Source organism: Pristiophorus japonicus, unplaced genomic scaffold (assembly GCF_044704955.1).
Source record: "Pristiophorus japonicus isolate sPriJap1 unplaced genomic scaffold, sPriJap1.hap1 HAP1_SCAFFOLD_43, whole genome shotgun sequence".
Lineage (NCBI taxonomy): Eukaryota > Metazoa > Chordata > Chondrichthyes > Pristiophoridae > Pristiophorus > Pristiophorus japonicus.
In genome coordinates, this window is record NW_027254201.1 from 6,473,305 (window position 1) to 6,545,393 (window position 72,089).

The following is a 72,089-nucleotide window of genomic DNA, read 5'->3' on the forward strand; positions in this document are numbered from 1 at the left end:
TAAATTCCAGAAGCAGTGGAATTAGCTCCAGAGTCAGTGGAATTAGCTACAGAAAAAGTGGATTTAGCCGCAGAAACAGTGAAATTTGCACTAGAAACAGTGGAATTAACTCCAGAAATAGAGGAATTTGTTCAGAAAGAGGGGAATTAGCCCAAAAAACATTGGAATTCGCCGCAGAAACAGTGGAATTAGCGCCAAAAAAAGTGCAATTAACTTCAGAAACAGTGGAATTAGCACCAGGAAAAGTGGAATCAGCTCCAGAAATAGTGGAATTAGCAGCTTCAGAAACAGTGGAATTTGCTCCAACAATAGTGGAATTTGCTTCAGAAACAGTGAACGTAGTTCCAGAAGCTGTGGAATTAGCTCCCGAGACAGTGGAATTAGCTCCAGAAAAAGTGGAGGTAGCGGCAGAAACAGTGGAATTAGCTCTAGAAACAGTGGAATTAGCTCCAGAAATAGAGGAATTTGTTCAGAAAGAGGGGTATTAGAAGCAGTAACATTGGAATTAGCGCCAGAAACAGGAATTATCCAGCAATATTGGGAATTGGCAGCCACAGGAACTGTGGAATTAGCAGCTACAGTAACAATCGTAGTTGATTCAGAAATATTGGAATTAGCAGCTCCAGGAACAGCAGAATTAGCGCAATAAGCAGTAGAACTAGCAGCTGCAGAAACAGGAGAATTGGCCCCAGAAACAGTGGGATTAGCTCCAGAAACAGTGGAATTAGCTCCAGTAAAAGGGAGGAATAGGCCTCTCCAGAAAGTGTAATTAGCTCTATCAACAATGGAATTAGCCCCAGAAACGGGAATATTAGCAGTTCCAGGAACATCGGAATTAGCAGCTGCAGAAACGATGGAATTAGCAGTTCCAGCAACTTCGGAATTAACAGCTCCAGAAAGAGGGAGGAATTAGCAGCTTCAGGAACAGTGGAATTAGAAGCTCCAGAATCAGTGGAACTTGCTTCAGAAACAGTGGAATTAGCAGCGCCAGGAACAGTGGAATTAGCTCCAGAAACAGTGGAATTAGCTCCAGAAACAGTGGAATTAATTCCAGAAACAGTGGAATTAACTCCAGAAACAGTGGAATTAGCTCCAGAAACAGTGGAACTAACTCCAGAAACAATGGAATTAGCGCAAGAAATAGTGGAAATAATTCCGGAAACAGTAGAATTAGCTCTAAAAACAGTGGATGTAGCTCCAGAAACATTGGAATTAAAACCAGAAACATTGGAATTAACTCTAGAAACAGTGGAATTAGCTCCAGAAACAGTGGAATTAAATCCAGAAACAGTGGAATTAGCTCCAGAAACAGTGGAATTAGCTCCAGAAACAGCAGAATTAGCTCCAGAAACAGTGGAATTAAAATCAGAAACATTGGAATTAGCTCCAGAAACAGTGGAATTAACTCCAGAAACAGTGGAATGAGCTCCAGAAATCGTGGAATTATCTTCAGAAACAGTGGACAGCTCCAGAAAGAGTGAAATTAGCTCCAGATACAGTGGAATTAAAACTAGAAACAGTGGAATTAGCTCCAGAAACACTGGAATCAGCTCCAGAAATAGTGGAATTAGCAGCTTCAGAAACAGTGGAATTAGTTCCAGAATCAGTGGAATTAGCTTCAGACAGTGGAATTACCTCCAGAAAAACTGGAATTCGCCGCATAAACTGTGGAATTAGCTCCAGAAACAGTGGAATTAGCTCCAGAAACAGTGGAATTAGCTCCAGAATAGAGAGATTTGTTCAGAAAGAGGGGAATTATCGCCAGAAACATTGGAATTAGCCGCAGAAACAGTGGAATTAGCGACAAAAACAGTGGAATTAATTCCAGAAACAGTGGAATTTGCTCCAACAACAGTGGAATTTGCTTCAGAAACAGTGGAATTAGTTCCAGAAGCAGTGGAAATAGGTCCAGAGACAGTGGAATTTGCTGCAGAAAAAGTGGAATTAGCACCAGAAACAGTGGAATTAGCTATCGAAACAGTGGAATTAGCTCCAGAAATAGAGGAATTTGTTCAGAAAGAGGGGAATTAGCCCCAGGAACATTGGAATTAGCAGCAGAACCATTGGAATTAGCGCCGGAAACAGGAATTATCCAGAAATATTGGAATTATCAGCCACAGGAACTATGGAATTAGCAGCTACAGTAACAATAGTAGTAGCTTCAGAAATATTGGAATTAGTAGCTCCAGGAACAGCAGAATTAGCGCCAGAAGTAGTGGAATTAGCAGCTGCAGAAACAGGGGAATTGGCCACAGATGCAGTGGATCAGCTCCAGAAACAGTGGAATTAGCTCCAGTAAAAGGGAGGAATAGGCCACTCCAGAAACAGTGTAATTAGCTCTATCAACAATGGAACTAGCCCCAGAAACAGGAATATTAGCAGTTCCAGGAACATCGGAATTAGCAGCTGCAGAAACGATGGAATTAGCTGTTCCAGCAACTTTGGAATTAACAGCTCCAGAAAGAGGGAGGAATTAGCAGCTCCAGGAACAGTGCAATTAGAAGCTCCAGAAACAGTGGAACTAGCTTCAGAAACAGTGGAATTAGCTCCAGAAACCGTGCAACTAGCTCCAGAAACAGTGGAATGTGCTCCAGAAACAGTGAAATTAACTCCAGAAACAGTGGAATTAACTCCAGAAACAGTTGAATTATCTCCAGAAACAGTGGAACTAACTCCAGAAACAGTGGAATTATCTCCAGAAATAGTGGAATTAATTGCAGAAACAGTGGAATTAGCTCCAGAAACAGTGCAATTAACTCCAGAAACAGTGAAATTAGCTCTAGAAACAGTGGAATTAGCAGCTACAGAAACAGTCGAATTAGCTCCAGCAACAATGGAATTAGCTTCAGAAACAGTGGAATTCGTTCCAGAAGCCGTTGAATTAGCAGTTCCAGAGACAGTGGAATAAGCTGAAGCAAAAAGGTGAATTAGCTCCAGTAAAAGTGGAATTAGTCGCAGAAAAAGTGGAAATAGCTTTCGAAATAGTGGAATTAGCTCCAGAAATATTGGAATTTGTAGCTACAAGAATTGTGGAATTATCAGCTCCAGGAACAATGGAATTAGCTTCAGATGTATTGGAATTAGCAGCAACAAGAAAGTGGCATTACCGGCTCTGGGAAAAATGGAATTAGCTCCAGAAACAGTGGAATTTTCATTTCCATGAACTGTCAAATTAGCGCCTGAAACTGGAATTAGCAGCTCCATAAAAAGTGCAATTAGCTCCAGAAACAGTGGAATTAGCAGCCCTAGAAACCATGGAATTAGCCCTAGAAACAATGGAATTATCTGCAGGAACATCGGAATTAGCAGCTGCAGAAACAGGGAGAAATTAGCAGCTCCAGGAACAGCGGAATTAGCTTTAGAAACAGAAGAATTAGCTCTGGAAACAGGTAAATTAGCTCCAGAAAATGAGAACTCAGCAGCTCCAGAAACAGTGCAATTATCAGCTTCAGATACAGGGGAATTATATTCAGAAATCGTGGAATTAATTTCAGAAGCAGAGGAATTAGCTTCAGAAATCTCGGAATTTGCAGCACCAAGAAAATATGAAAATAAAGTGGAACATGATGCATAAATATTGGAATTACCAGCTTCAGAAATAGTGGAATTAGCTCCAGAAATAGGGGAATTAGCTCCAGAAACAATGTAATTAGCAGCTCCAGAAACAGTGGAATTATCAGCTTCAGACACAGAAGAAATCGCTCCAGGAACAGTGGAATCAGCTCCAGAAATAGTGGAATTAGCTGCATAACAGAATAATTATCAGCTCCGGAAACATTGGAATTCGCTTCAGAAAAAGTGGAATTAGCTCCAGGAACAGTGGAATTAGCAGCTCCAGATTGAGTTGAATTAGCTCCCGAAACAGAGGAATTAGCTTCCAGAACAGTGGAATTGGCTCCAGAAACAGAGGAATTAGCAGCTCCAGGAACTTTGGAATTAGCAGCTCTAGAAAGAAGGAGAAATTAGCAGCTCCAAGAATAGTGGAATTAGCGCCAGAAACAGTGGAATTAGCTCCAGAAACGGTGGAAGCAGGTCGACAAGGAGGTTAATTAGAAATTAAAGGAACTGGTGATTAGCAGCTCCAGACACAGTCGGATTATCTCCAGAAATTGAAGAATTGTGCGCTGCAGAAACAGGGGAATTAGGAGCTCAGCAACAGAGGACTACACTCAGTACAGCGGAACTATCTACAGAAACATGGTAATTCGGATAGACAGAGAAGAGTTAGCTCAATAAGTAGGAAAATTAGCTGTTCCTGTCGCAGGAGAATTAGGGCAGCGCGCCACAATCTGAACACTTCAGAGCAATATAGATCGGGAGAATATTAGCAACATGAATACAGAATTAGACGCTGCAAAAAAAGTTCATTTGTAGCTCCAGAATCATAGGAATTAGAATCTCCACAACAAGTGAAATAACAACAGAAACAGGGAACTAGGCCCTACGAAACATGTGGTATTAGTAGGTACAGCAACATGGGAATTAGCAGCACCCAGAACAGAGAAATTAGCATCAGAATGAGTGAATAAGCTCCAGAAACAGGGGAATACTATCTCCTTAAATATATGAATTACTTCCAGAAACAGAACAATTAGTTGCATAAATACTGGAATTTATTCCACAAACAAGTGAATTATGTGCTTCAGAAACGCCCGAATTAGGAGCAACAGAAAGATGAATTATGGCCTAAAATACGGTAATTATCTCCAGACATTGGGAGAATCGGGTGGTCCATAAACAGGGGAATCATAAGATCCAGAAACAAGAAAAGTGTGGATCAATAAACAACATAATTCGGAGCAAAATGAATAGAATATTTATGAGATCCAGATAGAGCGTAATTAGTGGAGCACCACATCTACATGGAACGTAGCTCGAGGAACTGGGAAATTGGGGCACAGCTCCATCAAAAGGCGTCTTATATTTTCCTTTAGCAGAGGAATTAGGAGAGTGCACCTGAAAGAAGACAATCCGGTGCTATATATATATACCGGGGAAATAGTAGTCACATTAATTAGGTGTTCCACAAACAGTGCTGTTTGCAGCTCCAGAAATTGTGCAATCATGGGCTGCACAAACAAGGAAAAGTTGGAACTCTCGAAATTCGGGTAGTAAGAACTCCGGAAACATTGACGATAGCAGTTCCAGGAATAGAATGATTCGCCCCAGAGCAAGATAATTAGTTACAGAAACACTGGAATTAACTTTACAAATCGTGTAATTAGGAGGTCCATAAACCCAGGTATTAGCAGCTCTCGAAACAGGGGAATTGTCCTTAGAAATATGGGAATTAGCTCGATTAAGGGGCAGAATCAAGAGGTCCGGAAACAGTTCATGTTGCCGCAAAGAAACACTGTGTTTAGCTTCAGCAGCATGAGATTCCGATATCCAGTGACAAGGCAATTCTGGTTCCATCAAGAATGTAATTTGAAGGAAAGGATACAGGAGACTTAGGAGATCAAGATGCAGGGAATTTGGGAGAGGGCTCCATCAACATGGAACAAAGGAGAGGGCACAAGAAAGTGGGAAATGTGGAGACAGCTTCGGAAAAAGGCAAATTAGCTGTTCCTATAGCAGGGGTAATTGGAGAGCGCAGCATTAACAGGACAATTCTGATTTATAGGGGAACATGTAGCTACAAGAAAACGATAATGATGTGCTCCATGAACTGCGAAATATGGAGCTCCAGTGTCAGCGACATTAGAAACTCCACAAACAAATAAATCATTTCCAGAACCAGAGGGACGAGGAAATCCAGAAACTGGGGAATCAGCACCAGAAACAGAATATTACCTTCTGAAACAGTTGAATTAGCTACAGAAACATGGGCGTTACCTCCAGAAACAGGGGAATTAGGATCTCCTGACACAGCGATATCAGGAGCTCCAGAAAAATTTGAATTACCTCTAAAACCAACGTATTCGATTCAGAATCAGGGGAATTGGCAGCTGAAGATCGAGGAGCTCCAGTAACACGGAAATTAGATAGGAAATAAGGGCATTAGCTTCAGAAAAAAGGGAATTAATTCCAGAAATATTCCTGAAACTGGGAAAATATAAGTTCCAGAAACAAGGGAAGTGTGGTTCCATAAACAAAGTAAGTTTAAGAAAAATATACAGGAGTTTTTGGAGATACAGATACAGGGAAATTAGCAGAGGGCTCCATCAACGTGAAATTTAGGAGCAGGCTCCAGAAAGTGGGATATTTGGAGCCAGCTCGAGACATAGGTGTATTCGCTGTTCCTGTATCAGGGAATTTGGAGAGTGCACGATACATATGAAAATTCGGAGCTATATCTACAGGGGAACTAGTAACCACGTACGAACACAATTACGTGCTCCAAAACCAGCGCAATTTGGGGTTCCAGAACGTTTTTTTGGGAGCTTCACAAGCAACTGAAACATCTGCTGTAATAATTGAACAAGTGCCTGCAGAATCGAGGGATTTAGCTCAAGGGGCAGAATTATTAGCCCCTGAAACAGGTGAGATAGCTACAGAAACAGGGGCTTTCCCTGCAGACACTAAGCAATTCGGAGCTTCACTAACTGTGATATTAGGATCTGCAGAAAAAAGAAGAATTATGTCCGGAAACATGGGAATTAGCACCCGGAATACCGGAATTAGCTCATAAACAAGGAAATTAACTACATAAACTGGGGCACAACTCCAGAAACAGTGCTATCATCTCAGAATCAGGGAAATTAACTCCAAAAACAAGGTAAATATACGATCCAGAAAGAAGGTAAGTATGGTTATATAAACAAATTCATTTGGAGCAAAAGAAACAGGAGATTTAGGAGATCCCAATACAGGGTAATTAGGAGAGGGCAGTATCAGCGTGGAACGTTGGTCCAGGCTCTAGAAACTGGGAAATTTGGAGTCAGTTCCAGAAACAAGTGAATTAGCTGATCCTGTCGATTGGGAATTAGGAGAGCGCACCAAAAACAATACAATTTTTAGCTATATATATCGGAGAACTCGTGGCCACTTGAAAAGGGCAATTAGGTGCAATATAAACAGTGCAATTTCGAACCCCAAGAAACAGAAGAATTAGGAGCTGCAGGGACAGGAGATCAGAGATTGGGGAATTAGCTCCAGAAACATAGGTTCTGGAGAAAGATTAGCTCCAGAAACATTCGCTCCACAAACAGCTGAATTAGCGACCGAAACAGAGTTATTAAATCTAGGAACAGGGTAATTTGGAGCCGCAGAAATAGGGGAAGTTGGAGGTCCTGGAACACGGGTATTCGCGCAGAAAGAACGGAATTAGCTCCGAAAATAGAGCCATTGACTCCAGAAACATTGGAATTATCTCGAGCAGGAAGAAAATAAGAGTTACAGGACGTGGTGAATTATCAGCTCCAGAAAAAGTGGAATTCGCTCCAGAAAGAGAGCACTGCGGAGCTGCAGACACAGGGGAAGCATGGGCTCCAGGAGCACGGGAATAATCACAGCACAGCGCAGATAGATCCAGAAACAGGGAGTTGTGTTTAGAAGTACGATAGTTACATTCAAAAACAGAGAATTAGCTCTTCCACTAGCAGGGAAATTAGGGGCGCGCACCATAACAGGGCAATTCGGAGCCATATATACCGGCAAACTACAGAGGTGTAAAGGACAATTACGTGCTTCATAAATTGCACAATTTGGAGCTCCACAAAAGGCGAAATTATGATCTCCACGGGAATTTCCCCCCAAAAAAAGTATTCTCTTCAGAAACAGTTGAGTTCGCAACAGAAACAGGGGAGGTTCCTCCAGAAACAGATGCATTAGGATATTCACAATCTGGATATCTGGAACTCCAGAAAAAGATGAGCTCCAAATTAGTTCTAGGAACAGGGGAATTAGGAGCTGCAGAGAGGGAAATTACTAGTTCCAGGAATACAGGAATTCGTTCAGCAATAAAGGTATTAGCTCCAGAAACAGAGGAATTAGGTGCAGAAAGATGTGACTTCGGAGTTACAGAAACTGCCGATTTGGGCATTGCAGAAATGGGAAATTAGGAGCTCCAGAAACATGGGATGTTAATCAGTACAGCGAAAGTTGCTCCAGAAATAACGGAATTACATTTAGAAAGAGAAGCGTTTCTCATGAAACAGATGAACTAGTTTTTCCTGTTGCAGGGAATTAGGAGAGCGCACCATAAGCAGAATACTTCGCAGCTAAATATAGCGGGAAATGGTAGCCACATAAAAAGCACACTTCGGTGCTTCATAAACAGCGCAATTTGAAGCTCCAGAAACAGGGGAATTAATTTCTCCACAAACAAGTGAAATAGCTCCAGAAACAGGGGAACTAGAACCTGCATAACCTGGGGTAATCGGAGCTCCAGCAACAGCGGAATTGTGAGCTCTCGGAAGATTTGATTTAGCAGCTCCAAGAACATTGAAAATAACCGCTAACAAGAGAAATAGCTCCAGGAACAGTGGCAATGGGTTATTCTTAGTTACCGGAATTAATTCCAGAATCCGGGGATTTAGTTGCAGAAATATTGGAGTTAACTCTACAAACTGGGGATTTGAGTGCTCCGGAAACACGAGAATTAGGAGCTGCAGAGAGAGGGGAATTATGCCCGGAAGTATCGCGATTATATACAGAAAGAGATAATTAGGTGCTCCAGAAACAGAGGACACTGCAGATACAAGATGATTTGCTCCTTGAACAGGGGAATTTGCTCCAGTCGCAGAGGATTTCGGAGCTCCCGAGACTGGGAAATTAGTAGCCCCGGGAATATTGGAATCAGCTCCAGAAACAAAGCTATTCTCTCCAGAAACAGGGGAATTGGTGTTAGAACGAATAGTGTAAGCCCCAGAAAGACGTGATAGCTGTCTCTGCAGCAGGGGATTTAGGAGAGCGCACAATAAACAGGACGTTTCGGAGATATATATATATACATGTAACTAGTTGACACTTAAATACGACAATTAGGTGCTTCATAAACAGCGCAATTTGGAGCTCCAGAAAAAGGACAATTAGGAGCTCCACAAACAACTCATAATCCCCTGAAAGAGGAAAACTAGGACTTCCAGAAACTATGGCTTTTTCTCCTCACACAGCTGCATTAGCTACAGAAACATGGGAATTCCGTCAGGAAACAGGGAAATTAGGAGTCGCAGAAAGAAGGCAAGTAGGACCTCCAAGAACATGGGAATTAGCGCAGAAATAAGCGAATTAGCGTCGGAAACAAGGGAATTAGTTCCGGAAACAGTGGACCGAAACCTAGAAACTGTGGAATTAGGTCTTGAAAGATGAACACAAGTAGTCACAGAAACTGATAAATTAGCAGCCCCAGAAACAGAGGAATTAGCTTCAGAAACAGGCAATGTGGAGCTGCAGAAACAGGGCAAGCGAACTGCAGGAACACAGGAATAATCACAGTACAAGAAATTACCTCTCAAGCTCTCCTACACCAGCAAGCACTCATACGCACAAACCTATCCTACGCTGCCCAAACTCTCCTGCCCCCCCACTAAGCTTTCCTAACCCCACAAGCTCTCCAACCCCGCCCAAGCTCTCCTGACCCCAAAGACCTCTTAACCCACAACTCTCCGATCCTCCCAAGCTCTCCGTCCCCACCAAACTCTCCTACAACTCTAATCTCTCCTGCACTCTCAAGCTCTCCTAACACCACATACTTTCCTACCCCTCCAAGCTCTCCTACCCCCCAAGCTCTCCTGCCCCCCAAGCTCTCCTACTATCCAAATTCTGCTAACCCCTTAAGCTTACCTGCCCCCCAAGCTTTCCTACGCCCTCCAAGCTCTCCTAACCCCGCCCCCAATCTCTCCTACCCACAAGCTCTCCGACAACACAAAGCTCTCCTTATCGCCCAAGCTCTCCTACGCCACCCACGCTCTCCTACCCCCGCCTCGATCTCCTACCCCCGCAATCTCTCCTAACCACCAAAGCTCTCCTACACGCCAGGCTCTACTACCCCGCAAAGCTCTCCTACACCGCCAAGCTCTTCCTCCCCTCCAAGATCTCCAACCCTCCCAAGGTCTCCTAACCCCAAGCTCTCCTGCCCCCCAACTCTCATAGGTCCTCAAGCTCTCCAACCCCGCAAGCTCTCCCAACTCGCCAAGCTCTCCTCCCCCACCCCAAGCTCTCATACGCCCCCCAGCTATCCTACACCCCAATCTCTCCATCCCCCAATCTCTCGGACCACCCCAATCTCTCCTACCCGTCAATATCTCTTAATCCACCAATCTCTCCTACACCCAAGCTCACTTACCCGCAAGCTTTCCTACCACCAAAGCTCTCCTACTCACCCCAAGGTCGTCTAACCCGCAAACTCTCCTCGCCTCCCAGCTCTCCTACACACACAGCTCTCCAACCCCGCAGCTCAAACCCACCCCACAATCTATCCGATCCGCACAAGCTCTCCTGCCCCAAAATCTCTCCTACCACACCCCCCAAGCTCTACTACCCCCCACGCTCTCCTACGTACCAAGCTCTCCCATCCCCCCAAGCTCTTCGACCGCCTCCCAAGCTCTCCTACTCCCAAACCTGTCCTACCCCGCTCCCAAAGATCTCTTACCGCCAAAGCTCTCCAATACCGCCAAACTCTCCTACTCCCCAAGCTCTTCTTCCCCGCAAAGCTTTCCTTCCCCCTCAAAATCTCCTACATCCCCAAGCTCTCCTAGCCCCCAATCTCTCCTACAACGAAAGCTCTCAGACGCCGCAAGCTCTGCTAACTCCCAAGCTCTCCTGAATCCCAATCTCTCCATACCCACAATCTCTCGTACCACCCCAATCTCTCCTACCCGCCAATCTCTCCTACCCCACCAATCTCTCCTACACACCCAAGCTCACCTACCCACAAGCTCTCCTACCACCAAAGCTCTCCTACCACACCATAAAAGCTCTCCTACCCCCCACGCTCTCCTACCTCCCAAGCTCTCCCATCCCACCAAGCTCTTCGACCGCCTCACAAGCTCACCTACCCCGCTAACCTGTCTTACCTCGCTCCATAAGATCTCGTACTGCCCAAGCTCTCCAATCCGGCCAAACTCTCCTACTCCCCAAGCTCCTCTACCCCGCAAAGTATTCTTTCCCCCTCAAAATCTCCTACATCCCCAAGCTCTCCTACCCCCCAAGCTCTACTACCCCCCCAAGCTCACCTACACCCCAAGCTCTCCTAACCCCCAACCTCTCCTACACCCCAAGCTCTCCCATCTCCCCAAGCTCTCCTACCCCTCCAACTTCTCCGACTCCCTCGAACAAGATCTCGTACCACCTAAGCTCTCCAACCCCCGACACTCTCCTACTCCCCAAGTTCTTCTACTCCCCAAATCTTTCCTCCCCCCTCATAATCTCCTACATCCCCAAGCTCTCCGACCCCGCAAGCTCTCCTGCACATTAGCTCTCCTACCCCGCAAACTCTCATAACGGGCAAGCTCACGTAACCACCAAGATCTCCTACCCACCAAGCTCTACTACCCCGCAAGCTATCCTACCTACCAAGATCTCCTACCCCCGCAAGCTCTACTACACCCAAACTCTCCTACTCCCCAATCTCTCTAAACCCCCAAGCTCTCCTACATCCCCAAGCTCTCCCACCCCGCAAGCTCTCCTGCACATTAGCTCTCCTACCCCGCAAACTCTCATACCGGGCAAGCTCACGTAACCACCAAGATCTCCTACCCACCAAGCTCTACTACCCCACAAGCTGTCCTACCCACCAAGATCTCCTACCCCATCAAGCTCTACTACACCCAAACTCTCCTACTCCCCAATCTCTCTAAACCCCCAAGCTCTCCTACACCCCAAGCTCTCCTACCCCCCATGCTCTCCTGCCCCCCAAACTCTCCTACCCCACTCTCCACTACCCCGCCAAGCTCTCCTTCCCCGCCCTGCCCTTCCCCGCCAAGATCTCCCAACCCCCAAATCTCGTCTACCCCCCGCCAAGATCTCCTCCTACCGCCCCAGCTCTCCGACCCCAGCAGCTCTGCTTCACCCCAGCTCTCCTACCCCCAACCAAGCTATCCTATCCGCCCATCCACTCCTATCCGCCCAGCTCTCCTACCCCCGCCAAAGCCCTCCTACAACCCCTAAGCTCTCCGACCCACCCAAGCTCTCCTACACCGCAAAGCTCTCCCAACCGGCAAGCTCTCCTACCCCACACACCCTCAAGCTCTCCTGTCGACCCAATTACTATTACACCCACACAAGATCGCCTATCCCTCCCCAAGCCTCCTATCCATCAAACTCTCCTACCCCCCAATACCTCCTACTCCCCCAAGCTCTCCTAAAACACTCAAGCTCTCCTACCACCTCAAGCTCTGCTACCCGACAATATCTCCTACCCACACCAAGCTCTCCTACACCGCCCAGGCTCTTCTACAGCCGCCAAGGTCTCCTACCCACACAATTTCTCCGACGCCTCCAAGCTCTCTTAAACCCACAGGCTCTCCTACCTCTCCAAGCTCTCCTAACACTCCAAGCTCTCCGACCCTGCCAAGCTCTCCGACCCCACCAAGTTTCCGATCCACACAAGGTAAGCTCACCCCCAAGCTCTCCTACGCTCCAAGTTCTCCTGCCCCGCAAGCTCTCCTACCAACCCAAGCTCATCTACCGCACAAGCTCTCCTATCCCCGCAAGCTCTCCTGCACCACAAGGCTCTCCTAACCACCAAGCTCTCCTCCTTCCCCAAGCACTCCGAGCCCCCGAAGCTCTCCTATACCCCCAGCTCTCCTACCAACTCACGCTCCCCTAACACTCCAAGCTCTCCTGCCCACTAAATTCTCCAAGCACCTCAGCTCTCCTACGCCGCCAGCTCTCCTACCCCCCGCAAGCTCTCCTACCCCGCAAGCGCTCCTATCCCCCAGCACTCCTTCCACCAAGCTCTTCTAAGCCCCCAAGCACTCCTACACCCGGCAATCTCTCCTGCCCGGTCCCAGCTCTCCTGCACCCGCGAGCTCTCCCGCACCGCATGCTCTCCTACCCCTCAAGCTATCCTAAACCCCAAAGCACTCCTATCTCCCAAAGCTCTCCTACCCTTCATGCTCTCCTACACCCCAAAGCACTCCTATCTCCCCAAGTTCTCCTACACCCGCAAGCTCTTCTACACCCTCAAGCTCTCCTAAGTCCCAAAGCTCTTCCACCTGCCCTAGCTCTCTTACATCCACAAGCTCTCCTACCCGCCCTAAGCTCTCCTGCCCTCCATGCTCTCCTGTACGCCCAAACTCTCCTGCCAACAAAAGCTCTCCTGCACCCCCAAGCTCTCCAATCCACCCTAGCTCTCCTGCCACCCAATCACTCCTAGACCCCATGCTCTCCAACCACCCGAAGCTCTCTTACCACACCAAAGTTCTCCTACCCCCAGAAGCACTCCTACCCGCAAGCTCTCCTTCCACCCCCTGCTCTCCTGCACACCAAGCTCGCCTACGTTGCAAGCTCTCCTACATCGACAAGCTCTCCAACCCCCGAGCTCTCCTATACCCGCCAAGATTTCCTACCCGATGCTCACCAAACCCGGAAGCTCTCCGAACACACCAAGCTCTCTTACACCCCAAGCTCACCGACTCACCCAAACTCTTCTATACCCCCAAGGTCTTCTACACCCCGAATCTCTCCTTCCCACCAAGCTCTCTTACCCCCAAGCTCTTCCACACGCCGAAGATCACCCACCCTACAATCTCTCCTACCCCCAAGCTTTGCAACCCCACAGGATCTCCCACCCGCCAAGCTCTCGCACCTCCCCAAGCTCTTCTACCACCCAAGCTCTCCTAACCCGCAAACACTCCTATCCCCCAAGCTCTCCTACCCCCACAAACTCTCCTACACCCATAAGCTCTCCTCCCCACCCTCAAGATCTCCTACCCCACCAAGCTCTACTAGCCCCCCATGCTCTTCTCGCCCCAAGCTCTCCTACCCCCGCAATTTCCTTGCCTCCCCACGTTTTCCTAACCCCACAAGCTCTCCTACTCCCACATGCTCTCCTACTCCCCTTCGATCTCCTTCCCCCGAAGCTCTCCTACCCCGACCCCAAGCTCTCCTACCGCCCAAGCTCTCCATACACCCCCTCGCCCGAGAAGCTTTACTAACCACCAAATGCCTCATACACCCCAAGCTCTCCTACCTCACCAATCTCTGCTACCCACCACACGAAGTTCTCCTACCCACAAAGCACTTCTACCCGCCCAAGCTCTCCTACCCGCCAAGCTCTCCTACAACCACCAAGCTCTCCAACCGCCCAAGCTTTACTTCCCCCCAAGCTTTCCTACCCCTCCCCAACCTCTCCTACCCGCCAAGCTGTCTTCCCCCAAAATCTCCGACGCACTCAAGCTCCCCAACCCCCTCATCTCTCTTACTCGCCCAAGCTCTCCTACCACCCCAAGCTCTCCTACCTACACAAGCTCTCCTACCCATCAAGCTCTCCTAACCCACAAGATCTCCTACCCAACCCAGTCCTACCCGCTGAAGCTCTCCTACCACCACAATCTCTCCTACCCACCAATCTCTCCTACCAATCCAAGAACTCCTGCACCCGCCATGTCTCCCACGCCGCCAAGCTCTCCAACCAGACCAAGCCACGCCACCTCCTCGAAGCTCTCCTATCCCCCAAAGCTCTCCTACCCGCCACCGAAGCTATCCTACATATCCAAGCTCGACTACCCCGCAAATTTCTCCTAACTCCCAAACTCTCCTACCTCCCCAAATTCTCCAAGCTACCCCCGAATTTCTCCTACCACCAAAACTCTTCTACCCGCACAGCTCTCCTACTCCCGCCCCAAGCTCTCTTACACCCGCAAGCTCTCCTACGTCCCCAAGCTCTACTACCTCGCAAAGCTCTCCTAAACACTCAAGCTCTCCTATCCCTACCAAGCTCTCCTAATCCTCAAGCTCCCCTTCACCCCAAGCTCTCCTACACCCGCAAGCTCTCCTGCCCACACAAGCTCTCCTACCCTTAAAGCTCTCCTAACCCCCAAGATCTCCTACCCAACCTAGTCCTACCCGCCGAAGCACTCCTACCACCACAATCTCTCCTTCCAATCCAAGGTCTCCTACACCCACAATCTCTCATACGCCCCCAATTTCTCCAAATAGCCTAAGCTCTCCAAACCACCCCACCCCAAAGCTATCCTACCCCCGCAAGCTCTCCTATGCCCTCCAAGCTCTCCTACGCCCAAATTCTCTCCTATCACCACAATCTCTCCTGCCCCCCTAATCTCGCCGACCATCACAAGCTCTCATGCCACCGCAAGCTCTCCTACCTCCAAGCTCTCCGACATCCCCAATCTCTCCAAATCCCCCAAGATCTCCGAACCCCCAAAGCTACCCTATCCCTATAAGCTCTCCTACCACCCAAGCTCTCCTACCTCCCAAGCTCTCCTACCCCCGCAAATTCCCCTACCCACCTAAGCTCTCCTACCTCCCCAAGCTCTCCTACGCTCCCAAGATGTCCTACCCTGCCAAGCTATTCTAATGCGCAAGCTGTCCTAATCGCCAAGCTCTTCTACCACCCCAAAGCTCTCCTACCACTAAGCTCTCCTACACCCCCAAGCTCTCCTAACTGCACAAGACCTCCTATTCCACCAAGGTCTCCTACCCGCAAATGCTCTCCTATCCCCCAAGCACTCCTACACCCCAAAGCTCTCGCACCTCCCCAAGCTCTTCTACCACGTAAGCTCACTTAACCCCCAAGCACTCCGACCAACCAAGCTCTCCTACGCCTCAAGCTCTCCTACACCCACACGCTATTCTACCCACCACCAAGCTCCCCTACCCGCAGTTCTCCTTCCACCGCCACAAGCTCTCCTACCCCCCCAAGTTTTCCTAGCCCACCACGATTTTCTACCCACAAGCTCTGCTACTCCCCCAAGATCTCCTAACCCCCCCACCAAGCTCTCCTAACCCCTAACCACTCCATCCCTGCCAAGCTCTCCTACCTCCCCAAGATTTCTTCCCCTGCAGGATCTCCCAGGCCCTCAAGCTCTCCAACCCGCTCAAACTCTCCGACCCCCAATCTCTCCTGCACCCAAGCTCTCCATCGCTCCAAGTTCTCCTGCCCCCAAAGCTCCTTCCCCCCAAGATATCCCACACCCAAATCTCTACTACCCGCCACGCTCTCGCACCGACCCCAAGCTATCCTACCCCGCCAAGCTCTCCCACCACGCCAAGTTCTCCGACTCCCCAAGCTCTCCTACTCCCCAAGCTCTCCAAACCCGCCAAGCTCTGCTACCCCAAGCTCGCCTACTACTCACAAACTCCCCGAACCATCATGCTGCCCGACCATCACAAACTCCCCTACCCATCGAGCTCCGCTACACTCCAAGCTCCACTGCCCCCAGCTCTCCTACCCACCAAAGCTCTCCTACCCGGCGGAAAGACCTCCGACCGCACCAGCTCTCCGAATCCACAAGCTCGCCTACCCCCAAGCTGTCATACCCATCAAGCTCTCCTACCCCGCAAGCTCTCATACCCCCAAACGTACCTACACCAAAGCTTTGCGACGCCCACAAGCTCTCCTACGCCCACAAGCTCGCCTACCCCAACAAGCTCTCCATCCCAGCCCCAGGCTCTCCTAACCCCAAGCTCTTCAACACCCCAAGCACTCTTAGCCGCCAAGCTCTCCTAACACACCAAAGCTCTCCTACCGACCCAAGCTCTTCTACCCCGCCACAAGAACTCTAGTCTCTCCCGAAGCTCTCCTAGCCCCAGTCCAAGTTCTCCGAACCACAAGTTCTTCAATCTACCACCCCTCAAGCTCGATTATCGCCCGCAAGCTTTCCTACCGCCCCCCCAAGCTCTCGTACCGCCCTCAACCTCTTCTCCCCGCCACAATATTTCCTGCCCTAGCCCACTGCCCCAGTTTTCCTACCTCACAAATACTCGAACATTCCCCCGCCAAGCTTCCTACCTCCGCAAGCTCTCCTAACAACCCTCCAAGATCTCCTGCCAACCAAATCACTCCTACACGCCAAGCTCTCCGAATCCACCTGAAGCTCTCCTACCGCCCCAAGCTCTCCTACCCCTCAAGCTCTCCTACCCCAACAAGCTCTCCTGCACCCTTAGGCTCTGCGATACCCGCAAGTTCAAAGACCAATCAATCTCTCCTAACTGCCAAGCTCTCCTACCTCCTCCAGCCCTCATACCCCCCAAAGCTATCCTACCCCGCAAAGCCCACCTGCCCCCCAAGCTCTCCTCCACCCCAAGCTTTCCTAACCCCCAAACACTCCTACCCACCAATCTCTCCTATCCCTGCAAGCTCTCCTTCCCCCCAAGCTGTCCTACACCCCACAAGCTCTTGTGTACACCAAGCTCTCAACCAACATGCACGCCAACAACCCCAAACTGTCCTACCCATCAATCTACCCTGCCCCCAATCTCTCCTATCCCACAAAACTCTCCTGCCCTCACAAGACCTCCGAGCGCCCGAGCTCTCCTACCCCTGCAAGCTCTCCTACCCAAAATCACTCCAAACCCCTCCAAGCTCTCCTACCGCTCCAAGCTCTCCTACCCCTCAAGCGTTCCTGCCCTGCAAGCTCTCCTACCCCTCATGTTCTCCTACTCCGCCAAGCTCTACTCCCCCTCCAAACCTTGCGCAACGCCCCAAAGCTCTCCCACCCACCCAAGCTCTTCTACCCCACCACAAGATCTCTAGTCTCCCCCGAAGCTCTCCTCGCCCCAGTACAAATTCTCCTAACCACAGGTTCTCCAACCTACCTACCCTCAAGCTCTATTGTCACCCGCAAGCTCTCCTACCGCCCCCCAGGCTCTCGTACCGCCCTCAACATATTCTCCCCGCCACAAGATTTCCTGTCCTAGCCCACTGCCCCAGTTGTCCAACCCCACAAGTACTCCAACATATCCCCACCAGGCTTCCTACCCCGCAAGCTCTCCTATCACCCCTCCAAGATTTCCTGCCCCCCAAAGCACTCCTACACGCCAAGCTCTCCTAACCCACCTTTAGCTCTCCTACCCCTCAAGCTCTCCAACAACACCAAGCTCAACTCCCCCTAAAAACCTCTCTTACCCCACGAGCTCTCCTACCCGACCAAGCACTCCTACCCCAACAAGCTCTCCTACAACCTCCAGCTCTGATACTCCCGCAAGCTCACCTACCAAACAATACCTCCTAACGGCCAAGCTCTCCTACCTCCTCAAGTACTCCTACCCCCGAAAGCTATCCAACCCCGCAAAGACCTCCTGCCCTCCAATCTCTCCTTCACCCCAAGCTCTCCTACCCCTCAAGCACTCCTACCCACCAATCTCTCCTATCCCTGCAAGCTCTCCTTCCCCCCCAGTCAGTCCTACCCCCGCCAAACTCTCCTACCCCACAAACTCTCCTCCCCTCCAAGCTCTCCTACACCCCACAAGCTCTTATCCACCCCAAGCTCTCCTACCAACTTGCTCGCCTGCCACCCCCAAAATGTCCCACCCACAAATCTCCCCTGCCCCCAAAGCTCTCCTATCCTGCAAAACTCTCCTACCCTCCCAAGACCTCCTTGCACCCGAGCACTCCTACCCCCACAAGCTGTCCGACCCCCAATCACTCCTAACCCCTCCAAGCTCTCATACCGCCCCAAGCTCTTCTGCACCACGAAGCGCTGCTGCACCCGGAAGCTCACCTACTACCCAATCTCTCCAAACCGCCGAGCTCTCCTACCTCCCCAAGCTCTCCTACCACCTAAAGCTCTCCTACCCGCAAAACCCTCCGACCCGCCAAGCTCTCCAACACCCTAAACTCTCCTACCCCCAAGCACTCCGACCCACCAATCTCTCATTCCACCACATGATATCCATCCCTCCCAAGCTCTCCTACACCCGCAAACTCTCCTACCCCTTCAAGCACTCCTCCCCCCCAAACACTCTTACGCCCCTCAAGCACTCCTACCGCCTCTAGCTCTCACATCTCCCAACGCTCTCCCACCCACCAACCTATTGTACACCCCCAAGCACTTCTAATTCCACAAGCACTGCTCCTGCCCAATTCTCGAATACTCCCAACTCTCCTGCAACCTTCAAGCTCTCCTACCCTGCAAACTCACCGATCCCCCACAAGCTCTCTTCCTCTTCAAGCTTTCTTAACCCTGCCAAGCTCTGCTACGCCCCACAAGCTCTCCTACTTCCACAAGATCTCCTTCCCCCAAAGCTTTCCTACCCCCAAGCTATCCTACCCGCCAAAGCTCTCCTACCCTCCCAAGACCTCTTAACCCCCCCTAGATTTCCTACCCCCGCAAACTCTCCTAACTCGCAGATGCTCTGATACCCGCAAAGCTCTCATACCCCCAAGCACTCCTACCCACCAATCTATCCTTCCCCCACAGGCTCTCCTCCCACCAAGCTCTCCGAAACCCCGCAAGCTCTTATACTGCCCCAAGATCTCGTCTACCCTCCAGCACTCCTACCGCTCCAAGTTCTCGAGCCCTCCCAAGCTCTCCCTTGCCCTCCAAGCTCTCCTGTCCCGCAAGCTCACCGATCCCGTAGAAGCTCTCCTGTCCGACAAGCTGTCCTACCCCTCAAGCTCTCCGACGCCCCCAAGCTCTGCTACACCCGCAAGCTCACCTACCACCAAATCTCTCCTAACCGCCAAGCTCTCCGACCTCCCCAAGTTCTCCTTCCCGCTGAAGCTCTCCTACACCAGAAAGCCCACCGACCCGCCAAGCTCTCCTACATCTAAGCACTCTTACCCAAGAATCTGTCCTTCCCCCACAGGCTACCCTTCCCTCCCAAGCTCTCTTACACCCGCAAACTCTCCTACCCTTTCAAGCAGTCCTCCCCCCCAAACACTCCTATGCCCCCCAAGCTATTGTACACCCCCAAGCTCTCCTATACCCCAAGCACTCCTACTGCCTCTAGCTCTCACATCTCCCAAATCTCTCCTACCGCCCAAACCTCTCCGACCCCAAAATCACTCCTACCCACCAATCTCTCCTCCCCCCAAAGCTCCCCTACGCCCCCCAAACTATTGTACACCCTCAAGCTCTTCTAAGCCCCCAAGCACTGCTACCGCCCCAATTCTCGAACACGCCCTCCGAGCCGCCAAGCTCTCCTACACCCGAAGCTCTCCTACCACCAAGCACTCCAACCCACCAATCTCTCCTTCCCCCACAGGCTCGCCTTCCACCCAAGCCCTCCGACATCCCCAAACTTTCCTTCACCCAAGCTCTCCTCCGCCCAAACTCTCCTACATGCCCCCAAGCTCTTATGCAGCTGCAAGCTTTCTTATACCCAAAAGCACACCTTCCGCCCCAAGCTCTCCCACCTTCCCAAGCTCTCCCCCCTCCCAAAGCTCTCCTACCCCCCAAAGCTCTCCAACCCCAAAAGCACTCCGACCCACCAATTTCTCCTCCCCCCGAATCTCTCCTACGCCCCTATTGTAAACCGCAAGCTCTCCTAACCCCCCAAGCACTCCTTCCGCCCCAAGTTCTCGAGCCGTCCCAAGTTCTCCTACGCGCTCCAAGCTCTCCTACCCCGTAAGCTCTCCGATACCCCCTAAGCTCTTCTACCCCATAAGCTCACCAATCCCCCCCAAGCTCTTCTACACCGTTAAGCTCTCGAAGCGCTCCAACCCCACGTCACTCCCCGCCAAGCTCTCCTATGCCCCAGAAGCTCTCCTACCCTCAAAAGATCTCCGACCAGCCCAATTCCTCCTACCCCTTCAAGCTCAACTACATCCCGTAAGCTCTCCTACCCAACCCCAAGCTGTTCCACCCCACAAGCTCTCCTTTCACCCCAATTTCTCCGAGCCCACAACCTCTCATACATACCAATCTCTCCTACCACACCAAGCTCTCCTACATCCCAGCTCCCCTACTACCCCCGCAAGCTCTCCGACACACCCAAGCTCTCCGACCCCACAAAGCACAACGACCCACCAATCTCTCCGACCCAGCCACCAAGCTCTCCTAACCTCCAAACTCTCCTACCTCCCACATGCTCCCCTCCCCCTCAAGCTCTCCTACCCCACGAAGCACTCCTACCGCCCCAAGCTCTCTTACCCTTCCAAGCTCTCCGACGCCCCCAAGCTCTCCTGCCCCCGCAAGGTATGCTACGCCCTCCAAGCTCTCCCACCCATCCAAGATCTCCTACCCCCGCTAGCTCTCCTAACCCCTCAAACTATCGTACCCCCGCAAGCTCTCCTACCCGACCAAGCTGTCCGACCCCCAAGTTCTCCTGCCCCACAAGCTCTCCTACCCCCAAGCTATTCTACCCCCTTAAGCTCACCTGCCCCCCAAACTCTCCACACCCCCAAGCTCTTCTAACCCCAAGGTCTCCGACAACCACAAGCTGTCCTACCCCCCAAGCTCTCCTACCCACCAAGTTCTCCTACCCGCCCAAGCTCTCCTAACCCCTCCATCTATCCTACCCCCAATCTCTACCAATCCCCCAATCTCTACGTCAGCCGTCAAGCTATACTAGCCCCGCAAGTTCTCCTACCCTGCAACCATTCCTACCCACAAAGCGATCATATTACCCAGAAGATATCCTACCCCACAAACTCTCCTAGCCCCCTGGTGCCCCTGTAGCCCCCAGTTCTCCAACGCCACCAGTTCACTTACACACCCCCAAATTTCTCCAACCAGCAAAAGCGCTCCTACCCACCAAGCTCTCGTACCCCTAAAACTCTCCTATCCCCCCCAGCTCTCATACCACACCCCCCAAGCTTCCTCCCCCGCCACGTCTCTCCTACCCACTCCAAATTCTCCTACACCCGTGACTCACCTACCCCCAAGCTCTCATAACCCCCAAGCTCTCCTACCCGACCAAGCTCTCTTATCCCACGTGCTCTCCTACCACCAAAGCTCCCCTACCCGCTAAACTCTCTTACCCACCAAGCCATCCTATCCCCCAATCTCTCCAACCATCCCAATCTCTATTAAGCCCCAAATCTCTCCTACACCACCAAGCTATTCTACGCCCACAAGCTCTCCTGTCGCACAAACTCTCCTACCCCTCCAATCTCTCCTACCCTGCCAAGTTCTCCAATCTGCCCAGCTCTCCGTCACACCAAGCTCTCCTACACACCAATATCCTACCCCCCAAGCCCTCCACAAACAAGCTCTCCTGCACACCAAGCTCTCATACCCCATGTGCTCTCCTACCCCGCAAACTCTCCTACAACCCAAGCTCTCCTACCGCCCAAGCCATCCTACCCCCCTATCTCTCCTACCACCCCAATCTCTACTCCCCTCAAATCTCTCGGACTCCAGCAAGCTATTTTTCGCCCACAACCTCTTCGATCGCACAATTCCTCCTCCCCCACCAAGCGCTACGACCCCTCCAATCTTTCCAACCCTGCCAAGCTATCCTATCCACCCAGCTCTCTGACAACCCAGCTCTGCTATGCCGGCAATTTCTCTAATCCACACAAGTTCTCCTATCCCCAAAGCTCTCCTATAAACAAGCTCTCTACCTCTGCTAACTCTCCTACCCGCCAAGCTATCCTTCGCCATCCCTCAGCTCTCCGACTTCCCCCCGCCCCGCATCTCTGCTGCCTGCACTAGCTCTCCTTTGCCATATGCTCTCCTTCTCCCGCTAGCTCTCCTACACCCCAAGCTCTCCAACTCTCCCAAGTCCACCTACCCCGCAAGTTTTCCTTCCCGCAAGCTCTCCGAAGCCCCCAAGCCCTGCTACTCCGCCAAGCTCTCATAACCCCCCAATGTCGCCTAAACCCAAAATTCACCTAACCCCTCAAGCTCTCAAATTCAACAATGTCTCCTACCCTGCCAAGCTCTCCTATCGTCCAAAATCTCCTACCACCCCCAAGCACACGAACCCCCAAGCTTTCCACCCTCGCAATCTCTGTTACCCCCCAAGCACTTCTATACCCACTCTCCTAAAACCCCGATCTCTACTACCCCCGACAACCTCTCCCTCCCCCAAGCTATTCTACGCCGCCAAGCTCTCCTATCCCACAAGCTCTCCTTCACCCCACAGCTGTACTGCCCAACCCAAGCTCTCCTACCCCCACATCAAGCTCTCCGACAGCACGCCAAGCTCTCCTACCACACAAGCTCTCTGAACCACCCAATCTCTCCTACCCCGCAATCTCTCCCACCACCCAAATCTCTACTACCCCGCAAATATCTCCTACACCCCCAAGCTATTCTACGCCCACAAACTCTCCAAGGCCACAAGCTCTCCTAAGCCGCCAAGCACTCCGACCCCTCCAATCTCTCCTACCCCGTCAACTTCTCTTGCCCCTCCAGCTCTCCTACACCGCAAGCTCTTCTACCCCCGCAAGCTGTCCTAGTCATAAAAATTCTCGTACGCCAAAGCTCTCCGACCACCCAAGCTCTCCTACCCCCGCTAACTCGCTAAGCCCCCCAGCTCTCCTACCCCGCAAGCTCTCCCACCACCAACCCCAGTTCCCCTACACACCGAAGCTCTCCTACCCCGCAAGCTCTCCTCCCCCAACAAGTTCTCCTACACCCCCAAACTTTCCACCCGCCCCCGCCATGCTCTGCTACAACCGCAAGCCTCCTACCCCGCAAGCTATCCTACCGGCCAAGCTCTCCTACCCTCCAAGCACTCCTTCCCGACCAAGCTTTCTTACCACCCCAAGCTCTTCCACACCTCAAGCTCTCCTACCCCTCCACGCTCTCCTATCTCCCCAAGTTCTCCTAACCCCCATGTTCTCCTACCCGCATGCTCTCCTACACCCAAGCTCTCTTACCCCTCAAGCTCTCCTACCCACCAAGCTCTCCAACACACTAAGTTCTCCTTCCCCCCAAGCTCTCCGACACCCAAAGCTCTCCTTACCCCACAAGCTCTCCTCCCCCGCAAGGCCTCCTACCAACTAAGCTCTCCTAACCCTCAAAGCTCTCCTCCCGCCCTAAACTCTCCTACCCACTCAAGCTCTCCTACCCCGCAATTTCTCCTACCCGCCAATGCTATCTGAACCCCCCAAGCTCTCCTACCAGCCATTTCGCCAAGTTCTTCTACGCCCTACAACCTCAATCTCTCCAATCCGTACAGTCTCTCCTACCACCCTAATCTCTTCTGCCCCCTAATCTTTCCTCCCACCCAAGCGATTCTACGTCCCAATGCTCTCCTAGCCCACAAGTTCTCCTACGCCGCCAAGCATTCCTACCCCACAAGCGCTCCTACACCCCCCAGCTCTCCAACACCCCTCGCAAGCTCTCCAGCCCCACCCCAAACTCTACCACTCCACGCCAAGATCTCCTACTCCCACAAAATCTCTGAACAACCAAATCTCTCCTATCCATAAAATCTCTCCTTCCCCACCAAATCTATCCTACCATCCCAATCTCTACTACCCCCAATCTCTCCGACACCCCCAAGATATTCTATGCCCACAAACTCTCCTAGCACACAAGCTTTCGTAAGCCGCCAAGCTCTCCGACCCCTCCAATCTCTGCTACCCCATCAAGCTCTAATTCCCCGCCACAACTCTCCTACCCAGCAAGCTCTTCTGCCCCCGCAAGCTATCCTACTCAGAAAAGTTCTCCTACCCCAAAGCTCTCCTACCACTCAAGCTCTCCTACACCCGCAAAATCTCTAAGACCCCCATCTCTCCTACCCCGCAAGCTCTCCTACCTCCAAACCCAGCTTCCTTACCCCGGCATGCTCTCCTACGCCCCCAGCTCTCATCACCCCACAAGCTCTCCTACACACCCAAGCTCTCCTATCCGCCCCCCAAAGCTCTCCGACAACCGCAAGCTCTCCCACCTTGCAAGGTCTCCTACCGGCCAAGCTCTCCTACCCCACAAGCAGTCCTATCCCGCTGAGCTCTCTTACCACCCCAAGCGATTGTGGTCAGTGCTTCGATGCTGGGGATGTTAGCCTTATCGCTGATACTAATATTGGTGCATCTGTCCTCGCAGGCAATTTGCAGGATCTTGCGGAGACATCGTTGCAGCTATTTCTCCAGCTATTTATGCCACGTAAAAGGTAACTATTCGCAGTGGCAGAAGGCGTTCCACGATCATGAAGTGGAGTATGAATGCTGACATAGACTGCTTCGTACAAATGGCCTGTATCTCTGGGTTGTTAATGAAGAAGATAGCTGCAGACTGCTGGAAGATATCAATGTACTGGGAAGGTGGGCTGAACAGTGGCAATTGCTATTCAATTCGGAAAATTGTGAGGTAATGCATTTGCGCAGGTCTAACAAGGCAAATGAATAAAATTAAATGGTAGGAAACTGAAATGTTTAGAGGAACAAAGGGAACTTGAAGTGCAGGTCCACAGATCCATGAAAGTAGCAGGCCAGGTAGATAAGATGGTTCAGCAGGCATGTGGAATACATGTATTTATTATTCGAGGCATTGAATACAAGAGCAAGGCCATTATAATTGAACTGTATAAAGCAGTGTTTAGGCCGCAGCTGGACGACTGTGTGCAATTATGGTCACCACATTTCAGGAAATATGTGATTGCACCGGAAAGGGTGCAGAGGAGATTATAAGAATGCTGCCTGGACTGCAGAAGTTTGCTTACAAGGAAGGATTGGAAAGGCTTTTCAGTTTTCTATGGAATAGAGGCTGAGGTGAGACCATATTGAGATGTATAAAAATGTGAGGTGGCTGATAGAGTGTTTAAGAAGAACCTGTTTCCATTGACACAGTAGTTAACAACCAGGGGGAAAGTGGGAACAGACTGGGGAGCGTTTCTCGAGAAAAGACACGGCAGATATCGACCAAGAGATAATATTTGCTATTGTTCAGAACTAATGGTCATAAATATAAGACAGTCATCGATAAATTCAGTTGGCAATTCAGGAGTAACTTATTTACCAAAGACTAGTAAGAATGTGGAAGATGCTACGACTAGAATTAGTTGATGCAACGACCACAGATACAATTAAGATGGAGTTAAGTAAGCACATGTTTGAAAAACGATTAAAAAGTAAATACTGAAAGGATGAAGAGAAGTAGGGCAGGAGGGCGCTCGTGTGCAACATTAGCTCCTTCAAAATCTGTTGGGGAAAATGGTCTCCTGATGTACTGCAGAATCTATATAGCCTTATGTAACACATCTTTCAAACATGAACAACAATTTGTATTTATATAGCGCCTTTAATGTTGCGAAACGTCGCAAAGCGCTTCACACGATGATTATGCAATAACAATTTGACACCGAGAGGCAGAAGTAGATATTAGCGCAGGTGTCTAAAAGCTTGGTCAAGTTGGTATGGTTAATATTGAGGAAGAAAACTGTAGACTGAAGAAAGATATCAATGCAATGGTCAGGTGAGCAGTAGTGTGGTTAATGGAATTCAAATCGGAGAAATGTGAGGTAATAGATTTTGGGGTGTCTCATAAGGCAAGGGAATACATATTAAATTGCAGGACACAGAGACGTGTAGAGGGGCAAAAGTATTTTGCAGTGCATGCCCACAGATCCCTGACGGTAGCAGGCCAGGTAGATAAGGTAGTTAAGAAGCAACATGGAATACTAGCCTTTATTAGCTGAGCCATAGAATAAAAGAGTGGAGAGATTTTGCTTGAATTGTGTACAACACTAGTTGGGCTACAACGAGCGTACTGCGTACTGTCCTGGTCACAGAATTACAGGAAAGATCTGATTTCACTCGTGAAGGTACAGTGTCGTTTTACGGGAATGTTGCCTTGGCTGGGGAATTTAGCGATGAGGATTAGTTGGAGAAGCTGGGCGTATTTTCTTAGCAACAGAGGAGGCTGAGTTTGGGCATTACTGAAATGTGTAAAATTATGAGTGGCCCAGATAGAGTTCAGAGGATGGATCTATTTCCCTTAGCAGAATGGTCAATAACCAGCGGCATTGATTTACGGTGATTGGTCGGAGGGTGGAGGGGATTTGTCGGGAAATGTTTTCTCCCAGTGTCGAAAAGACTGACTGAAAAATTGGTAGAAGCATTAGCCATCACCACGTTTAAAAAGTACTTGCAATTGCCCTTGAAACGCCGTAATCTACAGGGCTAGGACCAAGAGCTCGAAATTGGGATTAGGCTGGATAGCTTTTTGTCGGGCCAGGCGGAAATGATGGCCTGAAATAGCCTCCTTCAGTGCTGTAAATTTATAAAGTCTATGACAACAAAACCTTTCAAACAGACACAGGATGATAAGGGAATGACAGAGCATACGTTTTTAACAGACACAGAATGATCCAGTTGCGATGGAAATTCATCCACATGAAACGTTAACACTGTTTCTCTCTCCCCAGATATTGCCTGGTCCGCTGAGTGATTTCGGATTCAAGCATCAACACTATTTTTCTTTTGCATGGGTGGTACGGATAGCGCATTGGACTTCTAATCAATAGTACATAAGGCACTCAAAAGTTGTGGGTTCGACTCCCACCAGAGTCGGATTTTGGGGAAGCATGTGTTGTTTGCTGAGCCGCACAGTGCGTTTTGCTTCAGAAAGGGACATTGTGGACCCTGCACTTCTTGGTACACAAGTGGGTCCAATCTCGCCAACAATTTATCTGATTTATCGAAGCATGCCGAGTCTGTTATACAGGAACGTAGCATGCAGTCGTGCCTGTTACACAATGACAGGAGGAATCCATTAAAACCTCAAGCACGTTGCAAGGACAGGCAGAAGCCATTCAGCTCGTTGAGCTTGTTCCACAAGAAGAGTAGAAGTCCATTTAGCCACTCCAACGTGTTTCAAAGGATGAAGACGTGGCATTTCACACCCATGAACCTGTTATACAGGAAGAGGTGGACGCTAATCAATCCCTCGAGCCTGTTGCACAGAACCAGTGGAATGCCATAACTTCACTCAACCGGTTCCAAAGCTGCTCGAGCAAATTACACAGGCGGTGACCAATAATAGTAGCATGATGGTAATGTCAGGGACCTGGGGTTACCATTCCGTCCCAGTTTCACAAGAACAAGAGGAGTCATTCAGCACCCCCAGCACATTACACAGGATGAGGTCAATCATAGTAACATGATGGTTATGTCACTGGACTCGTAATCCAGAGAAAGAAATTCACAGCCCACCATGAGACCAGTGAATTTTAAATTCAGTTAAATAAATCTGGCATTTTTACAGTATCAGTGATGGTGATAATTGTCGTATACCGAACATCTGACTACATTTAAAAGCCTTGGACATGCACTTGAAGTCCAGCAACCTATATGGTTACGGGCCAAGAGATGTAGAGTTAGAATCGGCTGGATATCACATTGTCAGACGGCGCGGACACGATGGGTTGAACTGGCTTCCTTCCATGCTGTAACTTTCTATCAGTATATGGCAACACATTCCTTTCAAGCAGATACAGGATGATTCCGGTCTGACAGGTCATCCCTTTTATACAGACACAGAATGAGCCATTTGCGATGAAATTTCGTCGACCTGAAATCTTAACTTTGTTTTGCCCTCCGCAGTTTCTGCCTGTTCTGCTGGGTGTTTCCAGATTGTTATGTTTGTAGTTCAGATTTCAAGCATCAACACTATTTCACTTTTGTATTGCTTCAACAGTTGGCAGCTCTGTGGCGCAATGTAGAGCGCATTGGACTTTTAGTCAATGGCATAAAAGGCATTTCAAAGTCGTTTGTTTGAGTCCAAGCGGAGACGAGTTTTAGGTCAGGATCTGGTGTTTCCTGGGCTGCACAATGAATTTTGTAGCAAATCAACAGTTCAGTGAAGTGAAACTGTGGCCCCTGCACGTCCTGTTACACAAGAGGCTCCACTTGTCCTCTGAGTGCCCTGAGACTTTTCCATAGTAACAGGAGCAAAACATCGAGCCAGCAACAGGCAGAGTCCATTAGCCTCTCAAATCATTTGCAAATGACAGGAAGAAGCTATTCAGCGACTTGAGCCTGTTATACAAGAAAAGTTGAACGCTATTCGGTGGCGCGAACCGGTTGCATAGATGATGAAGTGCAATGCTAAACCCAATAACATTTTGCACAGAAATAAGAGGAAGCCATTCGACCTCTCAAGTCTGTAACACAATGACAGGACGAGGCCATTAACCCCTCGAGCCTGAGGCATAAGCTGACGATTCGGCACTTTAGTCCCACGGACCTGTTATGCAGGAACACAGGGTGACTAATCAACCACTTGATCCTGTTACTTGGGCCAGGGGGGATGCCATTTCATCCCTCAACCTGTTGCACAGTTTAATATATTTATGCTTTGGGTCTTCTGACACCAGAGGACGCCACTGCACAATGCCATGCAGGCAATACATGATGTTGGATATTGTTCGTAACCGAAGTGGGAATAAAAGAAATCGGGAAGATACCCGAGGCAGTTTATAATAACAGGACCTTGTGTTATTATACACAGCAACAGCAGGAGTCATTCAACCCCTCAAGCACATCAAATAGGCGGTTAATCATAGTAGCATGATAGTTATGTTACTGGACTAGTAATCCAGAGACAGGAAATAACAGCACACCACGTGAGTAAGGTAATTTAAATGTAATTAAATAAATCTGGAATTGTAACAGTATCAGTGATGATGAACATTGTCGTAACAAACCTATATGATTCACCAGTCAAGGAAGTCTGCCAACTTTACTGGTCTGGGCCTATATATGTCTCCAGACCCACAGCAACGTGATTGACTCTTACCTGCCCCTGAACATTCCGAGCGAGCCATTCAGTTGCAGAGGGTTGCTCACCACCACCTTATCGAGGGCAATTATAGATGGGCAACAAATGCTGCCCTTGCTAGCGATGTCCACATGCTTGATTAGAACAAACAAACCACGAGGACATCTTCATTGTTACACAGGAACAAGAAGAGCCTCAAGCCAGGTAAGCGAATGTGGAGTCAGGAGACAACTAGATGAATGGATAGCTAGCTGGCTTCATGACATAAAGCAGAGAGTAGGGGTAAAAGGGCGCGTTTCGTAGTAGCAGAAGGAGGGTAGTGGTGTTCCACAAGGATTGGTGCTGGGACCATTGTTGTTCACAATTAATATTGAAAATTTAGACCTAGGATGCAAAAACATAATTTCGATATTTGCAAATGACAACAAATTAGGGGTCAGTCAATACTGAGGAAGACTGCAACACATTACAGGAGGGCATTAATAAACTTGCTGATTGGGAATAAATTGGCATTTGAATTTCAAACCATATAATAGTGAGGATTTACATTTTGGTAGGAAGAATAGTGAAGTCACTTATTAACGGAGGATGCCAGTCTGGGTGGCGTAGAGAAACAATGGGATCTCGGAGGACAAATACACAAAACTCTAAAAGTTAAGACACAGATAATCAAGGCCATAAAAAAGCAAAACCAACACATAATTTATTTCTACACGTAGAGATTAGAAAAGTAGCGACGTTATGCTAAACCTGTATTTAACCTCTGTTAGACCACACAGAATACTGCACATCGTTGCATTCGCCTTATTATAAAAGACATATAGAGGCATTGTAGAGGATGCAGAGAAGATTTACAAGGATGATACCGGAGCAGCCAGTATACATTTATCATTTTAGGATGAACAGGCTGGGTCACTTTTCTGTTCAAAAAAGGAGACTGAGGCATGATCCAGATTTGTAACTCTGTTTACAAACTAATGGTAGAGTGAGGTGAATGCTTGGAGATCACGTTACAGCTTGGGTGGAATACAGTTCTGTTGCTGCTGATGTCCGACAGCATCCCTAGTATTCCCAGCTTTGAGCTGCTATATATGTTCAGAATCTCTCCCATTTAGCACGGTGGTAGTGCCAGAAAACATGATGCAGAATATCCTCCGTGTGAAGACAGAACTTGGTATCCACAAGGTTTGTGCAGTGTTCAAAGCTTCCAATACTGTCATGGACAGATACATCTGCAACAGTCAGTTTGGCGAGGAAGAGGTCAAGAAGGTTGTTTACTATCTCAGTGGCAGTACTGAGGGAGTACTGCATTGTCGGAGTTGCTGACTTTCGGTTGAGATCTTAAACCGAGACCATGTCTGCCGTCCGAGCTTGGCGTAAAAGATGCCACGCCAACTATTCGGCAGGAGGGCAGGAGAGTTCACCCCGGTGTACTGGGACCAATGTAAATCCTTCAACCAAAATCTGGTCACGATCACATCGTAGTTTCTTGCTGCTACAAATCTGCTTTTGTATTCCCTACATTACAAAAGTGACGGCACTTTAAAACTCCTTAACTATCTGTGAACCACTTTGGGAAGTTCTGAGGTGAAAGTTGCTGCAGAAATGCTCGTTTTTTTCTGTTATAGTATCCGATGAATTTGCACGATAGCAAGGCAGGTAAATTCAGTTGATTACAGCGTGCTTCTGTTAACGCAAAGGCCACGGCGTCGATTCCCGTTCGCGATATTATTTTTTGGGTGGAGGAGGGCGAGGTTGCGAGTATATTCGGTTTGTTATTATAAAGCAGCTTCAACATTTAGGAATGAAACTCCTGCAATACTTTGAAGCAATGCTGGAAAATCTTCGGTCTGCCAAGAGCTCATGGAACTGCGGAGTGATTAGAGCATTTAATAAACAATTCAATTATCTCCGAGAATTTGGGAATCTCGTTTTTCAATCAGTGAATGGCCCACTGCCGCTGATTGGTTTTCGGTGCCAAATATGGAACAGAAATAAATACAATTCCGGTGTGTAATCCCCTCATTCTCCCCATTAGTGTAATGTGCCCAGCAGGAGCAGCGTGGCTTTACGGATAAGGCGTGTGACTATGGTGCAAACACTGATATTATCAAAAACGTGTAGGTTAGAAAACTGCACTATCTTGTTCAGCTCATCAGCTGAATGTGATTTCTTCCCAAACATTGCAGGGCTTTTTTATTAAAATGCTGTTTTCTGTGTATATTTCTCAGTGATCTGATCACAGTTTTCAACGAACCAACAATCAGGAATTGATGCAGTAAATTATTGTGTTTCCAATTCGAAGAATAGGGTTGCATCAATCATTGTAATACGGGCTGTTGATGCAATTCTGGTCAGTTTCGGGGTCAGTGATATCGTTAGCGACCCATTTATGAAAATAAGACGTTCGCTGTAGAATCGCCGTGAGCAGTATTCGAACCAACCCGAGAAAACACCATTGGATTTCTAAACCAACGCATTAATAACTCGGTCATCGCAGCTGCACAATGTGCCTCTTTTAATAATCTAATTGTCGGTGCAAAATTTCAGACAAATCGCCGGCACGCTTGCCCAATTGTATCTCCCAGTCGATGTGAAAACTAAATCATAGTATCATTGAATATCAAAGCACAGCATGAAGGAATTCGGCCAGAACTGGAAGGATTTACTTATTGTGAAATCATGAGCAGAATGAGGAGCTTTTCTCTGCAAAATACAAAGATGATATTCTGTTTAATATTAGGAAGGGGCATGGGAGCTTCGACGAGGAGAAAATATTTGCTATTGTGCAGGAGTTCAGAATTAGTGATCATAAATATAAGACAGATACTGATGAATTCAGTAGATGCTTCCAGAGCAATTTCTTTGCCAAAGATCGATTAGAATGTGGAAGGTGCTACAACGAACAGCAGTTCAAGCGAATAGCACAGATGCATTAAAGAGGGAGCTAACTAAGCACGTAAGTGAGAAAGTAATAGAAGGATATGCTGATAGGATGAAGTGACATTGGATAGAAGTGATCCGGGCTTGAGGACTTATTTATTTTCAAACCAGCTAAAACCCTAAATGCTCCCAATCTCACAACGTTTATTTCATCCAGAAAATCACGCATCTCCACGATAGCAGTACCTGCATTGCCCCTTCCCTTTGTGAAAAGAGATGCAACTTCTTCATTAAGAACCTCACCAACATCTTGCGCTTCCACACAAACGATACGCTCACGGTCTCGATGAGGTCCTATCCTTTCTTTAGTTACCCTCTTACTCTTAATGTATTTCGAGAAAATCTTTGGGTTTTTCTTAATTTTACGAGCAAAGAATGTTTCATGCTCTGTCTTCGCATTCATAATATAATTCTTAACTTTCTTTATTCTTCGCAAGATGCTTTAGTATTTCTTGGTTGTCTCTCCTATCGAAGAAGACGTTGATGTGCTAATATCAATGGCATTTTTCTTCAAGTGGCAGCAGAGGACAATTCTGGATGCACATTGTCTTTTGCACGATGCACAAGGGATGTTCGATGTGTCTGATGCTGACAGTACTGCCAGCTGATGTCGTCTATCTCTAGTGTCCCGCAGGTGTTGACATCGGATTCCTTCGAAGGTCTGGCAGGCAGTCCTCGTGAGGGCTCACCACTGATTTTACTAGCTTCTGTATTCTCGATGTCCTTTGGTCGGATGCCGCAGTAATGGAGGTTCGTCTAGATGCAATCTTGTAGCGCTTTCTGGTGCGCCCCTGGTGTCTTCGACCTTCACAGAGCTCGCCGAGAAGAAGATGACAAGGGATCCTTGACTCATCCATGCGAATGACATGTCCAGCCCAACGGAACTGTGCTCGCATGATCATCACCTCGACGCTAGTTGATTGTGGTCTCTCCAGAACCTCAAAGTTTGACACCCGGTCTTGCCAGCATATGTGGAATATCGAGCTGAGACAGCGCACATGGAAAGCTTCCACCTTTTTGATGTGTCGCCTGTGGCGTGTCCACATCTGAAATCCATCAAGGAGAGATGAGAGAACGACTGCTCTACACAACAACAATTTAGTTGACATTCGGATGTGGTGGTGACTCAATACCTTAGTGCGCAAGCGACCAAGTGCCTGGTCAATCTTGACGAAACTTGGGTGCCCAAGGTAGTTTGTCTACATCATAGAGCTGTTTCATGACAACATGACAAGTGAAGTGCTCTCAGACGGCACAACCACGGCCCCATTTGCCATCTCAAATGGAGTGAAACAAGGTTGTGCACTCGCTCCAGTTCTGTTCAACCTATTTTTTGCCTGCATCTTGAACTGTGTATTTAGCCGTCGCTATGTGACATAACGTTCCTTCTTTTTCTTTATCCTCCGCTGTAAGCTACCAAACTTCCAGGGATCTCGAGGATTATTATTACAACCGATTTTCTTTAAGGGAACATGTTTAGCGTGAGCTTTTTTGATCTCCTCCTTGAATGTCGATACTGATTTACCGAAAAGTAGCTGTTTCCTGTCCACTGTGGTCAAATCTCTCGCAACTTAGCAAAATTAGTTGTTCCCCAATTTGGCAATTTTAATCAAGACCATCATTTTCCTTATGCACAGCGAAATTGAATCTGACTGAATTATGTTCACTGCCGCCCAAGAACGTTCCAACTGATACACCTTCAACCTGCCCAACTTCTCCCAAAAACTAAATCCAAAACTCGTATTGGGCTTGTTACATACTGACTACAAAAAGTTCTCTTGGATGCATCTTAAGAATTCTGCACCATCTATACCCTTCACACTTTATGTATCTCAATATTTGGTTAGTTACAATCCCCGACTGTTACTACTAATGCTCTATGTACCACAGCAGTTTGCCGACATATTTTCTCCGCTACCTTGCTCCCACTGTTTGGGAGTCTATAATACATGTCCAGCAGTGTGATTGCCCTTTTTACTTATCAATTCGATTCATATGACGACATTTGATGAACCCCATAACATATGAACTTTCTTGAATTTTATAACTCGGCAAGTTAAGGGAAGCATTGCGTATGCCTTCCGAACGACCTTTTCTGCCTGTGCTGCTTTATTCATGGGTCTGGAGACATGCATTCAAAGTTCCCATTGTTTCACGACACTCCTCAGTGTCCTGCCATTTAACGTGTGTTCTTTTGCGTGGTTCGCCCTCCACAAATGCATTACTTCACGTTTCTACGATTGAATTCCATTCGCCACGATTCTGCCCAGATGACCAATTCATTGATATCTTCCGGCATTTAACAACTTTCTTCTTCATTATCAAACACATAGCCAATTTTTGCATATCAGCAAACGTTTTAATCATATCTACTTCATTCATTTCTAAACATTGATACATACCACAAAGAACAAGGAACCTCCTATTGTGTCCTGCGGATCTTCACCTGAACAGTCTTCCAGTTGCAAAAACACCTATTAATCTTTGCTTCCTGCCTCCAAGACAATTTTGGATTCATCTTGCCACTTTGCCTTGGATCCTATGGGCTTTTAATTTCGTGAGCCGTCTGCCACATGGGAACTTGTCGTAAGCCTTGCTAAAGTCCCATGCACTACAACAAATGCACGATGTTCATCGACACTCCTTGTTATCTCCTCAGAAAATGAAATCAAGTTAGTCAGACACGACATTCCCTTTACAATTCCATGCTGACTTCCCTTGATTAACCTTTGTCTTTCTAAATGAATATGAATCGTGTTCCTCAGAATCTTTCCAATAATGTTCCCACAACTGAAGTAAGGGTGACTGGTCTTTAATTGTTCATGTATCCATTTTAAAACAAAGCTACGCCATTAGCAGCCCACCTGCCCTTTGGCACCACACCTGTAGCCAGAGAGGATTATGATGGTCAGACCCTGTACTATTTCCTGTTTTACTTCTCTTAACAGCCTTGTTACATTTTATCGCGGCACTGTGGATATTACCATTTTCAAAGCTGTTAAACACCTTAACATTAAATCTCTCACTACGTTTATTTCAGTTAATATTAAACACGTCTTCCCGGTTGAAACGCCTGCATCGCACCTCACTTCTGTGAAAACAATGCAAAATATTCATTAAGAAGCATACACATATACCCTGCCTCCACACACAGATTACGTTTATGGTCTTCAATTATCCCTACACTTTCTTTAGATATCGTTTGTTCTTAATGTATTGATAAATCTTTCGGTTTTCCTTGATTTTAGTTGCCAAAATATTCTCATGCTCTCTCTTTACTTTCACAATTTCCATTTAAATTTCAACTTTGCACGTTCTATATTCCTCGCGAGTTTCAGAACTATTAAGTACAAACTATTGCATATGCTCCCGTTTTTCTTTGTTCTGCGCCGCAAGCGCCTTGACATCCATGGGGCTTTAGGATTGTTAGTCCCACCCAATTTATTTAAGGAAACATATTTGAGCTGCACTCTGAGGGTCTGCTCCTTGAATGCCTCAGAATGCTCCAGCACAGTTTTGCTTTCAACTAGCTGTTTCCAGGCAACTTTTGTTAAATCCGATCTCAGTTTACCAAAATTGGCTTTACACAAGTTGAAATTTTGTATTCATGATGTAAATTTTCAAGTTGCATAACTACCCTAAATCTAATTGAATTATGATCACAAGCACCAAAATGCTCGCTACTGATGCTCCTTCCACCTGCTCAGCATCATTCGCTAAAACTAAGTCCAGAACCGTCCCCTCCCATGTCGATCGTGCTCCATATTGGATAAAAATGATTACCTGAATAAACTTCAGGCACTCTGCACCCTCCATACTTTTAACACCAATGCTATCCCAGTTAATATTAGGGTAGTTTATATCGCCTACTATTACTGCCCTCTAATTATTGCACTTCTCAGAGATTTGCATATATATTTGCTCTTCTATCTCCCTCCGGGTGTCTATAGTGCATTCCTAGGCCCTTTTATGTTCTTCAATTCATCACATGTAGCCTGAATTGAAGGCCCTTCAAACACAATATTTCTCCTCACAGCTGCAATTGTTTACTTAATCAATACTGCGACACCCCTCACCTCGGTTTTATCCCCCACTCTCACCCACCTGAAAACCATATGACCTGGAATGTTGACGAGCCATACCTGGCTTTCTTTCAGCCACGTCTCAGTAATAGCTCTGGGAGAAAGCCGAAATTACTACTTTAGAGATACTGCTTTTTATCATTATCTTAGGCGATCCCTCGAACGTGGATGACTTGTTTCCACATGAGTTCACAGATGGCTCAATGAACGACTCGATACTTCAGTCCTGAACTCCAATTGAAGGGGTGGTAGATGCATGCACGTGGTTTCTTTTAACATGTGGTGACCGTTGCACGTCAGCCACCACACGGATTTGACAGAGCTAGGAATTTTTCTCTTGGCAAGGGTTAAGGAGGACGACTGGAGACTTGCTCTGCTGCATGGACCTAGTGCAGACACATTTCGCAGTTTGTGCTGGCACGTGCTGCCGGTGGGCTCTCGGCTCTTCTGGGCTCCATCCTCTCATGTGTCGCAACTGCACCACGATCGCTCGACTCACCTCCGCCACAATCATTAGCTCCACTTCGACCGCGATCTCTCGCCATTTCTCCAGCACGATCGCTTGGGCTCCTTCACAACAAAAGCATTCGCTGCACGTCCGCTACAATCCCTCACCACTCCTCCACCAAAACATCTGGCCACTTCTCCGCAACAAACCGTCGCTTCATCTCTGCCACGATTAATCACCGCTCATCCACCACAAAATCATTTGATGCACCTTCTGCTTTTTAATCTCTCTCTAGCGTCCCAAAATCTTCCTGCAGGTCCTCATCCCTCTTTCTACCTGTGCCATTGGTACTATAATGGAACAAGACCTCTGCTGTTCACCCGTAAACCCCGGTATCCACTGCAAACGCTCAGTTATATCCTTGACCCTGGCACCATGGAGGCAACATACCATCCTTCAGTGATGTCTGCGGCGTGTCAGCACCCCTAACAATCCAATTTTTTATTCATATTGCTCCCAACTTTATCCTCCCCCCTGTGCAGCTGAGCCGCCAGTGGTATCGTTGACTTGGCTCTGGCTGCATTCCCCGATGATCCATCCCTGCGCAACCAGTACTCAGAACAGAATGCTGGTTGGAGAGCGAGATGCACTCAGGTGAATCCTGAACTCCCTGTTTCGTCCTCCTTTTCCGTCTGGTCGCCACACATCCACTCTCAGCCTGCACAGTTTTAAGCTGCGAGGTAACCACATCAAGAAACGCGCTAACCACGAAGAACTCGGCGTCGGGGATACACTGCAGTGACTCTCGGATGAAACGTCTTTCACCTGCCCAGCTTAATCCGAAAAACTAAGTACAAAACCGTCCCCTCCCTTTTTCTGCTTCCTATTTATTGGCTAAAAAAAGTTATCCTGAATGCAATTTAGGAATTCTGTGCCGTCTATATGTTGTACACTAATTATATCACAGTTAATATTAAAGTAATTGAAAATCCCCCACTATTACGACCAATATGTGTGCATTTGTCAGACATTTGCAAACAAATTTCTTCTTCGATCTCCCTTGGATTGTTTGGGTTCCAATAGCACACTACCTGAAGTGCGATTCCCCTTTTTGTAATTATGTTGAACCCATTTAGCTTCATTTGGAGATGCTTTTGTCAAATAATCCATTCTCACAGCTGTAATTGTTTCTTTAACGAACATTCCCTCTCTCTTATTTTTAAGCCCATCGCTATCTTGTTTGAAAACACTGTAACTAGGAATGTAGAGATGCCTATCCTGCCCATCAGTGTGCCATGATTCAGTAATAGCTAATGTATCATACTTCATCGTGATTAAATGTGCCTTCAGCTTCTCTGCCTTATTCACCTACTCCTTGCATTTGGAATATGCCATCATGCACAGGCGTGACTGCATGTTTGTTTCCTATGAGTTTCCCGAGGGCTCAGTACTCGATGCCTTGCTTTTTGTGATATATGTATGTGGATTTATTTTTAAGAAGGTTGCAGATTATACTACACTCGGCTTGTGCTTGATAATGAAGAGGAAAGCCACAGGCTGCAGAAAGATATAAATACACTGGTCAGGTGTGAAGAACAGTGGAAACTGGAATCCAATCCAAAGCAGTATGAGCTAATGCATTTGGGCAGGGCTAACAAGGCAAGGTAATATACAATCAATGGTAGGTCACTGAGACTTATAGAAGAACATAGGGTCCTTGGAATGCATGACCAAAGATCCATAAAGTAAGAAGGACACGTGGTCAATTAAACCTACGGGATACGTGCATTTCACAGTCCAGGCATGGAATACAAGAGCAGGGTGGTTATGCTTGAATTGTATAAATCACTAGTTAATCCACAGCTGAAGTACTGCATGTATTTCTGGTCAGCACATTATAGGAAATATGTGATTGTACGAGAGAGGGTAATGCACAGATTTATGAGAAGGCGAGCATTCTACCACTGAAGCACCAATGCTCGGATTTATAATTAATTGCATTTTTCAGCCTCTGTAAGTTATTATAGAACAATTTATTTCATAATACAAACAGGGACACGGCAGCAAAATAAAATGCATGGTGCAACAGATGCTGCATACGTAATTGTTCAATAAATGCTGGAATAAATCGGCAGGTTAAATTACATCTGTGGCAAGAAAAACACAGTGTGAAACTCTCTGGTTATTGAGCTCTCGGCAGAAGTAAATTATTGCAGCATTACCTTAAATTATTTAATGTTTCCTTCGAAACTTTTAAAGCTGCTGAAAAATAACAAAAATAAAATACTAAATTCCCCACAAATAATGTCAACAGACGACACGGGGTTACAACCTACGAGTTTGAAATTAGTAGCATCACGGTCAAACGAACTCAGCAAACTAACCTACAATGAAGTGCTACATTCAAGAGTCGTTTCTCTTGGAGGCTGATAATTTCCAGACGTCTTCAAATCCTGGCAAATTCCGTCCATTACAACATAAGAAGAGAAGAAATAGGAACAGGAGCAGGACATTTGGCCCCTCGAGTCTGCGTCACCATTCAATACGATCATTGCTGATATGTTCCTGGCATCAGCTCCCCTTCCCTTCCCGCTGTCCAGAACCGTTTACTCGCTGATCACTTAATAATCTGTCTATCCCTGCTTAAAAAATATTCAATGACCCAGCATCTACTGCTCTCTGGGGCAGAGAATTGCATCGATTTAGAACGATCTTGGAGAAAATGTATCGTCATCTCAGTGTTAAATGCATGGCCCATTAATTTAAGATGATGTCCCGGAGCCTTAGATTTCCCCTATGAGTGGAAATATTTTCTCTGCATTCCGCTTTTTCGAGCCCGCTTATTATCTTATAAGTTTCAATAAGATCACCTATCATTCTTCTGAACTCCGATGTGTATAGGCTCAACCTACTCAACCTTTCTTCTTCGATCAACCCCCTCATCTCCAGAATCAACCTAGTTATCCTTCTGTAAAGAGTCACCAATGCAAGTACATCCTTCCTTAAATACGGAGACAAAAAACTGTACACAGTACTCCACGTTTGGCCTCACCAGTACCTGTCGCAGGCGGTCCCTGCTTTTATGATCTCTCCGCATTGTAAAACAGGCTAGCATAAATTTGTCTCTCTTATTACTTGCTGCCAATGCATACTAACATTTGTGTTTCATGCACAAGCACCCCCAGGTCTCACTGTACTGAAGCACTTTGCCATTTTTCTGCTGTAAAATATCAATTGATTTTGTATTATTTCTTACAAACTGCATAACCTCACATTTTCCCACATTAGAAATCCATCTGCCAAATTTCTGGCCATGCACTTAGCCTGCTTATATTCCTTCGCAGTTGTTGTGAGTCCTCATAACAATTTGCTTTCCCACCCGTATCATCAGTGTATCATCAGCAAACTTGGCTATATTACACTCGGTCATTTCATGCAAGACTTTAATATAGATTGTAAATTGATCAGGACTCAGGAACGATCCCTCCTGCACCCCTCTAGTCACTGTTTGCCAAACGGAAAATGACCCATTAATCCCGACTCTCTGTTTTCTGATAGCTAGCCAATCCTCTAACCTTGCTAAAATATTAACCTCAATCCATTGAGGTTATATATTGTGCAGTGATCCCTTATGTGGCACCTTATCGAATGCCTTCTAGAAATCTAAATAAACCACATTTTCTGATCCCCCCCTTATCCACACTGCTCGATCAATCCTAAAGGAACTCCAGATAATTTGTGAATCGTCATTTCACTTTCATAATAGAATGCTGACTCTGCTTGATTGAATCATGCTATCCTATTGTCCCGCTATTGCTGACTTAATGATGGGCTCCAGCAATTTCCCAACGACAGATATTGGCTAACTGGTCGATAGTTTCCTGACTTTTATCTCCTCCTTTTTATAAGTAGGTGCGTTACATTTATTGTTTTCCAAGCCGCTGGGACAGCTTCAGAATCCAATGAAATTTGGTAGATTACAACCAAAGCATTCACTAACTCTGCACCTACTTCTCTTAAGACCCTAGGATGTAAGTAACCAGGTCCAGGGAACTGGTCCGCTTTAGTTCCATGAAGCATTAATTTCCGCTCTCCTTATCGCCCATTGTTTGTCCACTATCGGGTTGTTTTTACTATCTTCTACCGAGAAGAGCGATACAAAATATGTGTTCAACGTCTCTGCCATTCCCCTGTTATACATTATTAATTCACCATTCACATCCTCCAGAGGACAAACATTGACTTTCGCCACTCGTTCCTTCCAATGCACCTTCAGAAACTCTTACTATTTTTTTTTGTACGTCGTGCTAGTTTACTTTCATAATCTATCTTCCCTCTCTTAATCTTTTTTAGTCGTGCTCTGCTGGCTGTTATAATTTAACTGCACAAATCGCGTTACATATAGCATTGATCAAGCATTCAGTATCCTATCGGCAAATACTGTGCATATGTTATTCTATGCCATAAATAAGCACAGCCAACAGATTATGAAACTTGCGTCACACAAGTGCCAGGCAATGACTATCTCCAGTAAGCGAGATTCAAACCATCGCCACTTGACATTCACCGTCATGACCATCACATAACCCCCAAAAACAACATCCTTGTCACCATTCACCACGACCTTAAATGGACAAGACATGTAAAATGTAACTATTCATATTGGCAGAAGGTGATAAGTGGTGTTCCACGAGCATCAGTGCTGGGAATACTGTAGTTCACAATTTATATTAAAGATTTAGATACAATTTCTAAATTTGCGCATAACTCAACATTGCGGGGAAGCGGGGGTGGCGGTGGGCGGAGTTGGCCTGGTGGGATGATGTAAGTTGAGCGGACACAGTGAAAGAAAAAGGTCGACACTTAGCCTTGATACCCCTCTGGGCGGACTAAGTGAAATACAAAGTTGATGCCGTGACTGGTAGAAACATGGAAACATAGAAATATAGAAAATAGGTGAAGGAATAGGCCATTCTGCCCTTCGAGCCTGCACCGCCATTCAATGAGTTCTTGGCTGAATATGAAACTTCAGTACCCCATTCCTGCTTTCTCGCCATACCCCTTGATTCTCACTAGAACAAAGGACGACATCAAACTCCTTTTTGAATATATTTAGTTAATTGGCCTCACAACTTTCTCTGGTACAGAATTTAACGGGGTCACCACTCTGTGGGTGAAGAAGTTTCTCCTCATCTCGGTCCTACATGGCTTACCCCTTATCCTTAAACTGTGACCCCTGGTTCTGGACTTCCACAACATTGGGAACATTCTTCCTGCATTTAATCTGTCTAAACCCATCAGAATTTTAAACGTTTCAATGAGATCTCCTCTCATTCTTCTGAACTCCATTGAATACAAGCCCAGTTGATCCAGTCTTCCTTGATATGTCAGTCCCACCATCCGGGAATCAGTCTGATGAACGTTCGCTGCACTCCCTCAATAGCAAGAATATTCTTCCTCTTGTTAGCAGATCAAAACTGTACACAATACTCCAGGTATGGCCTCACCAAGGCCCATTATAACTGTAGTAACACCTCACTGCCTCTGTACTCAAATCCCCTCGCTAAGAAGGCCAACATGCCATTTGCTTTCTTATCCGCCTGCTGTACCTGCATGCCAACCTTCAATGAATGATGTACCATGAGACCCTGATCTCGTTGCACCTCCCCTTTTCCTAATCTGTCACCATTCAGATAATAGTCTGTCTCTCTATTTTTGCCATCAAAGTGGATAAACTCACATTTATCCACATTAAACTTCTTCTGCCATGTATTTGCCCACTCACCAAACCTATGCAAGTCACTCTGCAGTCTCATAGCATCCTCCTCGCAGCTCACACTGCCACCCAACTTGGTAATACCGCAAAATTGGAGATACTAGATTTAAACCCCTCATCTAATTCATGAATGTACAATGTAAACAGCTGGGACCCCAGCACAGAACCTTTCGGTACCCCACTCGTCACTGCCTGCCATTCTGAAAAGTACCCATTCACAGGTACTCTTTGCTTCCTGTCTGCCAACCAGTTCTCAATCCACGTCAGCACTCTACCCCCAATCCCATGTGCTTTACCATTGCACATTAATCTCTTGTGTGGGTCCTTGTCGAAACCCTCCTGAAATTCCAAATACACCACATCAACTCGTTCTCTCTCGTCCACTCGACTGGAAACATCCACAAAAAATTCCAGAAGATTTGAAAGCATGATTTCCCTTTCACAAATCCATGCTGAATTGGATTGGACATATCATGTCACCTCTTTCCAAATGCGCTGCTATGACATCCTTAATAATTGATTACATCATTTTACCCACTACCGATGTCAGGCTGACCAAGCTATAATTCCCTTTTTTTTCTCCCTCCTTTTTTAAAAGTGGGGTTACATTGGCTACCATCCACTCCATAGGAACTGATCCAGAGTCAATGGAATGTTTGAAAATGACTGTCAATGCATCCGCTATTTCCAAGGCCACCTCCTTAAGTACACTGGGATGCAGTCCATCAGGCCCTGGGGATTTATCGACCTTCAATCCCATCAATTTCCCCAACACAATTTCCCGACTAATAAGGATTCCCCTCAGTTCCTCCTTTTTACTAGACATTCTGACCCCTTTTATATCCGGAAGGTTGTTTGTGTACTCCTTAGTGAATACAGAACCAATGTACTTGTTCAATTGGTCTGCCATTTCTTTCTTCCCTTTATGACTTCCCCTGATTCTGACTGCAGAGGACCTCCGTTTGTCTTTACTAACATGTATCTCTTTACATGTCGATAGAAACCTTTGCAAGCCGTCAGAATGTACCCTGCAAGCATCCTCTCGTAATCTATTTTCCCTGCCCTAATCAAATCCTTTGTCCTCCTCTGCTGAGTACTACATTTCTCCCAGTCCCCGGGTTCACTGCTATTTCTGGCCAATTTGTATGCCACTTCCTTGGCTTTAATACTATCCCTGATTTGCCTTGATAGCCACGGTTGAGCCACCTTCCCTTGTTTATTTTTATGCCAGACAGGGATGTAAAAATGTTATACTTCATCCATGCGGTCTCTAAATGTCTGCCATTGCCCATCCACAGTCAAAAACTTAAGTATCATTCGCCAATCTCTCCCAGCCAATTCACACCTCATACCTTCAAAGTTACCCTTCTGTAAATTCTGGACCATGGTCTCTGAATTAATTGTTTCATTCTCCATCCTAATGTAGAATTCCACCAGATTACGGTCACTCTTCCCCAAGGGGCCTCGCACAACGAGATTGCTAATTAATCCTCTCTCATTACACAACACCCTATCTAAGATGGCCTCCCCCCTAGTTGGTTCCTCGACATGTTGCTCTAGAAAACCATCTCTTATACACTCCAGGAAATCCTCCTCCACCGTATTGCTTCCAGTTTGGTTAGCCCAATCGAAACGCATATTAATGTCACCCATGTTAACTGCTGCACCTTTATTGCATGCACCCCCAATTTCCTGTTTGTTGCCCTCCCCAACATCACTACTACTGTTTGGATGTGTGTACACAACACCCACTAACGTTGTTTGCCCTTTGCTGTTCTGCAGCTCTACTCATATAGATTACACATCATCCAAGCTAATGTCCTTCCTAACTATTGCATTAATCTCCTCTTCAACCAGCTATGCAAACCCCTGTTTTTCATTTTATTCTATCCTTCCTGAATGTTGAATATCCATGGATGTTGAGTTCCCAGCCCTGATCATACTGGAGCTACATCTCTGTAATTCCAATCACATCAAATCTGTTAACATCGATTTGGACAGTTAATTCATCCACCTCATTACGGATACTCCTTGCATTAAGACACAAAGCCCCCAGGCTTTTGTTAACACCCTTTGTCCTTTTAGAATTATGATGTTGTGTGGTCCTTTTTGATTCTTGCCTTTGTTTACTCGGCCTTGCACGATTGCTTTTTACCTTTCTACCGTCTGTTTCTGACTCCATATTACTTCCCCCTATCTCGCTGCATAGGTTCCCATCCCCCTGCCACATTAGTTTAAACACTCCTGAACTGCATTAGCAAATGTTACCCCGAGGACATTAGTTCCAGTCCTGCCCAAATGCAGACCATCCCTTTTGTACAGGACTCACTTCCCCAAAAACTGGTTCCAAAGTCCCAGGAATTTGAATCTCTCCCTTTTGCACCACTGCTCAAGCCACGTATTTATTCTAGCTATCCTGCTCCCTATACTCGGATTAGCACTTCGCACGGGTAGCAATCCAGAGATTACTATCTTTGAGGTCCTACTTTTTAATTTAACTGCTAGCTCCCTAAATTTAGCATGTAGGACCTCTTCCTGCTTATTACCTATATCCTTGGTACCTACATGTGCCACGACAACTGGCTGTTCACCCTCCCTCTCCAGAATGCTCTGCAGCCGCACCGAGACATCATTGACCCTTGCACCAGGGAGGCAACATACCATCCTGAAGTCTCGGTTGCTGCCGCAGAAACTCCTATGCATTCCCCTTACAATGGAGTCCCAGATCACTATACCTCTCCCACTCTTTTTCCCACCCTTCCGTGCAGCACGGTTCCGTGAACCTGGCTGCTGGTACCTTCCACTGGTAAGACATCTCCCCCAACAGTATCCAAAACGGTATATCTGTTTTGGAGGGAGATGGCCGCAGGCGAATCCTTCACTACCTTCCTGCTCTTGTCTTACCTCTTGGTCACCCATTCACTCTGACAGACTTCGATTGGAGATGCAAAACGGTCTTTATTCACAAGCCTGGGAAGAACTTTCTGAGAACGCTCTAAGATCCGACACCACCGAGATGTTAGAGAATTTCATATTTATACATTTAACAGTCCATGACTTCCGTAGACTATCCCATGTGACATCTTACGCTATTCCCTATATTCGTGGTTGGTCTTGCTTCTTTTTCTAAGCTTATTTTCAGCTCCTTTTTGTCATTGGTTCCTTCCTCTTATGTATTTTTACAACGTCGTGACTGTAACAATCGCCCTTTGTTTTTTTCAAATGGCATTGTACGATAGCATATTTTCTTAAAGTAACAGTTCCTGTTTTCGCAGAAGTTTCGAGCTATCTCTGCAACATGAGCTGATTCTGAACTTTGTAACATGCTCAGGTTAGTTCTGTAAGGCAAGCACATCGTGATTAATTTTATCAGACTTTAGCTGCAATTCATTTAGCGTGGTTACTTTTATGAGACTTTAGCTGTAATTCATTTAACGTGGTTAATTTTTTAGACTTTAGCTGTAAGCCATGTTGCTTTCCACACAATGCATCCTTTACCGTTTAATTGCCGGAGCAAATCCTGAAGTCATCTTAATCATGGTTCCATTCGCAACATTTTGTCCAGTTTCACCAAGTTCACTGGGTGTTATATTATAGCTTAACATATTTAGACATAAATTCATGCGCTACATAAATTTGGTTATTTCAGCCCCTGCCTTATGGCCCATTGGTCACGTTGACCCAATAAGGCCAGTATCCTACAGATTAAGATTGTCTGCTATGAGCTACAGTCGCCCTTGTGGTACCAAACCAGGGTGACTGGTACACATAGTCCCACAATCCTAAGCACAGTTTTCATCGTAATTTCTCACCCGAGTTTGTAAGTGGTTGACAAGAGGTTTCCTTTCTCTTCCTCCTTCTTTAGCCGTATAGTTATGGCTCTGGTGAGGTTCTCTTTCTTTTGCCTATGATGGTCTCCTGCAACAATCCACCAGAACATATAGTGACATTACTAATTGAACTACTACCAGCACGTGCGACATAATCTTAATCCAGGGATGTACGTTAACATTCCATCTCCAGTTCCAGATATTCTCATACCAAGACCGTTCCCCCAAATCTGTTTCAATGTCTTTAAGTTATTACTTCAGACCTTCTTCTATTTAATGATAATGTTTATGAGAATTATTATGATAAATATCTTCGTTTCATGCTGTAATTCCTATACTTCTCCTATTCGTGTAATATGCCGGAATTGCCTAGGGCTCTGGTATGACATATTTTTAATTTCCCTCTTAAGCCGGGTATAATTAAGGGAAAAACCTTCCTCTTCTTCCGGTATTTTTTGATGTATATAGTGGTGTCCTATCTGTGTTGATATCTTTGGGTAACTACAAAAGTTTCGTTGGGGAATGGGACAAATCAGATCCTGGTATCCATATTTCTGTTCAGCTGTGGTGACACAACATTTATGTGTTCCTCGGTGCTACCTTCGTTCGGTGTATTCCCCTTCAGCGTATTTCGAGGGTGCAATTAATGGTTCTCTAAATCCGCTCTCGGTCCTTCCCATATGGCCTTGGTAGGTACATCATGATATTTAACCCAAGTCTTCCTCTGTACCTCTCCTTTATTAATCACATCATACACGGGTTGGCCCTCTTCTGGGAGTTGCTGCATGGCCAATACAAAGACAATCACCGTAGTCGCTGGGGTCAGACAATTGTATGCCCTGTATACTTGTGCCATTTTACACCACTTGCATAGGCTCTTATTTTTGTCGATCCAAAGTTACAGATCCTTTTATTAATCCAATCGGGGATCTGTTCATTCTTTATTTGCTTTACGTTATGCTGGGCATTGGACAGTAGCCATGAGCCACAAATGGCGCATATCAAATCCATATGGATTTGGCAAAAATGCGTTGCTGACTCGATAAATGATCGTGTCCATTTTTTCCACATGTGGGGGCTACTATACTTTCTTACCCCAACAATTGTTTCGCCGTTTGTCCTCGTGTCAGTGTCGTTTGTTGGCCAATGTTGGTGGCTTGCTTTAGTAGTTTTTTAATTTTCACTTGTCGTTTTTCTGCTTCCTCGCCCACTCCTTCTATGTCAAAGCTATTGCCTGTTGCCAACCCGGCCGCCTTTCCTACTGTGGCCATTTCCAATACTTCCCGCATCAATACATCTCTGTAAGATAGATTTACCCTGTGGATCAACTAATGGTTTCAACCACAGCGATTTCCATTATTTTATGAATAATTAATACACATCGTGGGCATGGCAAAAGTACTCATATCGATAGCAAGTTTAATGATTCTATGTGAAGCACTAAAATTCACATCATCCTGTGTTTTCCTTGTTACTAAACCTTCTCGTGCACCTTCATCCAGTGACGTGCATATTAATGGGGTGCTGTGAAAGGATACGGGACGGTCGTCGAGGCAGGGGATGTGGCGGTGGTAGTTGATGTCGGTTGTGTTCCACAGATCATCCAGTAACCCTGGCTCTTTGGCGGTTAGTCAGAAGTCTCTTCGTTTCCAACCGCGGAGGAAATGGAATGGCCGCTTTCATCGGACCCCCTTTATACACATTGCACAGCTGTGCACCCGCTTTCCACGCACCTGTTTGTGCTGTTCGTGCATGCCCGCGTACCTCCCGTTGATGCCGTTTGTCCGGTGAATCTAAGGGTGCCCTAGTTCCATCCTACGCAGACCATTCTCCCTCTTGGGGCTGTCATTATATCTTTGGCAGAGGTTGCTTATGATGAAAATTAGTTTGGGTGTCATGTCCCCTTTCCTTACCCCTGCACTCAAACCTATCCATCGCACCATGATAATGATGCTCCACTTCATCTTCTTACGAGTTCGCTATTCCTGCAAGTAAAACAAAGGTCCAGCCGTCACCAGACGCTTAGAATAATTCTATTCTGATCTGCCCGTCTAAACTCTACCGAGATACATTTTCCGCCTTCGCATTGTTCCTCCCATCGTGTGAGTATCTCCATTCCCGACCAACTCATCGGCCTAATTAAATACCTTTAGCTGAGTCCAGTCTTTCCAACTTCCTTTCGTCGTTCCGGACTCATCTCTACACGCACATGTGTCACAGTTCATTCATACTTCGTAGGGTGCTGACAATTTGGCTGCTAGCCCTGGTTTGATGATATTATTTGTGCCATCACCTAGCTATCTATCACAGCCACTATTGGGGAACTTCGTGTCGAATAGTAGGCTACGGGTCTTATGTAATACCATGTTTTTGCGCTACCACCAGATTGTAATGCCCCGCATGATTGTGACAAGAGATAGGATATGGCCTCTCCATGTCGGGTAACCCTGAGGCTGGTGCTGCAGTCAGTGCTTGTTTTATCTCAGGAAAGGTCCTCGCCTACAAATCTGTCCATTCAGTGGGTTGCTCTGCAGCGTTTTCCCCTTTGGTCAATTCATACAGGAGTGCAGCTAGTTGTGAAAACCCTTAAGTAAAGTTTCTGCTGCAATTAAATAGTCCCAGGACTTGTCGCACTAGCCTTACATTTACCGGTTTGATCATATCGATTATGGCCATTTTCTGACATTCTGCCATGGCTCTCTTGCCCATGCAAATATGATAGCACAGAAAGGTTACCTCTGCTTGAGCCTTGGTGGGGTTTATTTTAAAACCTGCATCCTGGAGTGCCTTTAGAATCTTGGACAACGCCTTAACATGCCCCTGAGTGTTTTTGGACGCTATCAGTAAATCAGTACTTTAGCACAGTACTGCCGTCCTCATCTAGTTCTACTTCCTCCATGACCCTGGCCATGTGTAGATGGAATATAGCTGGACTATTATGGAACCCGTTGGAGACCCTGGTCCATGTATATTGTTTTCCAATTTAGTGTGAAGGCAAATTTCTCTTGCGATCCTTTGCCAATGGTATGGACCAGAATCTGTTTGTAATGTGTAGTACTGGAAACATTTTGCCTTCTGTTTTTAGCCCATCAACAACTGTAGCCGGGCTTGCTACTATCGGGTATTCCTTTGGGTTCATCTTATTTAGTGCCGTATAATCAATTGTCAGTCGATATGATGCATCTGATTTCTTTACTGGCCATACCAGGTAATTAGTTTTGGATATAGTTTCCCGTTAGATTCCCTTTTTGGTTCAATCCAACACTATGACACATACTGATGATTTGACTTCCTCTATTAAAGGATAGTGTTTACGTGTGCGATGCATTGATCCCGGTATTTTTACCGGGGTGGCGGGAGTTTCGACTAATCCACAATCTTGCTTATGCGTTGCTCACACCCAATATAGTCTCTGCATGGGATCGCACATGGTCCCTTCTTGTCCCATTGCTGCTATCCGATTTGTGTTTCCTAGGTCTACTAGTTAGTTTAACTTAGGATCTGATGGCCAGATCACTTTATTCGCTTTACGGTTGATTAAAGCTCCTACTTCGCGCAGTCAGTCTATCCCGAGGATTGTTCTTTCAATCGTGTCCCATACCCAAAAATGGTTAGGTATCATTATACATCCAATTTCCAGTCGAATTGTTTCGATCTTATAACCCTTAAATCACTTTACTCCTATTCCCGCCACATTGATCGAAAGTTTAATTCGGGGCAAGTGCAAATATGTCAGTGAGTTCGAGGCTCCCATGTCTATCAACATTTTGCACTGCCGGCCCCCTCTCAATGCATCAACAACCATCCTTGGGTCTTCCTCATGATTTACCACGAGGGCCGCTACCTGTCATTTAGGAATTAACTTCTTCATCTTATCTCTCATTTGTGGCATGGTGAATACATTGTCTCCATCTCTGTCTTCTGAGTTACACCCATATCGCCTCCCATATTGGGCATTGTTCCTGTTCCGATATTCTCCATGCTCTATTTCATCCCTGTCCCGCCGCCGCTGTCTCTCCTCATCACGATTTTCCTGCCCTTCTCTCTCTTCCCTTATCCACCTTTTAAAATCTTCCTTTGATAGCCCAGCTTCTCAGGATTGTGCCTTGTGGGGGCCTTCTCTCTGTTTCGGCCATCGTCCCTCTCTTCCTCCTCCTTTGTTCCAACAATCGCCCTTCTTATTTCCTGGCTTGTTACAATTATGGCAAGTGGGTCTTGAATGTGATGCTAGCTGGACATTCTCCCACACCTGTTTCTGTTTGCATTCCTTGCCAAAATGTCTTTCCCCCAACAAGCATAACAACTTGCCAACCTACGGCTTCTTCCTTTCCCCTTAACTCTTCGGTGGCAGCTATTTTAGCCTTTTGTATGTTATCCACCTCGGTTGCCCACCTAATGAATACATCATAGTTGTTCATTGCAAGACGTCACAATTGTATGGCTGCCTGATGTGCGGGACCTATCCCGGCCTTAAATGATTGTAGAAAACATTGATTATCCCTAGTGGGGTTTAGAACGCTGGAACGGCCCACGAGTCTGGCCCATTTCTGGTTGCTATATTATACAGCAGATTCTCCTTTGTCTTGAGTTTTATTGTTTATAGCTGCCCATTTTATGGGAGCGGATCCCATCATGCCCTCTCATGCTAATTTAAAGACGTTATAGTCATTGTCCGCCTGTTGTTGTGAGATATTTAACGCCTGACAACAGGTTCCAAACCAATAATTCTGCCCTAATCGGTCCCAGTGGTCGTCCTGGATATTTGGATGCACTAACTGGTCGCAGTCCTTATTGTGCAAATTATGGGTAATCCTTAACTCCATCATTTTTTGCCAAACATGTTGTTATTTTCCTGCGGCTGTAGTTGGGATAATTTATCCACAACACTTGTCTCTCTAGTAGCTTAAAAGATAGGTACATGGTTTGGTTAACCGGGGGCAATTGCGCAACTGGTGGGACCGGGGGTTTGCATTTTGGTCGCCCAGGATTGCGGGTTTTCCGGGGATCACATGGTACTTTAACGGGGCCGCTTTTACCTCGCGGGGCACTGAATGCTCGGCTGGTAAGAGATTGCTATCTTCTGGCCAGGAATAGTGGTCCCGACCAGTATTTTCCATATTGTGCACGAATGCTTCCTTTCCCAACCTATTCCAATCCACGGCAGCGGCTCCAGTTGTTTTCAGATACGAAGGTGCACTGCCTGGGATGGCTGTTTCTGTCTGGTTTGCCTTCCTTTCCCTTTTTGAAGGTGTTGCTTCCTTCCTTGTCCGCTGCTCCTCTTCCCTTTGTTCTACTCCTTACACTGTTTCTTGTCACAAGCTAAGATTACAATTCCCCCTTTTCCCTCCTTATCTTTGGTTTGTACCCTGGACCAAGCCCTTTGGTTCTTGAACTGTCGTCGTGATCTCACCCTTTTTCATGATTTCAATGAGTTTCTGATATTTGTGCGCGAAATAACGGGTGCCGAATTTCCGGTCTCCCCAAGAGAATGCTCCCACATCCATTATTTTCAAATCCTTCTTAGACATTCTAGATTTTAGCCGTCTTTCCAAGAATTCTTATTTTACCTCGTGTGTATTTATGGGATTTTGCCACCTATCTGACTTAGAGGATTTTGCGGCCTTCTCGGCTTACCAGACCGCACCTCTTCTTGTAGTTTGTCTCCGCTGGTTCTTTTATTCGCAGACTTACTGGTTCCCACAATGCATTCTGAGCGTTCTAATTGGAGACTGATAATTTAAAACATACTCACCCTCTCTAGCTCAACCATCCATTGAACAAGCTAGAGCCTACGTTCCTGCCGATTGCGCCAAATGATGTAAACAGAGCGGACCGAGTGACATACAAGGTTAACGCTTAGCCACCTTACCTCTCTGGACGGACAAGGTGAAATACAAGGTCGACGCCCCGACGAGGAGAGGTAACAGACTTCTATTGGAGCATCAAAACGGTCTTTATTGACAGGCCTGGGGAGAACCTTCTGAGACCGCTCTCAGATCCGCTTCCACCGAGTTGTTAGCGAATTTCATGATTATATATGTATCAGTCCACCACTTCCGTAGCCTATACCGCGTGACATCTTATGCTATTCCCTATATTTGTGGTTAATCTTGTTTATTCTTGTAAGCTTATTTTCATCTCCTTCTGTCATTGGGGTCTTCCTCATATCTATTCTTGTAACTTTGTTGCTCTAACAATCACCTTTGTTTTTGCCAGATGGCCTTGTCCGATAGCATGTTTTATTAAGGTAATAGTTCCTGTTTTCGCAGGATTTTCGAGCTATCTCTGCAACGTGAGCAGATTCTGAACTTGTTATATGCTCGTGTTAATTCTATTAGGCAATCATATCGTGGTTAATAATAGCAGACTTCAGCTGTAAGCCTTGTTGCTCTTCTCACAATGCATCCTTCAGAAACATAGTGGAAGAGGGAGCTGCGGGGGGAGAAAAGGGAGCTGGGGGTGGAAAGTGGGAGCTGCGGGGCCAAACGAGAGGTGGGGGTGTAAGAGCGAGTTTGGGGGGGGGGGTGGCGCGCGTTCGCGAGCTTGCGGGAGGAATGAGAGCTTGTGGGGTATGAGAGCTTGAGGGTGCGAGAGCATTGGGAGTCCGAGAGCTTGGTGTGTATGAGAGCTTGGGGTACGAGAGATGGGGGAAACAAAAGCCTGGGAGGTTACGAGTGATTGGGAGGTGTGAGAGCTTGAGGGGTACGAGAGCTTGGAGGTGTAGGCGAGCTTGGAGTGTCTGAGAGCCTGCAGTGGTTCAAGAGCTTTGGCGTTACGAGAGGTTGGGTGGTACAAGAGCTTGGAGTGGTACGAGAGCTTGCGGGGCCGGAGAGCTTGGGATGGTACGAGAGATTCGGTTAGTAGGGGAGCTTGTGGATTCGGACAACTTGGGGATTTGGAGAGTTTGGGCGAGTATAAGAGCATAGGAGATAGGACAGCTTGTGGGGTATGAGAGCTTCGAGGATGGGTTGGCTTGGTTGGGGCGCTAGAAGAACTTGTAGGGTAGGAGGGCATGGCTGAGAGAGCTTGGTGGGGAGATATAGAGAGCTTGCGGCGATGGCGGGAGGGGAGAGAGACCGAGCTTTTCGGGGGAGTGAGAGAGCCTGCATTGTGGAGACAGAGCGCTTCAGAAGTGGGGAACGAGCTGCGGGGGGTGAGGAGAAAGAGAGAACTTGCGGGGTGACAGCACTTGTGGGGGAGGGAGAAGAGAGTTTGGTCGTGGAGAGAGCATGGAGGGGAGAGAGCTTTTAGGTGAGAGAGCTTGGCGGGTGAAAGAGAGCTTGTGGGGAGAGAGCTTGGGTACAGGGTAGGGTGTTGGAGTGTTCGTGGGAAATCATGAGAGATTGGTGTGGTTTGGAAAGAGGTTGCTTGGAGAGGGGGAGAGAGAGCTTGGGTGGGTGAGAGAGAGTTTGGCGGGGCGGAAGAGGTAACTTGGTGGGAGAGAAGAAGATTAGGTCGGGAGAGGGAGCTTGGGGTTGCAGAGGGAGCTTGGGGGTGAGACGGTGCATGGGGGTGTGAGAGGAAGGAGCGGGGATGGAGCTTCCAGGTGAGCTTTCAGAGAGTGAGTGAGCTTGAAGGGGTTGAAGGAGCTCGGAAAGAGAAGAGGGAGCTGGCGGAGTAAAAAGGGAGCTGGGGGAGAGTGGGAGCTTGAGGGGGTGAGTGGACGCTGGAGGGTAAGACTATCTGGAGGCTGACGAGAGAGCTTTTGGCGCGGGGAGAGGGAGCTGAGGGGGGATAGGGAGCGAAGGGTGTGAAGAGTGAGCTTGGTGTGGGAAAAGAGAGCTGGGGTGGGGAAGACGGAGCTGGGGGGAGAAGAGGGAGCTGGGGTTGGGAAGAGGGAGCTGAGGGGACGAAGGGATTTGGGTGGGGTTCAAAGGAATCTTGGTGGGGGAAGAGAGAGCTTGTGGGCAAAGAGAGAGCTTGGTGGGGGAAGTGGATGCTGGGGGGAAGAGGGAGCTGGGGTGGGCGGGAGAGTGAAAGCGTTGGGGGCGAGTGAGCTGGTGTGGGGGAGCATAGTAATTTGGTGGGGAAGAAGGAGCTTGTGGGGTATGAGAGCTTGGGCAGCGTACACATGCTGGGTAGCGGTACGAGAGCTTGGGAGGTACGAGAGCTTGGGGGGACGAGGGCTTGCTTGGGTATGAGAGATGTGGGTGTACGAGATCTTGGGGGTACCAAGAGCTTATGTGTAACGAGAGCTTGGGAGGTATGAGAGTTTGAGGGGTACGAAAGCTTTGGGGCACGTACGAGAACTTGGAGGTAGCTACAAGAGATTGGGGGTAGTGAGGCTTGTGCGGGGTTCGAGTGCTCGAGGTCGGAGAGTCTGGGGCTATGTGAGCTTGGTAGGTAGGAGAGCTTGGGGGGGTAGGACAAATTTCGGGGTTGAGAGCTTTGGTCTAGAAGAGCATGTGGGTTAGAGAGCTGGGGGTTCGGGGAGCTTGGGGGATTCGAGAGCTTGTGGGTAGGAGAGCTTGGGGGTGGGGGCAGGAGAGCTTGGGTCAGGAGAACTTGGCGGGCTAGTCGAGCTTGCGGGTAGGAGAGCTTGGGGGTTAGGAAAGCTTGGGGGGTAGGAGAGCTTTCGAGTTAGGTGAGATTAAGGGGTTAGGAGAGCTAGCAGAGGTCGGAGCACTTGAGGTTGTAAGAGAGGTTGGGGGTGTAGTTTTGGGGAGAGGTGAGCTTGGAGAGTAGGAAAGTGTGAGGTGTCGGAGAGCTTGCGGGGGAGAGAGAGCTCGGGTGGAGAGTTTGATGTCGTGCGGTTGCAAGAGAGAACTTTGCTGGGGAGAGAGTGCTTGAGGGGAAGATAGCTTGGATTGGGGCGAGAGAGCTTGGGGATGGGAGAGCTTGGTGGGGAAACGGAACTTTGGGGTGCTTGATGTGGATAGAGGAAGCTGCGGGGGAGAAGGATCGAGAGGGGTGAGGGAGCTGGGTGGGGAAGAGGTAGCTGGGGCGTAGGCGACTGAGTTGGTAGGAAGAGGGAGCTCGAAGGGGGACAAGATGGAGCTGGGCGGGGGAAGAGGGAGTTGGGGGGAAAGTGGGAGCTTGGGGGGGGTGAGAGCAAGATTGGGGGGAGTGAGCTTGCGGTGGTGAGGGAACTTGTAGAGGGGAGACGGAGCTTTGGAGCGGAGATCGAGTTTGGGTGTGGAGAGGGAGCTTGGGCGGCGGGTGGAGATGGTTCTTGGTGTGGAGAGGGAACTTGGGCTTAGAAGGAGATTGGTGGCGGAAGAGGAAGCTCGCTGGGGAAGAGTGAGCTGGGGGAGTAGAAGGAATTGGAAAGGAAGAGGAAAATGATGCGGGGAAGAGGGAGCTGTGGGGGGAAAGGGAGCTGCACGGGGAGAGGGAGCTTGGATGGGGAAGAGGGAATTTTTTCAGGTATGAGAGCTTGGGAGGGTACAAGAGCTTGCGGGGGATAAGAGAGCTTGGGTTTTGCGAGAGCTTGGCGGGAACAGGAGCTTGCGGGTAGAAGCACTTGGGTTTGCTGGAGATCGTGGTGCGGTCGAAGAGCATTGGTGTTTGGAGAGCTTGGGGAAGGATAGAAGAACTTGGTGGGGTAGGAGAGCTTGGTGCGTTCGGAAAGCTTGGGGTGTTCGGAGAGCCTGTGGAAGTATGAGGTGGAGAGCGAAGGGTGACATGAGTGCTCTCGGGCGGAGGACAACTTGGTGTGTAGGGGAGCCTGGGTATGTCGGATAGCTCGGAGCTTTAATTGAGCATGGGGGGAAGGAGATCTTGTGGGTGTTGGAAAGCTTGTTGGGTCGGAGAGCTTGCAAGGGAAGGCGCGTTGGAGGAGGCGTTAGGAGAGTTTGGGCGAGTAGGAGAGCTTGGCGGGGAGGGGAATAGGAAAGTTTTGTGGGTAGGAGAGCTTACGGGAGTAGGAGAACTTGGACTGGTAGGAGAGCTCGAGGGGTAGGAGAACTCTCGGGGGGTACGAGAGCTTAGGGGAAGGGGTAAGAGACCCTGGGGGTATAAACACTTGTCTTGTACGAGAGTTTATAGGGTACGAGAGCTTGCTGTTGTACAAGAACTTGGGGAGTTACGAGAGCTTGGAGTGTACGAGATCTTGAGTGGTTGCGAGTGCTTGCGGGGGTACGAGAGCTTGTGTGGGTACGGGATCTGGTGGGTGGGAGAGCTTGAAGGATAGTAGAGCTTGGGGGTTTTGGAGAGCTTGAGAGGATAGGAGAGGTTGTGAGGGATAGGAATGCTTGGGGGGGTTAAGCGAGCTTGTTGAGTAGGAGAGTTTGGCGGGTACGAGAGATTTGGTAGTTAGGAGAGCTCGCGGTGGTAGGAGAATTCCGGGAAAGTAGGAGTGTTCGGAGGGTAGGAGAGCTCGGAGCTTGAGGAGAGTTTCGTGGGGTAGGGAGCTTGCGGGGTTAGGAGAACTTGAGGGGGGTGGGAGAGATTAGGTGGGTAGGAAAGCTTGCGGGGTAGGATTACTTGTGTGATGGGGAGCTTGTGGGTAGGAGAGCTTCGTGGGGTAGGAGAACTTGGTTTGGTAGGAGAGCTTGGGGACAGAAGAGATTGGAGGTAGGATAGCTTGGGGGGCTAGGAGTGCTTGGAGTGTTAGGAGAGCTCGGGGGGCTAGGAGGGCTCGGGGGATAGGAGAGCTTGAGGGTTGGAGAGCTTGAGGGGACGGAGATCTTTTGTGTGTACGAAAGCTTGGGTGTTAAGAGAGCATACGGTAGGCGACCTGGGAGTGTTGGAACGATTGGGGGTAGGAGAGCTTGTGGGCTTTAGAAGAGCATGTGGGTAGGCGAGCTAAGATGGGTCGTTGGGAAACTTAGTGCGTTAGGTGAGCTTGGGGATGTAGGAGAGCTTGAGGGTTAGGAGAGCTTTCGGGGATACGAGAGGTTGCAGCGGTAGGATAGCTTGTGGTTGTAGGAAAGTTCGGGTAAGTTGGACAACTCGGGGGGTAGGAGAGTTGGGGGTTAGGAGCGCTTGGTAGGTAAGAGAGCCTGGTGGTAGGAAAGCTTGGTGGTACGAGAGCGTGTGTCTGTAAGACAGCTTGGGGTTGTACTCGAGCTTGGGTGTGTCCGAGAACTTGCGGGTGTACGAGAGCTTGTGGGGTTATGAGAGCTTGCCGTGTTACGAGAGCTTGAGTGGGTACGAGTGCTGGTGGGTGGAAGAGCTTAAGGGATAGTAGAGCTTGGGGGGGAGGTTGGAAAGCTTCAGCGGACAGGAGAGCTCGTGAGGGATAGGAAAGTTTGGGCGGTTAAGAGAGCTTCTGGGGTAGGAGAGTTTGGCGGGTAAGAGAGCTTTGGTAGTTAGGAGAGATCCTGGTGGTAGGAGAGTTCCGGTGGAAGTAGCGATGCTTGGAGGGTTGGAGAGCTCGTAACTTTAGGAGAGCATGGGCGAGCAGTAGTTCTTAGGGGTAGGAGAGCGTGTGGGTGTACGAGAGCTCTGGTTATACACGAGCTTAGGCGGGAACGTGAACTTGGGGGTGAACGAGAGCTTGTGCGGTTATGAGAGCTTGCCCTGTTCCGAGAGCTTGAGTGGGTACGATATCTTGGGGCGGGGAGTTGGAGACATTGGGGTGATAGGAGAGTTTGTGGCGTATAGGGGAGCTTTAGGCGGATAGGAGAGCTTCGGTGGTAGGAGAGCTTGGTGGGTAGGAGAGATTTGCTGGCTAGGAGAGATTTGAGGGCGTAGGATAGCTTGGTGGGGTAGAAGAGCTTGGGGGATTAGGAGAGGTAGGAGTGGTAGGAGAGCTTACGGGTGTCGGAGAGCTTGTGGGGTTAGGAGAGGTTGGAGTGTAGGAGAGCTTGGGGTGGGTAGAATAGCTTGGCGGGGTTAGAGAGCTTGGGGGTTAGAAGAGCTGGGAGGGTTAGGCCAACATGGGGATGCAGGAGAGTTTCGGGGAGTAGGAGAACATGTGGCGTTAGGAGAACTTGAGATGCTGGGAGAGATTGGCTGGTCAGGAGAACTTGGCGGGTAGGAGAGCTTCGGTGTAGGAGAGGTTGTGGGTCGGCGATCTTGGTCTGGTCGGAGAGCTTAGGATGATAGGGGAGCTTGGTGGGGTAGGAGACCTTGGGGATAGGAGAGCTTGGGCGTGCAGGAGAGCTTGCCGGGTCGGAGAGCTTTGGCTGTTATGACATCTAGGAAGGGTAGCAGAGCCTACGAGTCTCGGAGAGCTTGGGGGTGTAGAAGAACTTGTGGGGGGGTGGTCGGAGATCTTGGGGGGAAGGAAATCTTGGTGGGGTAGGAGAGTTCGGGGGGGTAGGAGAGCTTGGGGGTAGGAAAGCTTGGAAGGGGTACGAGCGCTCGGAGGGGTTGTAGAGCTTTGGGGCAACGGAGATCTTGGGGGTGTAAGAAAGCTTGGGGGTAGGAGAGCTTGGTCGGAGGCGACCTGGGGGGTACGAGAGCTTGCGGTGGGGGGAGGGGTAGGAGAGTTGGCTTGGGGTAGGAGAGCTTGGGGCGTGGTGAGAAGAGCTTGTGCATTGGCGAACTTGGGGGGTTGGGGGTAGTAGAGCTTGGTGGGGGATGAGATCCTGGCGATAGGAATGCTTAGCGGTACAAGAGCTTGTGGGCGTATGGCAGCTTCGGGTTGTGCGTGATCTTGCTTGGGTACGAGAGCTTGGGGGGTTGTGAGAACTTGTCATGTTACAAGAGATTGGCGTCAGCGAGTCCGGTGTGGGGTCAGTGAGTAGAATCAAGGATCACTGTGTTCAGTGAGTTTTGTCTGTAAATCAGGTCAGTGCGTGGAGTCATGGGTCAGTGACTGGCGTCAGAGGTCAGTGAGTGGGGTCAGGGGTCAGAGAGTGGTCCGCGTTGAAGCTTCCCTCTCGTAATTATGCTCTTTCTGGAGCTCCTAATTTACTTTTTCTGGAACTCCTAATTTCCCCATTTATGGAGCTCTTAATTTCCCTCTTTATCACGTTTATATTTCCTGTGATTCTGGATCTCCTAATTCCCAAGCTCTGGTGCATTTAATTCACAACTTCCTGGTGCAGTTAATTTTCATGTTTCAGCAGCACATTATTACCCTGTTTCTGGAGTTAATATCACTGATTCTGGAGCTCGAAATTCCCCTCTTTCTTGAGCTCATAATTCCGTTACTTCTGGAGGTAAAGTCCCTGTTTCTGGAGCAAATTTTTCCTGTTGTTGGAGCTAATTCCTCCGTTTCTGGAGCTCCTGATTTCCCTGCTCTTGGCTCATAATAACTCTGTATTCGTACTTTTAAGTCCCCTGTTTCTGGAACTTATTCCGCTGATTCTAGGGTTAATGTCCCTGTTTCGGGAGCTCCGAATTCCCCTTTTTGTATTGCTGCTAATTCCATTGTTCCTGGAGATCCGTCCGCTTCTAAGTCCACTGTGTCTTCAACTAATTCCTTTGTTGCTGGAGATCCTAATACCCCCTTTTCTGGAGCTGCGAATTACACTCTGGAGCTCCTAATTCCTCATTTTCTGGAACTAATTCCCCTGTTTATGGAGCTCCAACTCCGACTGTTTCAGGAGCTCTATATTGCCCTGCTTATAGAGCTCTAACTTCCTGGTTTATGGAGAATATAATTCCCCTTGTTCAGTGGACGGATTCCTGTTTCTGGAGCGAAGTCCCCTGTTTCTGGAGCTAATTCCTGTGTTTCTGCAGCTCCTAATTCCGCTTTACCTGTAACTAATTACCATGTTTCTCGAATAAATTCCCCTTTTTCTGGAGCTCCTATGTTTCTGAGGCTCCTAATGGTCCTCTTTCTGGAGCTGCTAATTCCACTATTCCTAGAACATAATTTCCCTGATTCTAAAACTCCTATTTCTCCTATTTCTGATGCTCCTAACCCGCTATTAATGTGGTAAATTACCCTATTTCCGGAGCTAGTTTCATTTTTTTCGCACTCCTCTTTCCCCTTTCTTCTTGTTCCTCTGGATCTGGAGTGAATACATCTGTTTCTGGAGCCTATCTCGTGTTTCTGGAGCTCACATTGCCCCTATTGCTGGAGCTAAAACCCCTTTCTGGAGCACCTAATTTGTAATTTTGGAGCTCATAATTCCCCAGTTTCTGGAGCAGCTAAATCGCTGAGTGTGGAGCAGGTTCCCCTGTTTCTGGACGTATCACTCACATCTTTCCAGCGCTCCCAATTATCCTGTTTCTGGACCTCCTAATACCCCTGTTACTAAAGCACCTAATTCCCCTGTTTCCCGAGCTCCTAAGTACCCAGGTCCTGGATTTCCTAATGTCTCTGTCTCTGTGGATCATAATTCCTTTGCCTCTTGTAGCATCCAATATTCTTGTTTCTGGAGCCCCTAATTGCCCTGTTTCTGGACATCCTCATTCCCCTGTTTCTGAAGCTCCTAATTTTCATGTTTCTTGCAGCTCATAATTCTCGGTTCAGAGCTCCTAAACCCCCTCTTCGGGCTTTAATTATCTTGCTTGGAAAATAGAAGAGGACCCCAGTAAATAGGCGAATTGAGAGAGGGGTCCCAGTAAATGCGGGAATTGGGAAAGGGGCTCAGTATATGCTCAAATTGGGGGAGTGGCTCAGTAAATGGGGGAATTAGGTGAGATTCCATTTAAATGGGGATTTGGGCGATGTGCCCGCGCAAATCGGGGAATTTGGGAGGTGCCACAGTAAATGGGCATGGGGGAAGTCCCCGGGGTATGATGGATTTGGGGAAGGAGCCGCAGTAACTGAGGGATTTTGGGGGTGTGACCCCATTAAATGAGGGAATTGGGGGAGAGTACCATTAAATTTGGGATTTGGGGGAGGATCCCCAGTAAAATGGAGAGTTGGGGAGGGGCACCATTATATGGAGGAACCCAAGTATATGGGAATTGCGGTCGGGCCCCAGCAAATGGTAATATTGAGGTAGGGCCTCAGTATTTCCCCTGTTTCTGGAGCACTAAATTCCAAGTGTGTGGAGCTCCGAATTCCCCAAACTCTGGAGCTCCTTATTCGCCATGTTCTGCCCTGTCCGTATTCCGAATTTTGCTGAAGATCCTAATTCCTCAAATTCAAGAACTCGTAATAAATTTTCATCTGGTGCACTTATTTCCCTGTTTGTGGAACTGCTCGTTCCGCCATTATGTTGCACGTAATCCATCCTGTTTAAGACCTCCTAAGTGCCCTTTATATGTTGATACTAATTCCGCTACTTCTAGTGCTCCTAATTGGCGTCTCATCCTTCCCCTTATGGCGTGGCGGCCCCGACCTGCGAGAGGCCATCAGCGGCATGTTGGGGCGGTAAAAGGAGCGAGCGGCCCCTGGAGCAGCGTGAAAGCATACCACTTCAAGGTAAGGCGCGAGCTGGTGCAGAAAGGCAAAGTCAGCAAAGAGGGACGTCATCAAGGTCCAGGTCGCTGATTGGAGCTTGGGGAAATGCAGCAGGAGCGGCGAGCTCAGGAAGAAGGAGCGGCGAGAGATTGCATAGGGACGTGATCTGACCCAGGAGAGGCGCGAGTTCAGGATCAGAAGAGGCGAGGTTCCAGGCGCAGCACGGGCCAGCCCAACCTACGATATGTGTGTGTGCACGAGGTCGGTGCAGCAGAGCACGTCTCCCGTCATCTTGGTTTACCCGTGCCAATGGATCAAGACCTAGCGTTATCATCAGCGTGTGCTGGATAATGTGCAACGGCCACGCCAAGTTAAAAAAATTCATGCCGAGGTATCTTCCACCCTTCAGGATGTCATTCAGGACTTGGAATATTAGGGTCTTTCATTGAAACCCCTGTGAACACATCCTTTTTTTGCGTGGAAGCAAGTCATCCTCGTTTCGAAGGACTGCCTATGATGAGATGCTGGAACAACTAATTCCCCATTTTCAGGAGCTCTCTCCTAATTTCCTGTTTAGCAGCCCTCAGCTAATCCCATGTTGATGTTACCCTATTGTAATTCCTCTGATTCAGGAAATCCTAATTCACCGCTTTCTGGAGCTCCTAGTTTTACTGTGTCTGGAGCTCCCTCCTAATTGTATTGTGCCTGGAGCGCCCAATTACCCTGTTTCTGGCCCTCCTCAATCTCCGTTTTCTGGATCCATAATTCCCCTGCTTCTTTAGCTAATCCTCTGTTTCTGGTGCTCCTAAATACCATTTTATTAGAGCTAATTCTCCTGTTTCTGGGGTTCCTATTCCACAGATCCTGGGACTATTAATTCCCCTGTTTCTGCACTAATATCCTTGCTTCCAGAGCTTTTAAATGCATTGTTTCTGGATCCCCTTACTGCAGTATTTCTGGAACTAATTCTTCTGTTTCTGGAGGTAATTCCCCTATTTCTAGAGCCCCTAATTCCCCTGTTTCTGGAGCTATTAATTCCGCTTTTAATGGGATGAGTTTTCCTGTTTCTGGAGGTAATCCCCCTTTTTCTGTAGTTCAATATTCCCCTGTTTCCAGAGCTAATTTCCATGTTTCTGGAGATCGTAATTCTCCTATTTCTGAAGCTCAAAATTGCATTGTTTCTGGATGTAACAATTCCCCTGATTCTGGGGCTGCAAACTCTGCTGTTGCACGAGCAAATTCCCCTGTTTCACAAGCTTATATTTTCCCTGATTCTCGAGTTTCTATCAGGCGATACTTCCATTTCTCGAGCGAATCCATCAGTTTCTGCTGCTAATTCCCATGTTGCTGGAGCTATTGTGCCACTTTCTGGAGAAAATTCCTCTTTTTCTAGAGCTCCTATTTCCTATGTTGCTGGAACTAATTGCCCAGTTTCCAAAACAAATTCCCCTTTTATGGAGCTATTTCACTCCCAGGAAGTCCTTATTCCCCAGTAACTGGAATTAGTTCCTCTGTTTCTGGAGATAATTCCGCAGTTTCTGGAGTTGCTTTTTCAAAGTTTCTGGAGCGAATTTCCTTGTTTCTGATACTAATTCTCCCGTTTCTGATGGTAATTCCCTTGTTTCTAGATCTCCTTATATCCATGATTCTGGAGCTGCTGCTTTCCCACTTTCTGGCGCTAACTTGCCTGTTTATGGAGCTCGAAACTTATCTCCTTCTGCAGCTCATAATTCCAATGATTCTGGAGCTAATTTCGCTGTTTCTGCAGCACCTAATCCCTCCCTTTCTGGAGATAATTCTCCTGTTTCTGGAGCTTCTAATTCGTCCTTTTGGAGCTCGTATTTCCCCAGTTTCTGGAGCTGCTTATCCCTCTCTGTCTCGCGCAAGTTAACTGTTTTTGGATCTATCACCGCCCCCCCTCCTCTCTGTAGTGCTCCATATTTCCGTGTTTCTCCGCCTCCAAATTCCCCTGTTTCTGGGGCCCCTAATCCCCCTCTTTCTACCAGTCCCAATGCCTCTGTCACTATAGATCATAATTCCATTTCTTCTGGGGCTACTAATATCCACGTATCTGGAGCCCCTAATTGCCTTTTTACTGGAAACCCTAATTCCACTGGTCCTGGACCTCCGAATTTCCATGTTTCTGCAGCTCATACTTCTCGGTTCAGGAACTCCTAATCCACTGCTTCGGGTTTGAATTCCCCTGCTTGGAGAATATGGGAGGGGTGTCAGTAACAAGGCGATTTGAGAGAGCGGTCGCAGTAAATGCATCAATTGGGTGAATTGCTGCAGTATATGTGGGAATTAGGTGACGGGCAAAGTAAATTTGAGAATTGGGGGATGTTTCCTTTAAATAGTGATAGGAGGAGGTGCCGCAGTAATTCAGGGAATTAGTGGAGGTGCCCCAGTAAATTGGCTATTGGGGGAAGTCCCCAGAATATGCAGGATTTCTGGAAGGAACTCCAGTAAGTGGGGGAAAGTCCTCATTATATTTTGGAATAGGGGAGGGCCTCATTAAATGGGGAATTGGGGAAGGAGCCCCAGTAAAAGGGAGATTTGGGGGAAGGGCCTTGTTATGTGAGGGAATTGGGGGAGGGAACCCAATAAATTTGGAATTTCGGGAGGTCACAGTAAATAGTGAAATTGTGGTGGGCCCCAGTATTTTCTCTGTTTCGGGAGTCCCAAATTCCCACTTTGTGGAGCTCCAAATTCTGGAGCTCGTTATTCCACGGTCATGCCCTTTCCGAATTCTGCCTTTTGCTAAATGTCCTAATTCCTCAAATTAAAGAACTCGTTATTCATCTTCCTTCCCTGTTTGTGGAGCTGCTAGTTCGTCCTGTTTATGGTACTCGTAAATCCCCTGTTTCAGAAGCTCTTCATGCCGTTTGTCTGTTGCGTCTAATTCTGCTATTTCTGGTGCTCCCAATTGCCCTATCGATGGTGCGGTCTTATTTTTCCCCTTATGGCGTGGTACGCTCGACCTGCGAGAGAATATCAGCGGCATTTTGAGGCCATAAAATGAGCTGCGAGTGACCCCTGGAGCAGCCTGGGTGGTGTCGCAATGCAAGGTCGTGCACGAGCTGGTGCAGTGGTGCAAAAGCAGCGAAGAGGGACGTCATCAAGGTCCAGGTCGCTGATTGGAGCGTGGACAGATACAGCAGGAGGAGCGAGATAGGGGATAAGGAGCGGTGACAGATTTATAGGGACATGATCGGGACCAGGAGAGGCGTGATTTCGGGGGCAGCAGTTGCGAGGGCTCAGGTGCAGCACAGGGCCAATACACACTGCTACATGTGTGCGCACGAGGTCCATGCAGCACAGCAGTTCTCCAGTCGTTTGGTTTATCCTTACCACTGGACTAAGACCTAGCTCTATCATGCCCATGTGGCGGAAAGTGTGCAACGTTCACCCCACGTTTAACACAATCCACGCACAGCCATCTTCCACCTTTCAGGATGTCATTTAAGGCCTGGAATATTAGGTATTTTATTGAAACACCTGTGAAAACATGCTTTTTTGGCGTGGAAGCAAGTCATCCTCATTTCGAAGGACTGTCAATGATGAGATGCTGGAACACCTAATTCCCCATTTCCAGAAGCTCTCTCCTAATTTCCCTTTTTCTGCAGCCCTCAGCTAAAACCATGTTGATGTTACCCTATTTTAATTCCACAGCTTCAGCAATTCCTAATTCCTCTTTTTCTGGAGTCTCTCCAAAATTCCTTCTTTCTGGAGCTCCTAGTTTCACTGTGTCTGGAACTCCCTCCGAATCGTATTATTTCTGGAGCTCCCAGTTTCCCTGCTTCTGGGTATTCTAATTCCCGACTTTATGAACCTATAATTCCTCTGTTTCAGTAGCTAATCCCCTATTTCTGGTGCTCCTAAATACCCTTTTATTAGAGTTAATTCTCCTGTTTATGGGGTTCTTACTCAACAGTACCTGAGACTAAAATTCCCTTGTTTCTGCACTAATTTCCTTGACTTCAGAGTTCTTACCCCTATTGATTAAGGATCCACTTAATCCAATGTTTCTGGAACTACTTCTCCTGTTTCTGGATGTTATTGTTCTATTTCTAGAGGCCCTAATTTCCCTGTTTCTGGAGTTCGTAATTCCGCTGTTTCTGGAACAAGTTCTCCTGTTTCTAGAGGTATTCTCTCTGTTTCTATAGCTCCATATTTCCCAGTTTCCAGAGCTAATTTCCCTGTTTCTGGAGCTCGTAATTCTCCTATTTCTGTACCTCATAATTCCATTGTTTCTGGATGTACTAATTCGCCTGATTCTGGGGCTGCAAACACTGCTGTTACTCGAGCAAATATCCCCTGTTTCACAAGCTTCTATTTTCCCTGTTTCTGGAGTTCCTAACAGGCGTTAGTTCCATTTCTGGAGCGCATCCCTCAGTTTCTAGAACTAATTCCCCTGTTGGTGGAGCTATTGTGCCACCTTCTGGAGAAAATTACTCTGTTTCTAGAGCTCCGAATTACTCTGTTGCTGGAGCTAAGTGCCCAGTTTCCAGCGCAAATTCCCCTGTCTATGGAGCTACTATTCCTCCTTCTGGAGAACCTTATTCTCCAGTATCTTGAACTAGTTCCTCTGTTTATGGAGATAATTCCCCAGTTTCTGCAGTTCCTATGTTCCCAGTTTCTGGAGCTAATTTCCTTGTTTCTAGAAGTAATTCTCCTGTGTCTGATGGCAATTCCCTTGTCTCTATATCTCCTAATATCAATGATAAAGGAGCTGCTACTTTCCCACTTTCTTGAGCTAATTTCCTGCGTCTGCAGCTCGAAATTTATCTACTTCTGGAGCTCATAATCCCAACGATTCTGGAGCTAATTTCTCTGTTTCTGCAGCAACTAATTCCTCCCTTTCTGGAACTAAATCCCCGGTTTCTTGAGCGCTAAGTTCGTCCTTTTGGAGCTCCTAGTTCCCCAGTTTCTGGAGCTGCTAGTTCCCGTGTGTCTCGAGTAAAATGCCTTATTTTTGTATAAATACCCCCCTCTTTCTCGCGCTCTCAATTCCCCTGTTTCTCGACTCATAATTCCTCTGTTTCTGGAAACCCCAATTCCCATCTTTCTAGAGGTCGTGATGCCCCTGCTAGCATAGATCATCATTCCATTGCTTCTGGGGCTTCTAATATCCATGGTTATCGAGCTCATAATTGCCATGTTTCTGGAAATCCCAAAGCCACTGTTTCTGGACCTCCTAATTTCCATGTTTCTGCAGCTCATAATTCTCGGTCCAGGAGCTCTGTAATCCACTGATTCCGGTTTTAAGTCCCCTGCTTGGAGAATAAGGGAAGGGCGCCAGTTAAAAGGCATCAGGGAGGGTTCCCAGTAAATGCATGCATTGGGTGAATGGTTACAGTAAATGCGAGAATTGGGTGATGGGCAAAGTAAATTGGAGAATTGGGGGATGTTCCCTTTAAATTGGCAATATGGTGAGGTGCCCCAGTAAATCAGGGAAATAGAGCAGGTGCCCCAGTAAATGGAGGTTTGGGGAAGGTCCCAGTATATGCAGGATTTGGGGAAGGAACCCCAGTAAGTGGGGAAAAAACCTCAGTATATGGGGGAATTGGGGGAGGACCGCGGTAAATGGGGAATTGGCGGTGGGAGCCATTAAATGGGGGAATTGGGGCAGGGTCCCAGTAAATTCTGGAATTGGGGGAGGAGCCCCAGTAAAATGGAGTTTTGCGGGAGGGGTCCTGGTATGTGCTGGAATTCGGGGAGGGACCACAATAATTGGGGATTTGCGGGAGGTCGCAGTAAATGGTGAAATTGGGGTGGGCCCCAGTATTTTCCCTGTTTCGTGAACCCCAACTTCCCAGTTTGTGGAACTCCGAATTCCTCTGATTCTGGAACTCCTTTTTCCATGGTCGTGCCCTGCCCAAATTGCGCCTTTTGCTGATAATCCTATTTCCTCAATTGCAAGAACTTGTAATTCATCTTCCTTCCCTGTTTTTGGAGCTGCTAGCTCCACCTCTTTGTGGTGCTCGTAACACCGCTGTTTCAGAAGCTCTTATTTGCCCACTGTCTGTTGCTTCTAATTCTGCTTTTTCTTTTGCTATTAATTGCCCTGTTGATCGTGCCGTCTGATCATTCCACTTATGGCGTCGCGGCGACGACCTGCGAGAGACAGTCAGCGGCAGGTCGAGACCATAACATGAGCTGCCAGCGGCACTTTGAGCAGCGTGGTAATGTACCACTGCAAAGTCGGGCGCGAGCTGGTGCTGGAATGCAAAAGCAGCGAATGGAGACGTCATCAAGATCCAGGTCTCTGATTGGAGTGTGGGCAGCTACAGCAGGAGCGGCGAAGTCGGTGAGAAGGAGCGGCGAGAGATTAAGAGGGACGTGATCGTGCCCAGGAGAGGCGTGATATCGCGGTCAGAAGAGGCGAGGTCCCAGGGGCAGCGCAGCGCCAACCCACACTGCTATACGTGTGCGCACTCGGCCCGTGCAGCACAGCAGTTCTCCATTCGTTTTGTTTAACCTTGCCACTGGACAAGACCAAGCTCTCGCATGCGCATGTGTTGGATAGTGTGCAATGGCCAGCCCACGTTCGAAAAATCCACGCACAGGCATCTTCCACCCGTCAGGATGTTATTCAGGACCTGGAATATTCGGTTCTTTCATTGAAACACCTGTGAACCATCGTCTTTTGACGTGGAAGCAAATCATCTCCTTTTTAGTGAAGAAATTTCTCCATAATCTCAGTCATAATCCTTATACTTAGACAATGTCCCGTGGATCCTGACTTCACCAACATCGGCAACATTCTTCCTGCACCTAACCAGTCCAGACCCCTCTCATCCTTCAAAACTCCAGTGAATACAAGCCCAGTAGATCCATTCACTCCTCGTATGTCAGTCCTGTCATCCCGGGAATCAGTCCAGTGAATCTTCGCTGCACTCCCTCACAAGAAAAAACGTCCTTTCTCAGATTCAGAGAGCAAAACTGAACACAATATTCCAGGTGAGGCCTTACTAAGGCGCCGTACAACTGCGGTAAGACCTCCCTGGTCCTACACTCAAATCCCCTAGCTGTGAAGGCCAAAATATAATTTGCCTTCTTCACCACCTGCTTTACCTTCATTCCAACTTTCAATGGCTGATGCACCATGACACCCAGGTCTCGCTGCACCTCTCCTTTTCCTAATCTGCCGACATTCAGACAACATTCTGCCGTCGTGTTATTGCCATCAAAGTGGATAACTTCACATTACCCACATTATACTGCATCTGCCATATGTTTGCCCATTCAGCGAACCTGTCCAATTCACCCTGCAGCCTTTTAGCATCCTCCTCACAGCTCACACTGCCACAAGCTTAGTGTCATCTGCAAATTTGCAGATATTACACGCAATTCCCTCATCCAAATGATTAATGTATATTGTAGATAGTTGGGGTCCAACACTGAGCCCTGTGGTACCGCATTGGTCACTGTCTGCCATTCTGAAAAGGACCCGTTTATCCCGACTCTATGCTTGCAGCCTGCAAACCAGTTCTCTATCCACGTCAGTACATTACCCTCAATAACACTTGCTTTAATTTTGCACACCAATCTCTTGTGTAGGTCCCTGAAAAAAGCATTTTGAAAGTCCAAATACACCACATCCACTGGTTCTCCCTTGTCCACTCTACCAGTTAAATCCTGGAAAATTTCGAGAAGATTTGTCAAGCAGGATTTCCCTTTCATAAATCCATGCTGACTTGGACCGATCCCGCCACTGCTTTTCAAATGTGCTGCTATCTCATCATTAATAATTGATTCCAACATTTTCAAACACTACTGATGTCAGGCTAATCGTTCAATAATTACCAGTTTTCTCTCTCCCTCCTTTCTTAAAAAGTGGTCAACTTATCATTCAAAACGGAGTTGGATATATATCTGAAGGAAAAAATATCCATGTCTGCGGGTAAACGACAGGGGAGTGGGACTCGTTGATAGTTCGCATGGGTTCGACCGGCCGAATGGTCTTCTTCCGTGCTGTTACCATTCCATTATACTGTGATTATATCAGTTTGTGGCACATTTAATAGTGTGGATGGAAGCAGAATATTGCAAAGCGACGTGGCTTGAATCGGCCCATCTAGGGATTCCGATTCATATGATTTCGTTGCGCGAAAATTCGGGTTTACTGATTGTAAAAGCATCATTTTTGTTTTGTGAAGTTTCGGTCAGTGAAATGTTTCGGAAAGGAATTTTATGCAGAAAGGGACTCAGCATTTAATCTTCTTTTTGGCTGTTGGGCTCACATTTCTTTTCGAAGTTATTCTTCCTGAATGTATATTTTCTTACCTGTTTCGCAATAACCAGTCCCTTGTTCTACAGTCGATCTCACTGTTTCCCCAGTCCCATGTACATGTTACCAGCAATGAACGAAATAAAGGAGATCAATAAAGCAAAGTGTCTAAAATGGTTTATGGTTTAAGAGGTAAATTGCAGAGCATAGCATATTATTAAATTAAGGACTCTCCTTCAGTTAACATTTCTTTAGTTGTGCAAATGAAGATCATCCGTTAATTAATGATGCTTTCCCGTGAAAGCCGGATAACATTTAATGATTAAACGTTTTCACAATTCGAAAGACAATGATTAATCAGGACAGTCAGTAAGATTCGTTAAGGAAGGTTCACGTTTGACTAACTTGATTGCATTTTTGGAGGAGTTCACCACGTGGGTCGATGAAGTAATGCGTATGATGTAGTGTATGTGGATTTTATTAATGCTTTCGATAAGGTCCCACATTGCAGACTGGCCATGAAAGTAAACGTCCATGGAATTGGCAAACTGAATCCAAATTTGGCACAGTGGCAGGAAGCAAAGGGTAATCTGTTCATGCTGTTTTTGTGACTGGAAGGAGGTCTCCTGTTAAGTTCCGCAGTTTTTAGTCCGAGGTCCATTGTTTTTTATGGTAGATATCAGTGATCAAAACTTGAATATAGGGGTTATGATAAAGACGTTATCACATAGGCAGTGCGGTTGATAATGAGAAAGAAAGCTGGAGACTGCAGGAAGATATCAATCAACTTGTAAGGTGGGCAGAACAATGGCAAATGGAATTTAATCCAGAGAATGTGTGAGATCGTGCATTTGTGGAGTGCTAACAAGGAAAGACAATACACATCAACTGGTAGGACATTGAGATGTGTAGAGGAACAAAGGGAACTGGGATTGCATGCCCTCAGATCCCTGAATGTAGCTGGCTGGTTGGATAAGTTGGTTAAGAAGGCGTATGGAATAGTTAAGTTTATTGGCAGAGGTAAGGATTAGAAGAGCAAGTGAGTTATGCTTGAAATGTATAATATTCTGGTTAGGCCACAGCTGGATTACTGCGTGCAGTTCTGGTCACCGCATTGAAGGAAGGACTTGATTACGCTGGAGATGGTACAGAGGAGATTTACATAGATGTTGCCCGGAGTGGAGCAACTTTTCGATGAGGACAGATTGGATAGGCTGAGTTTGTTTTCCATGGAACAGAGGAGGCTGATGGGCGACAGCATTGAGGTGTATAAAATTAAGAGTGGCCTAGATATTGTTGATTAAAAAGGCCTATTTCTCATAGTAGAGGGGTCAACAACCAGTGGGCATAAATTACAAATAATAAGTATAAGGGTTAAAGGGGATTTGAAGGGAACATTCTTAATCCAGATGTGTGTGGGGGTCTGGAACTCACTGCCTGAAAGTGTGGTGGAGGTAGAACCTCTCAACCCATTTTAAAAGAACTTGGGTGTGCACCTACATTGTCGAAAAGTGCAGGAATACACACCTAAAACTGAACATTTGTTGGCCGGTGCTGATAAGTTGGGCCGAAAAGCACTCCTTCCAAGCTGTAAACTTCTATGATTATATAATCATCAATTAGCGTTACTTTCATGATGCAAAACGAGGCGATCGGCTAATTAATGGTGCTTCCAGTGAAACAAATATTCATGCAAGCTGGTGCTCGAACTCAGTAACCAGAGATAAAGAGTTTTATGAAGGCATTGTTCAGTGCACGGGGAGCTTTCCTCGAACCGCAGCATTTTGTAGCCCAGTGAAGGGCGGTAAACCACTGATGATGCTGCATTCGCCGCTTTCCGCCGGCAGCGGCTGATTGGAGAGTGCGGGCTCGGAATGCTGGGGCTTGTCACGCCCTCACGCACGCTGGAGCTGGGGAATAGCGATTAGTCAATGGGTTTGTTTGTTGCTTTGATTTTCTGTTGTGAAGCGAGGACGCGCGGCAGGATCCTTTAATAATCTCTCACAGCTGAACTGAATGCCTGGAAAGTACAGATTTGAGATGGGATTTCTCCACCGTCAGAGCTGGAAACAGGAGGGAGTGTGAGACACTATCTACAGTTTGACTGCCTACAGAAATG